We start from the raw sequence: 62,624 nt of genomic DNA on the forward strand, positions 1-62,624 counted from the left end.
TGGCTAGGGAAGGAAAGGAGAGTGAAAAAAAGACGTGGCGTTGTGGGTGTTTGGACCGCGTCCAGTTTGCTGACAAAGCACTTTCAACAGGTTGAAACATGTTTTTGCATTTGTAACAGCCTCAACCCTTCCCCTCCCTCGCCCTCTGCCTTTTGTCGCCCACCTCCAGCGCTCCTGCTGTTCATTCTCTCGATGTGCCTCATTTCCATTCCAGCAGGATTGATTTCACTGTGTTCAGGGTAGAAAAGCTTTGCCTTGGCATTTTCCCTGTAACTCTAATCTTATTACTTATATCATACAGACTCTTTTAGCAGTATTTGGGAAGATGGGCGGGGGAAAAAAGTAGAGCTGGAGAGAGACTTGTTAGTTTAGGGAAATATGACATATGAGAAAAAAATTACTATCACAGAGATTTAATGTGTCTCAGCATATAATGGCCTCATTTTTACAACAAAATCAAGTCACTCCAGTCGAATCTGAGACAGAAGCAAAGTTTTATGTGTGAACTTTGAAATCTGTGTTGTTCGCCAGAAACTATTTCAAACGTGCTTAACTTGGAGAGGACAGAGATATAGACTAAAAAAAGATTACGCTAATGCAGCCTATTAGCAACATTTTCCTATATTTATTCATCTTTGTTGAATTTCCAATTTTCCAAGGTTTCCAGGCAATCAGGCCCAAAAGTTGATGGAAACTGGTCTTCCAAAATAGAAAAAAAAAACATCCATTATATTTAGGTGCAGAGGAGAGCAATGTGTCCCGCACAGTGTCTGAAGTGCAAAGAAAAAATTCTTGGCAAAGTTTTGGTACTAGTCTGTGGACTAAACAGATGCTACAGAGAAAGGAATGATGGCATTTACGTTGCAGCCCTACACATTCACATCCATCTATCAGACGATGACTGCCGACAGGTTTCGAGACTGCTGACCGAATAAGATAACAGTTTCCACAGCTAGCTTCTCTCTTTTGTGCAATCAGGACTTAACTGAAAGTTGGCAATAGAGACAGTGAAGAGAAAAAGAAGATACATTCTGGGAGCTAATGTTAAAGTTTAAGGAGAGAGTGATCAGTAAGCCTGTCAACAACAGGCATCTTCGAGACATACTGTCAATGTAGCTTTTCACTGAGGTGTATTAGCTTATTGCTCTAACAATTCCCTCGCACACGAAATGACTAGACCGCTTGGTAAAAGTTTAAATGACTAAGATAAAAAGGAAATGTGGTGAGAGGTGTTATTCTTGCGTAATGTCAAACTGTGTGACTTGTCCAACTTCAGAACTATTACCAAAAACCCACTATTTTTAAAGATCAAAGCAACTCATGGTCCGCTCCATTTGATCTCAGAAGTAGGAAATGTACTTGGCGGTCTGATATGTAATCAGGAACGCCCCCTGAAGTCGAAATCCCGACTTGGAAACAGGAAGAACCTTCAGTAGCGCAAATTAAAATCCAACATGGCTGCTTCATGCATCAACAGGAACATTTAAGCTGTAACTATAGTCAGAGGCACTGCTTGTCAACAAGCAAGGCAGGCAACTGCTTGGGGCCCCCGGCCTGTAGGGGCCCCCCCAATGGTTGACAAACTTTAAACCACAGCATTGCCTCAAAATGTGCACATTTTGCAATGACAGTAGGAAACCCCCCTAATGGGGCCCCATCTTACAACACTTACTCTCAATGCCCTGCCAAGTATTGCATGGATTATTGCTGTAATAATAATGGACAACACTGGTTGGAGGGGCCCCCAATACATCTTTGCCTAGGGCCCCAGCAGACCCCAGAAGCGCCCCTGACTATAATAGAAACATAGTCCTCTTTTTGTGTAATTAAATCAATCACACCGATAGTATCGTACAAGCAACACACTAACTGTCACCTGGTGTGTTGTTATCATCTGGCATTAGCTAACAAAACAATGGTATTACTGGAGGAGTTCATGTTGCTTGTCCGACTTGTTGCCAACTAGCAACATGAACAAGGTTAGCTCAGGCGAGACTTCATTCCTAGCTTAGAGACCCAAGTTCCAAGGTAAATGGAAAGCACCGTTAAAGTCGCATTCCGGGATGCTATAATGGTCACCTACTTATTAGTAAGAAAAACAGTTTAAAATGACTTATGTGTATGATACATTTAAGGAATCAAACCCTTCATTTATTACAGAACTATAAATATGAACTGCAATTAAATCAAACTGTAAATGTTTTAAATCTTTTGTTTCTTCCAAATCTGCATGAATCAAATTACATTGACAAATTACTTACCAAGTTAGAACAATTCATGCTCACAGGAACGTTATTAAAGGCATTTAAGTCACTTTTTTTTCTCAGCTCCAGGCTTACCTCTAATAGTGAAGGTTGCTGTGTGAGATAACTCCATACTATACAGATCTTTCTGCTCTCTTCCACGCTGTTATTTCAAACGAAGAGGCTCTTCTCTCCCATTGATAACCATGCGGCGACGTCTGTACCTACACAGCCATAGGCCTGTTCCTGGCCTAGCATGAGGCCATCAACCTACTGCTGCATCGTGCAGAACTATCAACATGATCTTTGTTTTCCTATTGCCTTCATTTCCTTTACCTCCTTGCAGTGTTTACACTAGCTGTATGCATGGGGAAGACATGCAGGGAAGGTAAATTGTCGCTCAAATTGTCATTCAAGGACTGCAGCTTTCCCTGAATGGAGCAGACAGAACTCTATGGTTGTTTGCTATGATACTCATATCAGTCCCAGCCCTCCTCTTGAGACAGATCATCAGTAACATTTAGCATCAGGGTTCAGTGGAAAGCCTTTGATCATCCTGCCAGCTCTCCTCATTACAGAATGAGAGTGGACTAAAAGCACACGTCTTGGTTTGGCAAGGTCATTTCATCCAGCACTTCTAAGAAAGCTGCAATTGGAGTTTAATAGTGCTGTCCTCCAGTTTGAAGAGGAAGCTGTGTCGGATAGACACAAATATGCCAGAAAATACCATTTTCTAATGATTATCACGGTGGGTTTAAACAAAAAAGCTTCATTTGAACTTGTATACAAATGAAAATAAACACCGGAATCAGCAACGCAAAATTCCACTAATAATATAAAAACCGAAACGGGCTCGAAACAGTAATGTCCTCATATTCAACTTCCTCAGAAGGCTAAGGCTTTCAAATGTAATAATTCTTTTTTTATTTCTGAGGATGGGAAATGAATAAGCTCTGCTGCATTTCTCTGATTTAATTACCCTTTCAGAATATCTTACTATTTAACTTTACTAAGTCCACCTGAGTTCACAAAGTGCTTTGACAGACAGAGTTAATACTGGATACTCAGAAGGCAACAAAATGTTTCAGGAGAGAGACAATACAGAGAAACCAACAGGTCTTGCAAAGTATCAGTGGTGGAACTTATTGATGTCTTTTTTGTTGTTGTTGTACTTCATTGCAATTGTCCGTATCCAAACTGTTTAAACAAACATGGACGCAAAGTGGGTAACTTATTTTCCCTTACACTGTTTCTCTCGTGTAAATGGTTTTAAAAAGTGTTTGGTGATTATGCAAACTTATCACTGTTTTTTGTTGTCATTCATTTAAAAAAGTATACTTGACATGTTCCCACTCAGTAGACAGCACTGTTCACTCTCCCTAAGGTGCTTTACTAGAATTTCATTCATTGTTTTGTCAGAATTTTGAGATTGTAAGAGCCCCATCTTTAGCTTGCTGATGGATATTATCATTACACTCCCAGCAGTATTCCTTCTATTTATTCCAAAGAAGTATCTGCAACATTTAGTATGAGGGTTCTCGCCGGAGCGTTTGATCTGTCTGCCAACTTGCCGGGCACTTTGGATTCCCCTCGTCCCACCCTGCCCTGCAACAGCCCTGCATGCTCTCTGGTGTCCGGTAGCCAAGTCTGACTCAGAGATACTGGTGTAGTGTTACGCTACAGCTGTGGGGTATTGCCTCAGTTAGCACAAAATCATTTCGATGCCATTTAATGACCTCTCAACGTGAAAGAAACGTTAAGTAAACAAGGCATGACTATAGCTGTAGCAGTAAAAAAAAAAAAAAACCTCTTCAGCTTTAATCAAACTAAATTCGATGTTGTAAAGCCTGTCAGAGTTTGAAATGCCAACCTTTAATCATACTGACCCCTCCAGACAATGATGTCATTTATTCAGACACTGGAAAACAGTGCCAAGGATCATCCATCAAAGTTCTGTTCCAAATGATGACAATGACATCTGAGAGATGTTTGTGCTCTAAATGTTGACCTTAAGTGATCAAATCAGTCTTGAATACGGTCTCAAGATGTATGATCCCTGCTAGCTGCAGACCAGCAGTGTTTGAAATATTACCTTAAATAACTTCAATGAGCGATGGATGGACAAACTCAGACAAACAAGTCACGATCAATAGATCATATCATCAGAGAACAGAGATGAATCTGTCCCCACGGTGCAGAGGGACTTAGTGCAGTCCAGGTCAGACCAGGATTTGCTCTAAAGTCAAAGAGGATAATGTAAGTCCAAACAGACAAAACATTGCAAAAACAACAACAACAACAACAACAAAACTTTCCATGATGAAGTGATCAGCAGTGAGCATATTTAAGTGCATGTCTAAATAAAACTGTGAGGAATGGTTTTTCATTGTTGGCACTGTTTGCTTTCACACATGGTGTCACATGAGATTATTGATACTGCTCTCTTCTGTGTGCATGATAATCTACTACCAGCAGCCAATAAGAAATCCATAACTTTCATTTTCCATGCTTTTAATTTTGTGTGGTAAGGCTTGGCAGTAGCAGAGGTAACAAATTACAAGAATTTTCAGCATTTCTTGCCTTTTCATCTGTTACCTCAAAACTCAAATCAAACATATCCAGAAGTCATGATAAATGATATCTTCCAGACATGGACTCTTGGGAACTTTTCACCTCAGCGAGGTGTTTTAGGCCATTCTGCCTCTTTTTGACTTTTTACACTGTGACTCAAGAGAGCAGCTCAAAAAAAAACGTAGTGAAAGTAGTGCTGGAATACCAAGAAGGTTGGGACTGAGCAGTGTAAAAATCTCACCACATGCCACTCAAGCAGGCGAGTACAACAGCATACACAGTGAATGTAACCCATCCTCCAAATGACAATGTCAAATAACTCTAAAACCCAACTCTGTGTGTGTGTGTGTGTGTGTGTGTGTGTGTGTGTGTGTGTGTATACATGTAGTTGTCCAAAACATATACCATAGCATTAATCAGTGCTAATAGAAAGTCTTTAAAAGAGAACAAGCGTCAGCTCTGCCCTTTGACGGAGACGTTCCTAATTGACTGTAGTTGGGTTCCAGTCTGACCACCGCCACCCCTCATTTAACAGAAGAACAAACATGCCATCTCTGGCTTTAAAAGACAGCCCTGTGTGTAACCAAGCCTGCTGTGGTTGGAAGAGAAATTTCACAGCTTTAAAAACATCTTTGAAACAGGCAGGGTAGAGTTCTCTCCTACACCTCTCTACTTACCCCATCCTGTACTATTTAGGTTTTTCCATATACTGTTGTGTGCATGTGCAGCATTTGTGGGGTTCCATGTGTGCGGGGCTGTCCTGTCGCAATTCCAACAACCTTGGGGACGACCAACGTTGCCCGCGGCTGCAGCTGTGTGGCGATCCAGTTACCATCACATGGTGCCGCTTGGCCGCTGAAGAACTACCTCTGCAATATTAGAAACCAAAGCAGACCACAAGACTGCACTTTCTCTCACCTCTCTCTCTTTTATGCTAGATGTTTCTCCATCTACAGAACATCATCACATTGAATAGATGATTGAGGGATGATTGAACAGCTCACAACCTTCAAATCGAATGTAACCATAACATCACATCAAATTTGAAATGTAAAGAGGGAATCTTTTCATTCTTTCTGTTTGTTCTTTGCATTTTTAGAGAAATTTAGAGCTGAGCAACTTCTGACTTGGCAGTAGGATTAGAAAGAATCCTAGGGCATGCACTGCACATTCAGGGCAGATTGGCAAGATGTTACCACTTCAAAAAAAAAACTTTATATATTGTTCTGTAGCTTTAAATGTTTAGGTGAGATCATCAAATATAGTACAGAATTCGTTTGGACTGGCTGTAGAGGGAAGCTGGTCCTCAAAGTATCTTTAAATGTTTGGGCAATGCTTACATGACAAAACATGTAGTACTTGAAACCACATTTGGTGGATATTTAAATGTATAATGTCGAAGTCACCATGACAAATGTGGTGCCGTTTGGCATTTGTTGATGTAGCACCCTTTTCTTACTGTAAAGGAAGGACTGTGTTTGTGTGCATGTGTTTAGTCCGATGCATATTATTGAGATGTATTGATCCCATCAACCAGACTCCTGTTTAGGATCCCAAGGAGGTAAGGTTACAATTTAAGTCAACCAAATAAGAAATCCCCAAAAAGGCTTCAAGCCAACCTTGTACCACATCATGCCACATTACCCAGTCTGCAAAAGACAATATAAATAATAGGAAGACGTTAACACCATGACTTCATTTCACCATCCATACATCCTTGGGAAACATTATTTAGATTTTTTTTTCAAGGTTGGCACACATGACTATGCTTTAAGAAGTACTTCCAGGGTCCAAATAATCACCTATTATGGCTATTTGCTGCCAAGGGTCAAGCGCTCCTACTTTTAGCAATACAAGGAGCAAGCTCAACTAGCACATTCAAAATTAAACCATGTAATGAAAATCCAAGCATGAAAAGCCAAGCACGAAAAAGTTGCTGAACTTCTGGAGGCCAAGCCCTCAGCCTGTTTCCAAAGAGCTTGAAGCAATCGAGGGAGCTCAGCTATATGAGCCCATTCAGAACTACCCCTCACTCCAAACAGCCGTATCTGGAATTGGCTCTATCCTGCTTTCAATTACTTGTCATTACGAAAGGATATGTGCTTTTACAATGCTCTGACTATACAACCAGGGGAACAGAAATATTAGTTTGGTTTGAACAGTTTGAAATGGACATTGAACTGGCAGCACGAGTGCTTTTCTCAGGCATCTCTAACCTCTTGTACCATATCGTAACAAAAACCCTTGAAGTGCTTTTTTGTAGAATTTGTGTATGCTGGCCATTTGGAATATGATCCTGCCACCTTTTTGCATTTTGCGATCTGTCAAACCCTTTTGACTCTATTCGAAACTTGCCTCTCATTAAAATGCTTTCTCAATGCTTTTCTCCGTCTCATATCAGTGCCCATCCTTTCAATACTTTCTCTGTAAAGAGAGGCACTTTCATGGTGTGAATGCAAACAGAGCAGAGGGGTAGAGGGGAATGGCACAGTAATCTCTTTCATCAGATATGATTTCTTTAAAATATAAGTACATTGTAAGACGGGTTATAAATGTCAGCACTTGGAGACTCCTTGGAGACGTTAAAAAGCTTCTCGCTGTGATCAGCTCGACTCAGCTTTTGCATAACCTTTACAGCTTTGAATCACTGGCCTCAACGCTCTCACCTTTACGAGCTAAAACTTGCACATGCTGTGCAAGTTCAGGAACTTTATAGACCAAGGGTGGCAGCAATAACATTAGTGCAAAAACAACTCAGACTGCACTATTAAAGTAGTATTTACCCAGCTTGGGTTCAGGTTTTATTCTATAGAAAACTCTGCAAACCCCGAACTCAAACAATCCCCTCGACCACATTCGGACTCCAAGCAATCTGATCCCCCCTGATGTTATTCATGTCCCGATCTGCAGAACCCCCTCTATGCTAACATATTGACACCTTTTAAGAAGTGATTGATTATCTCTGAGGCCTACAAAGGAGAGGACAGCGGAGTTTAATGACACATAAAACCGTGTTTTGATGTCAGGTTCACAAACCTTTTCAGAATAACAGCTGGCACAAGCAAAGTGCTGGGAGGGAGAAGTGAGCGTTCAAGAAAAAGTGTGGGCAACTTGAGATGGCGTGATAGCAGGAACCCCATTGCTCGCTATTGCCCTTAAGTGTGATACAACCTGCCAAGATCAGCAACATGTTTTGGCGCATTTTACTTTCCCTTATAGTCGAGAGAGATCATACTCACAGACAAACCCCTCGAATCATTACGAGTGCCAAAAGTGGGAGATTAAAAACACAGAGGGGAGACAGGGATGACATATAATTTACTTTAATAGCCTATGCAATATAAATAGTGTCTGTAAAAAGACGTTATTATACATCTCAGGTTTCAGCGGATCACATGTTAAATCCATTTATGGGGAACAAAGTGTCTATTTTAGGTCGGTGTTTTGACTGGTGGTGGGATAAGAAGGGGGATGAGGCAAAAGGCTGTCACTGTGTCTGTCTGCCTCCTCAGCTCACTCCCTACTTATAAAGTGTTTCCTGTTTTGAAATGAAACACTTCCCTGAATTTAGTCGTGTGTCCTTCTTTTGACAGACGACCTTGACGGATCCTGATCCTGTCACTCCCTCTGAAACACATTTTCAGAGGGATCTATCTGAGGAAAAACATTTGGCGAGAACATTTTTTTTTACACTGGTACAACACTCCAGTCCCTTTGGCACATGCTCTCTTGAACATTTCAGGACAGCATGACCCTTACATTTTACAAATCTGTCCTTTCACACATGTCACTCAAAGCAGGATTTTTCCCCCCTGTTAGATGTGGGTAAAATGATGTAACAAAACAAACACAAGATGTTAACAGATGCAAATATGATGGACAAAGGAACACAATCCAACACTATAACACTGTTTGCCTTCATATCAATGCTATGTTTAATTCAATAGGTAGTATAAATAAAATAGTTCACAGAACATACTAGGGAGTAAGAGTCTTCTTACATGGACAAATCACCATGTCACAAATGACAGATAGTTGAAACCAAATCATTGTAATTTAGAAAAAAAAAAAACTGACACAAAGAAAAATAATTTAAAAAAGTGGCACATTTAAAATACCAGACGATATTGCATCCTGAGACCCCGGCCTCTCCCATGCAACAGTGTTAGTCTATAGGCTGTGAAATTCATGTGAGAATGAGCAACTCAGAAAGAATTAAGGGGTAGTCTGCCTGAAATTTTCAGGAGTGGCTATGCTAAAACTTCTGTAGTTTCACAAGTGTGAGAGCTTAATTGGAATTGCCAAATAATACTGTAATTTTGATGATTTATGTACAGCTCCTTGTTTCAGGTGACTAACCTTTTTAATTTACATGCTATTAAACCAGATGAATTCTTTACCAGGAGTTGGAGCTGAAGAAGTTTAAGAGGCATACAAAGCCATCGTACATATACTCAACAAAAATATAAACGCAACACTTTTGTTTTTGCTCCCATTTGTCATGAGATGGACTCAAAGATCTAAAATTCATTCCAGATACACAATATTACCATTTCTCTCAAACATTGTTCATAAATCTGTCTAAATGTGTGATAGTGAGCACTTTTGCTTTGCTGAGACAATCCATCCCACCTCACAGGTGTGCCACATCAAGATGCTCATCAGACACCATGATTAGTGCACAGGTGTACCTTATACTGCCCACAATAAAAGGCCACTCTGAAATGTGCAGTTTTGTCTCACAGCAAAATGCCACAGATGGCGCAAGCATTGAGGGAGCGTGCAATTGGCATGCTGACAGCAGGAATGTCAACCAGATCTGTTGCTCGGGCATTGAATGTTCATTTCTCCACCATAAGCCGTCTCCAAAGGCGTTTCAGAGAATATGGCAGTACATCCAACCGGCCTCACAACCGCAGACCACGTGTAACCACACCAGCCCAGGACCTCCACATCCAGCAGGTTCACCTCCAAGATCGTCTGAGACCAGCTACTCAGACAGCTGCTGAAACAATTGGTTTGCATAACCAAAGAATTTCTGCACAAACTGTCAGAAACCGTCTCAGGGAAGCTCAACTGCATGCTCGTCGTCCTCATCGGGGTCTTAACCTGACTCCAGATCGTCGCCGTAACAGACTTGAGTGGGCAAATGCTCACATTCGATGGCGTCTGGCACGTTGGAGAGGTGTTCTCTTCACGGATGAATCTCGGTTTACATTGTTCAGGGCAGATGGCAGACAGCGTGTGTGGCGTCGTGTGGGTGAGCGCTTTGCTGATGTCAATGTTGTGGATCGAGTGGCCCATGGTGGTGGTGGGGTTATGGTATGGGCAGGCATCTGTTATGGACGAAGAACACAGGTGCATTTTATTGATGGCATTTTGAATGCACAGAGATACCGTGATGAGATCCTGAGGCCCATTGTTGTGCCATACATCCATGAACATCACCTCATGTTTCAGCAAGATAATGCACGGCCCCATGTTGCAAGGATCTGTACACAATTCTTGGAAGCTGAAAATGTCCCAGTTCTTGCATGGCCAGCATACTCACCGGACATGTCACCCATTGAGCATGTTTGGGATGTGCTTGACCGGCGTATACGACAGCGCGTACCAGTTCCCACTAATATCCAGCAACTTCGCACAGCCATTGAAGAGGAGTGGACCAACATTCCACAGGCCACAATTGACAATCTGATAAACTCTATGCGAAGAAGATGTGTTGCACTGCATGAGGCAAATGGTGGTCACACCAGATACTGACTGGTTCTGAGTCCCCAGACCCTCAATAAAGCAAAAACTGCACATTTCAGGGTGGCCTTTTATTGTGGACAGTCTAAGGTACACCTATGCACTAATCATGGTGTCTGATGAGCATCTTGATGTGGCACACCTGTGAGGTGGGATGGATTGTCTCAGCAAAGCAAAAGTGCTCACTATCACACATTTAGACAGATTTATGAACAATGTTTGAGAGAAATGGTAATATTGTGTATCTGGAATGAATTTTAGATCTTTGAGTCCATCTCATGACAAATGGGAGCAAAAACAAAAGTGTTGCGTTTATATTTTTGTTGAGTGTATATAACATGGTGACTAGGCTGACACAGAAGCAAGGTGAGATTGTTCCATATACTCTTACCTGCATGACTGCACTCAACTACAGTCTAAGGCTATCCAATTTGAATGTCTCTGCGCTCCAGTACACTGCCCACTTCCAACGTGCTCTGTGCGATGAATCACAAGTCTAATTTAATGACGCTTCATGAACAGCTCTTCTAAATAGCGTTCAGATTTAGGAGAATCATGTTCAAAGAAGTAAACAGGTAGAGCTCTTGATGCGGAAAGCGATAAAGCACTCTCATAAATCTCAAATTCTCAAGTTGACGTTTAATTGAAATTGAAAGGTGGAGAAAGAATAGCATGTTCCACACTGCTAAACAAACCAAAAACGAAATAATTGCATAATACATCATTCATTTGTCTGTTACAGTTCATGTATGCAGTTTTGAACTTTTTTCATTTGTTAAGCTATATAACAGACTCCGGCTCTGCTTTGTTTTATATTCAATGAAGTGCCTGCTAGGTCATTTAGGTTGTCTGGTTTGTGTGGCCGTTGGCCCAAAAAAACCAACTGACAAACAGACAGGAATTAAATTAGCAGCTTGTTAAACAGATTTGATGTAAATGAGCTTTTAACTGTGTAACTAATTATAAATCTCTGCATTATGAATTTGCTTTTTCTAGACATTCAGAATCATATGTGATCTTATTTCTGTTCGAATGTCTGTGTTTTTTGGGACGCTTCAGTGACAACAAACTTGTGACAACAACAAAAAAAAAATCCATGATACTAAAACTATGTCGTTTTTGGGGTTTTTTAAAATATTATTTTAGGGGCTTTTGTGCCTTTTTTGGAGCGATAGGACAGTGAATAGAGTCCAAGTCTGAAAGAGAGAATGACATAAGGAAAAGGAGCCAGAGGTCATATTCTAACATGGGACGACTGCTTAGAGGCCTCAGAAAATACCGCTTCAGAGAAACAAGATTTTTTAAGGGTGGTAGAATTGGCAGAGAAGTATATGAGCATCAATTAAGGAGACATGTATTTCTAACACCACAGTTGGAGTGTGTGAGCATGTTTGAACCGAGCATAGATATGTGAGTGTGACTCTGCTCCCCTCTAAGACAATAATAGGAACATAGTTGCACAGAAATAGAAGCTCTTTTTAACCAGCCAGCTCCATGTCAATATTACTCTTTCCCCCCTCAATGATCACATACAAGTCTATGTCTTCATTTCCTTCTACACACACACACACACACATCTTTTTTCAAATTGCCTTTACGCTGAGGGGAGCAGACAACACACACACACACACACACACACACACACACACACACACACACACACACACACACACACCTGACTGCTACCTCCTCCAGCCACTCAGCACTCCTTCCACTGATAGATTTTTTCCCCAAAATATTTGCTCTGTAACACAAGCTAGTCTGTCTTGTGTTTTTACTTCAAACAAAGCTATTAATCACCTTAATCGCCCTCAATTAACCCCTTGCACCAGATGCTCGCTCCGCACGTCACACCGGTAACCACTCGCTCAGTCGCTCATGCAGTCACCTCTGCCAAACAGGTGATGAATAGCTACCACAAGGCAATCTCCGCTGCAGGCTAATTCACGTAATATCACAGCTTCAGATGACAAAACATTAGCTTGAGGGAAACGCTGGAAACAGCCACAGGGAGGCCAATGGAGATCAGTGAGAATACAAGCGCATAAGCATGTGCTGAATGTTGCACAAGACTAAAGCGTGTCTGCTCAAGAGGAATCCCTGAAGCAAGGAGACACAAACCCTCATGAGGGTGACAGTAAAAACCAAACATATCTATCTTTTAAAAATAACATTAAAATCCATGTAGTATAATTAAGGTTTGTAATTAAAGTCCCAGTTTGACTTTATAAAAAGTCTAAATAATCTTAATAATACGTCAGTCAGTTTGTTTCTTGAAGAAGCTCAGGCTAACCAGCTTTTATTTTGCAGACTAGCGATGCTACTAGTGGGGTCAGCTTTTATCCCTGCCGTGGCAATTGCTCATTGGGTTACTCACGCTCGGTCTGCTGCCAAATGTTTGATATCCAAGATGGAGGTATGTTCCTTTGAACACAGCTTGTGGCTCTCTTCCGTTATAGCTTTGCATGAGCTGGACCACAGCACATGATGCCAACAGTGCTTGTTGACAGCGAAGAGGACAAGTGGAGATTTAATCGGGCTCTCTTGTAGCACTCACAGGGTCGTATCTACATTGTACGGTGTTGTCTTTCTTTGTCAAACACGAAGGGGAATTAAAAACTGGGAGATGAGATGTCTGGCCTTATCGGGCTGCAGCAGTTATGGCTGCAGATTAAAATCAGCCAAGGACAAAGAGTGTTATAAATGGGCAGGAGAGAAGGTGACGAGAACTCAAATAGACAATTAGCTACAGCTTAAGAACATCAAATTGAAGAGAAAGGTATGATATTATACTGATCATTACATTAGCTTCTTTGAACCTCTTACCAAACACGTGACCTCTTTCACACATGCACTCCTGAAAATGTTTTTTTAAATGTCACGACGGGCTGCCCCTACAATTATCCTGATGTTCCTATTAACACTTGCACCTCACAGCGAGAAACTCTCACTGTCGGACATGATGGGGGGTGGATGGGGTCTCAGGAAGCTTGTGTGGCACTTTCCAAGTCTTTTTGCTCCACTATTAGAGAGACGACCGAGTCTTTGCCCAACCGATCAGCCAATCAGCCTCCCTGCATTGCACCTTGTAGATGAGACGGCCTAATTATCAGTCCTTGAAGTGACAATGTGTAAGCAACATCAGTGTCTACTGATGTAGGACAGACTGGTGTGTAATATTCATATTGAATGCTATCTGTGCTAATAAGAAACCAAGGAATTAGACTTGAATTAGATTCGCTTTAACCAATAATGCTTTTGCTTGTCCATACAATTGAAATTGACATATCTAAAGAGAAACTATGTAAATGTAAGCATAACATCAAATATCAGTCAGAAGTGTGTGCTTAAGAATTCTTGTAATAGGTGGGATCTGTCAAAAAAAAGAAAACTAGGGCTTTATTTTTCCAAGACTTACAAAAGTTCTACGAAAGTCATATGTTGTTTTAAGTGCCGTTCAGAGTCGAGTCAGTCTGCATCCAATTGAGACTGATGTAAATTTAAGATGGCCCAAATTGGCCTGAAATTGCAGCATGTGGTCACCACTATTTTCGAACAATCCATCAAACTGATGTGTTGGCCAGAAGAAAATAAAATCCACTGACGAAAAAGAAAAGCTTCAGTCATCGTAGATTAGTGGTGTATTCGTGGACAGTGGCTTCACTGTTTCAGGCAAAAAGAAAGAAACAAAAAAAGGCAGAAAGAGAGACAGAGAAACATCAGTGGAAGGATTTAGTCGCGTGTCTCTCCTCTACGTAAGCCGTTATTACAGCGGCGGAGTGAAGGCTCAGGGGCCCCATGATGATCATTTATCACTCATCATATGAGGAGGGAATGCCTTTCCATCCCTGTATGTGTTTCTCCTTCAAGTAGTTAAGTTTCAGAGTACTAAATCACAGCCCTATAGCAAGTGCTCGACACCTGAGCGGGAGCGAGTGGCGAACGAATGAACGGCGGGAATTAGGTTCGCCGTTAACTCACTGAGCCGAATCACTGATGGAAAAATGAGAAAACACAGCGGTGACGGTGCTGACAAATGGGGCTACTTTCCTCTCACAAAGTGAAAGAGTATTATAGTTTTTGGATGGATGGCCGACAAAAATAGGAGTGACATTAACAAGTCACGCTTAACTTTCAGAGGGCTCAAGCATGGGCATTGAGAGCAGCAATGTGGATGGAGATTGAAATAAAGTGCAGGTTACAAAAGACTTGTTGAGTGAATCTGAAAGCTATCGATCTACCTTTCTAGCAATTTTTCAGACATCACATTTTTCTCTTGACCAACAGGATGTGAGCAGGCTTTAACTGCCCGTCTGTTCAAGTAGACAACCTTCTTTTAATCTCTGCTGTGATCATATTCGTTTTCATTTTGAGATATTACATTTGTTACCAGTTTAACAGGCCAATATGATGAATTCAAATGAGCTTTTAAGCATCAGTCTCCCTCTTCAAAAAACCTGGTAGACTTTAAAGACTGACTAAAAATAGAGCAGGTATTATGTAAAACATGAATTAATCAATGCCTCTGCTTTACAGAGGTGTCAGAATCCATTAAAAGAAGTGTGTCTGTGTGTGTACAAAAAAAACACAAATGTGCGGCAAAGGAAGCGAAACAGGAGGCAGACTTGGCGTAGACAGACAGAAAGAGACGCTGCAGACAGACAGATAGAAATAATAGGAATGGAGACAGAGAGGCTGCAGATTGTCAGACTACGTGTCAGAGCAGACGCCTCCTTCTCCTCCTGCTCCAAACCCTGCCATCATCCCACGATCTGAGCATGACTCGCAAGATCTCAGACATGTCACTAAACGGTGCTTCATACTGCTTTTTGCATGAAGGTTGTAATCTGGAGGAATACAGTTTTGTAGTTTCTGTCAGCTTGAAACTGTTGCTAACAGAGGTCAGTGTGATAAAATGTGACCCTCTGACTAAATTGAAAACATCATACATATATGTGGATGGACTTTCAATATATATAAATGTGTTAAACATTAAGTAGTCATATTTAAGATGAAAGAAAGTTGATAACCTACCAACAAAGTAGACTTTAGACTTTTTATTTTATTGTCCCCGAGGGGAAATTCTTTTTCACAGGTGTACAGTTTTAAGGTTTTACAAACAAAAAAAACAATGCAAATATAATTGGCAGTGCAAACAGCCTGTAGATAAAACATGAATTGTGTTGCAAGATTGAGGTAGATATTTGTTTGTTGTACAGCTGATAGTAGTCCAAACCAATAGCCTGAGTTTGATTACTTCCTCTCCAAGCAAAAGTCAAAAGTGGGAGTGGTAAATGGACTTCAGCTTATATCATGTTTTTTCTAGTCTTCCGACCCTCAAAGCACTTTTACACTGCATGTCACACCTTCCCATTCACAGACTGATGGCAGAGGTCGCTCTGAGGGAGACCATCAGATGTAACTAATCCCATTTATACGCCGCCGAAGCAGAAGGAGCGATTCTGGGTGTCTTGCCCAAGGACACATGGGACATGTTGCTGCAGCAGCTGGGGATCGAAACCCTCGACCTTCCGGTAGATTGACTCTTCCACTGAGCCACAGCCGACCCTAAGTGGAAAAACCCGCATTTCATCTAGTGACCACTTCAGGCTGGCTGCTAAAGCCTCAGAAGTCACCTACCAGTTTTTACAGCAGACGTTAACAGGTGTACAGCCTGGTTCATAAAAATAATTTTGCTCTTTTTTTTAATTGGCACACACTGTATGGGATGCGTTTATGACTCATCCGGTTTGATTTCATGAATTGATTCAATGATTAAGTTGCCTGAAAGTTAGTTTGAGACAGCATCTCTAATGTGCCAATGGCCACCGATGGGCTTCAAAAGTTCTCTTCAGAAACTGACAGGTGATGTCACACAGACTATGTCCATGTTTATATACAATAGAGGAAAACCTGTAGTTTTTAAGAGTTCAATCATGTTTCCTTAAAAGCAGCTGGATGCATTTTGTCATCTTTATTTGTTTTATGCACCTTTTTAGACATTTTGAAGAGTCTACATTTGATTTATTTTTCAGGTAAATGTGTTATATCGTTTCAAAACCAGGGTGCAGACTTTATACTGTCGTTTTACATGTGTTGATGAATGTTGGGTTTTAGTCTTAAAAAGAAAGTTAAAGACTTTATTCCTCAGAAAATGTGCTAACATGATGTGACTTTATCACTTTGTTAAAGGGCAATGAGCAAATGTGTGCAATGTGTTTCTGGGAGACAGATTTCATACTGGTGCAAAGGAGTAAAAGAGACATACAAAAGATTAGATAATCTAAAATGTCAGCACAATGTAAGTCTCTCTGGTTCAAAGAAAACATGCTGTTTGTTGCTTGGTGCCTGTTTGTTTTGTTTACACGAAGCTGATATGATCCAGCCTCTGTGCTCCAATCTGTACTACATCTGTCTCCAGGCTTACACTTAAGATGGTGTAATGCTCAAAGTTGGCAAGGAAGACAAGATACAGATGAATAGCAGTAGCAAGAACCATGGAGTGCAGAATAAATGGTCAGTAGAAGACGTTGCGTTGTAACACTGAATGAGTCTTTGTTGTTTTCAGGGAGGGCATCAGTGCAGCGACGAGGGAGAGAGGCGATGTGTTTTTGACTTTAATGAGGAAAGACATTTGTCAGAGGGAGACGGCTGCAGCCACGAGCTGCTGCTCAGCGGTGATGCATGAATGTGAGTTTGTGTGTCGCCTGCTGCGTCATGCAAAGTTAATGTGCCACCAGCACACGATATTCAGAAACACTGAAAATTCATACACACGACTAACTCCAGAAACTTTTACAGAATGAAGGTGTTGTTGCACACACGTACACACAAACACGCACGCTGTGTATGTCCAGCTGTGTCAACAGGTGCACATTCATTTAGTCCTGCTAAAGTATCGTCCTGTGAGGCGGGGGGGCCGTTACACAGTCAATGTGTGTGCACTTGTTTGTGTGTTGATGTGTGTTTTGAGGGCGATGGGTATAATGATGGTAATTAATGATCCTGCTCCATTGGAAATGTGTCATGTTGTCTCCCCACCTACTGCCTTTTTGTCCAAATACAACCCATATTACTAATCACATAGTAGGCAAGCACACAGAGGAGAGAGCGAGAGAGAGTGAGTGTGTGTGTGTGTGTGTGTGTGTGTGTGTGTGTGTGTGTGTGTGTGAGAGTGATCAATATAGAGTGAAAATTAAATCCTGTCGATGGGTGTTAATGTTTGTCAAAAAGACTTTCTTGTCTTGAGTGTTATTTATATTTAAGTGATTCTTTTGTGAATTTCTGAGACATGACTCCTCCCAGTGTGTGTGAAGGTGTGTAATGGCATGTTTTACTCAGGTTGTGAGGACATACTGCATATTATTACAGTCATATTTTGTTACCTTTTCAAAATGCCAATTCCTGTAAGTCTTTTGATTTTGGAGGTATCTTACTCATCAGAACTTGTCATGATATTGAGTTTTATTGGAAGGAATTCATAATAAACATGCACAAATTACTTTTGTTTACTTCAGACTATGTTAAAAAGGCTGTAAAAATCAAGATGTGAAATATTCTGCATGGACCTTAAACTACCCCAAAATTTTCTTTATGATATTATGTAGTGGTTCATGAACTGAGAAAAATAATACTTGTAGTTCTGACCAAACCTGACAAAGAAGAGTGAACAACTAAGATTGTGCTTTGGCAATATTTACACATTCATGGAAATTAAGCTTATTGAATTAAATTACAAATTACTGTGATCTCGGTTTGTTTTTCTTCTTTTTGTTTATTCTGGCTTTTTTTTTGTTAGTGTGTGCAGGTGTTAATGTGTACGTCCCTCACACACGTGTACGTCCTTATTCAGTTTTTACAATTTAAATTTGTATTTTCCACACTTGAAATGTTTTTAGAAACTTCCAAAAAGTTCATGCTACTTTAGAAAGCCTCTATTAGAGCCAATGGATGTCAGACCTCCAGCATCTTTTATTCAATTATTCATTCACTTTTGCAAATATAAATAGACCTGCAGATACTGGTACTCTGCTAAATGAAATCCTATCGGAATGAGAGATGAATATACAGTACAGATGGCAAGAAATTAGACATGGTTTGATTTTCATATGAAAGTTAAAATTGAGCTTGTAAAGGTTTTTGTATAGCTGTAAAAAACTTACAGAAATCACTGTTAATCAGTGAAATGTCCTCTGCATGTCAGAAGATGACTGTGTTGTGTTTACATGCCCGTGTGTGTGTGTGTGTGTGTGTGTGTGTGTGTGTGAGTGAGAGAGAGAGAGAGAGAGAGAGAAACATCTGGGACTGAGCTCTCCACATCTGTCATTTTGGAAAGCGTCACAGCAGCTAGGAAGGAACAGATGATAATCCACGTGGGACAAATTAGGACACTGAAATGAAAAAAAAACTTCACAGGGAGCAGAGATAACCACAGCACTCCTGATGAAGCCAATTCTCCTGAAGTGAGCCAGTGAGCTGTGCTCTCAAATAGGTCTTCTGTTTCTAATTTGTGTTGCCTTGGAGGTCTTTGGGGGTTCAATACATTTACTTTGTTGATCCTCTGGGAAGAGTTTGGTCTGGACACATTACTGCTGCCTGAAATCAATGCAGTCACAGAAATAGTACAACACAATGTAAATAAGGCAGTGTTATACAATACACATCACCCGTGACATCAATTTTGAATTGCTGCTTTTGGCTTGTGGGGGTAAATTATTGCACGCTGATTTATGTTCACATGTGAGATTGCTTTTTTTCCGAGTTCAAGTTGTTCATTCCAGTGCAAACAGAGGTTTTATTTTCCTGTTTTGCTTGTGGTTAGAAGTGTGAAACTACATCGCAGGTTTTTATCGCACTATATATTTGAACCAATGAAAGTGTCTTGTTTGCTCTGACACACCAAAATGAACTCCTCTTGAAGCTGCTGTATTTGTGTATTTGTAGTCAAGGAGAGGAACCACGTTTTATTCATCTCAAGTGATTGTGACTTTGTGACTTTGGTTTTACAGCCACCCTGAATCAGGAGGTTATTTTCAATATGAATGCATGGATGTTTAAAAGCGTGTGGACCTTTTTGTAGTTGCAAAAGTTCTTATAGACTCAAGGGCTTGTATTCAACATCTCAGCAAGTCACAAACTCACACACACACACACACACACACACACACACACACACACACACACACACACACACACACACACACACACACACACACACACACACACACACACACACACACACACACACACACACACACACACACACACACACACACACACACACACAGATCCAAAAGGGAGTGTGTGTGTGATGAATGTGTTCTGCTCTCCAGAGATTCAGACAGATGTATTCTCTGAGGACCCAAACCCAGCAAGCTGTCCCAGAACTGGCTTCAAGCTGTTTCTCCGGAGATAAGAATTTAAATAAAATGTTTGAGTTAAAGAAAAAAAAAATAATAATAATTTGAAAAACTCACTTCAAAGCTCATCCAAGAGTCAAACTGTACTATCAAGTCTGAAAATCTGCTCAAACTATGAGCTAGTGGGTTCTGATTTTATGCCGTGCAGCTCCATGACAGTACCCACGTTTCAATAACAAACTGGAGAGATAAGGAGGGCTTTCAGAGAATGAGAGTTTCAAAGAGGGTGTTGGTGTCAGCATCTGTTTTATGGGTCAAATGATGTAAAAAATGCTAATTTAATTTCCTTGAACTGAATCAGAAAATAAATGAAATGCATTTGATTCTAAAGATAGATACATGTGCAGCCCACGTGGAAAGAATGTACCTGGATTCATTTTCAGGAGCCGTAGAACAGGAGCCTTTGATGCACATTGGCTTCTGCTTATAAACCTGGAGAGATGAATCAGCTCAGTGCAATGCCTTCAGCATGTATTCCTTGATATCAGCTGCACAGCACTCTCTGCTTTAGAATATATTACTGATTTGGTTTGCTGAACATATTTTGGAGGATGCATCAATGGCTGCTCAGATAACATTCTGAGAAGTGTGGGATTATAACTTAATAAATCAATGCGTCAACATGGACTTCAGTATCCTGGTTTTATTTGTGCACATATCCCAATTGAAGAGTTTTGGAAAAACACGACTTTGCAACCTGGAGAAAGTTAACTAGATACTGACGGTGGTGATTCTAGAGTCTGTTGGAGCCCTAGGCATAAATCAATTGGGGGGCCCTCCAACCAGGCGGGGTGCCGACCCTTATCCCTCTTCCTTTATTTTGGATGTTTTTTTCTCTCCTGTAGATGGATAATTCCTTTCATTGTTTTCTTTGCCGTCTTTCATTGAGAAACGTTGTATTTTCACAGCAATAATGTATGCAACGCTCCTTAGGGAGGTTTCCCACTGTCGTTGAAAAACTTGCACACTTTGGGTCAGCCACTCCTTTGGATTAAGTTTGGTCCCCTTTTGATCTGAGGCCCCAAGCAGTGCCTCTGGACAGTGCGGCATGAATACTCATAACCCCGGTTACTGACAGCCAAGTATCAGCACAATAAACATGGCAGCGACTTTCAATTCATTCTTTAAATATTCAGCGATCTCCTTTCTCCTGACTATATTTTCTCAGTTCTAAAATTAGCTGCTTCATTTGTTAACATATCTTATCACTTGACATACTGGACATATGGCGTTGTTCCAGATTTTTTTCACCAGCATGCTGTGAAATGACAGTGATGGGTAAGATTTTGCACTTTTTCTTTTAAATTTACAACCTGAAACTCAGCAGCAAATCCGTTACATTGTATAAGGGGTATGACAGAAGAATTAAAAATTAACTTGTTCTTCACTCATATAACCATGACCATCAAATATGTCTATCTCCAATATGGCCTTCAGAGCATTGATTCGTCACCTGAATGACCTGTATTGTACCCGAGAGCTGTATCATAAAACACCAAATAGAAGCTCTTTATCTCTGGTCTATACTGTGTTGGTGGCAAAAGACACATGCTCTGGCAAACAAGGCCTCCCGTGCTACGTGTGTATTTGTGTGTGATGTGGAGGCGGTTGGTGTCGGTTGTAACCAGATCCTGGTGTTTGGCAGGTGAGGAGTGACAGACAGCAGAATAAACTGTCAGGACTTTCCTCTGACCAGTGATCCCAAAAAAGAAATGACAGAGGATGGAAAGAGACAGGAATATGTGTGAGCTACTGTCCGATTGCAATTGCACGCTTATTTCACTTTAAATGTTTAATATGATATGATAAAATATAATTAATTTTGTTAATTTGTTTTCGAGAAAATACCAGTACTAATTTCAAGAGAAACATTGACTCCCATTTTAACCACATGTTTCTGATACACTGTAATCCTGACATCTTAGGATGCTTTCCCCATGATTAACTTACATCGAGGCCTCTACCTTCAAAATGCAGGGAAAAAAAGTTTTAGGTGTGATGACCCCCCTAAACCACCAGGGGCAGCAAAGACTTTATCACATACATTTTCAATGGCCTTGTTGTCTTTACTTTCTAAATGTTCAGCAAATAAAAAGCTGACAGTAACACAAAAATGGTATTGGTGTGTTAGGATAGGTTTTAAATTAAATCTGTTTATAAAGTCTAAAAATATGACTTTGATGTTACTTTTATTATTATAACCACAGATTAAATCAGTTCATGGCTCAGTGATTAAATCACATGGGGGGGGGGGGGGGGGGGGGGGTTTCTGGCTGTCACGCATGGAGAGCATGCAAGTTTTTCCTCGCCTTCTCCATTCAGGGAGGAAGCTAACATGGAACTGAATGTTTTCAAGTCTGATATCATAAAAAACTCGTTAAAGTATCAGCTTCCCTCCTGACTCATCGTCTTTATAGCCTCGTTTCCACCAAGCTGTCCGGTTTGGTTCAGTCCAAAAAAACCCTGAACTTTCTTGCATTTTCACAGCCAGCCGTAAAGTTTTAAAGCGGAGTGGAGCTAGCCGTGTCAGCTATGTTATAGTGTGACACCAAATGTGGCCAGCTATTATTAAAGTTAAACATTCAAAAAGAACCGGGAAAAAGTAAACAAGGGACCGTTTTAGGGTCATATCAGTCCAGTACGGATCCCTTATTTTAGTACCATTCGCCAATAAACGGGTACCAAACTAGCCAACAAAGTGCAGAGCCGCAGACTATAGGTGCAGAAGGCTTGTCTCCACATTTAGATGCAAAACAAGAGCAAACTGCAAAGAGCAGGACAACTTTTTGGGTGTGTTTGTGTCTGAATATCATTAGCACTACATGCTTTGTGAATAAGACCTCGAGAAGGAGCGGATAGCAGGAGAGTGCGCTGCACAACTTTTGGAGCCAATAGTGGCTGCAGTGCATTCTTAATGAATCAGGCCCTGAGATGGTTGCATTTTTGACCTCAGGGTTGAAAAAGTTGTCTGGTTGCATTCAGTTTCGTGAATTATTGGACACTTAAATTGCCCAACATTTCAGAACTTAAGACTCTTAATCCGTCCCTTGCTTCAAGCTAAACTTTTATCTTCTCTTAGTTTCTCATGTATCTAGACAAGTGCACATAGGAAACTAATACATCACTGGCAGAACATGGCATTTGGGAACAAATATAATCAGCTAAAGATGAAGCTCATTAGCAGACGTAATGTGGTGGAATGAAGCCTTCTGCACACAAACTGCCAACCCTGCTCTGAAGCTCAATGCACACAAACCACTCTGCCAGCTCTTTATTTTCTGACACATTACTGTGTGAGGGACGTACACCTGCACACACACACACACACACACACACACACACACACACACACACACACACACACACACACACACACACACACACACACACACACACACACACACACACACACACACACACACACACACACACACACACACACACACACACACACACACATTTTAACAGGAGAGCTGTAAAAGGATGGACTGTCGAGACACTGCCAGGTGAAAAGTGTGATGATGGGTTATTGGCAGCAGCTGCTGGCTGACAACCAGCACTCCATGTAAAGCCATGTAAGCCCTCCAGGTGTGTGTATATACTAAGAGTGTCTGTGTACGTGTGTAGCTATATATTCTGCGTTTTCTCCGAATAGGAAAGTGCCAGTCAGCAGTTCAGCAGCCGTGGGAGAGCACAGGGGAGCGCTTAACCAACAGAATGGCCCTCCACCTCTCCTTTCACTTCACAAGCATTAACACAGACACACAAACAGTCTCCACGCACGCAACGCAACACAACTGCACAGAAAATGTCAGCAAAGCTATCTTTCTCTCACAGTTTGTGTTGAAGGAGTGGGGATCTGGATGTGGATGAGACGGTTTGAACTCTCTTTGCAGTTGTTGCCAGCTCTTTTTGAAAGCCAGGAGTCGTGCAGAAAGGGCCTCTGCATCAATGTGAAAGGGCGTGTGAAGGCGATAGAAGTAGAGAAAACATGAACCCACATGTTGAGCTGAAGACTAGCAGGGATCTCGATCAATCGATCTAAAAAAGTCTAGTGGCTTTGAGAGGCAAAAGTAAAACAAGACTTAAGGAAACTAAAAAGTGTAGACAAAACAACAACTTAATACATAGTGTATTAGAGATATTTTTTTCCCCTGGTCAATCAAGTTTCAGTTCCTTTGTATTGGACACGTAAAAAAAAAAACCTCTTCTGGTAGCAGCACAAGTTTGAACTCTTTAATCCAACTCCAGCATCTCCTGGCCAGTGCGGAGTAACTGGGGCATATTTCACCAGTATTGATCTAGCATTACCCTCACAATATAGAAGTACTTGACAAATCTGTCCATTAAAGCATTCTTCTTTCTTGTTCTGACAGCTGAAAAGCAATTGGATTCTTCTCTTATATTGTCCCCAGTTTCTCTATGATTGACAATCTCGATTTCGAACGCGCAGCTCCAGCACTGACCTGCATTGTGAAGGCCTCCAAACGCTGCGCTTTTAATGAGCTGTCTGTCTGAGAGTCCGTTTGGATTTAATAAGCTCATTAATCTCTATCTGCTCTCCTCCAGACACGGCCAAATCAAAAAGCGAATGATGTTCCCATCTTTCACCTTACAGCGAGACACTCGGATTGATAAATAGTCTAAGTGAAGTCCAGAGAACAAACTGTTTACTTCTCTTTTCCCCGACTCTCATTCAGCCTTGAGCTTTCCAGGTTCAAATGAATTTGGGACAGGTGATGTCTGAATGGTGGAATATGGAAGACATGAAAGCATTTGAGGGTGATGCTGGGAGATGAAGAGAAGTGGAAAATGAGAGGACTTACATCAGACTCTGGGCTGGCTTTCCTCACTGATGTAATGGCTTAAAGTGGAGATGATGACACCAAACTTTAATGTCTTTCATTGGAGGACTGATGGGCCGTCGTCTTGGTGAGCAGCAACTGTCATTTAAGCATCTCATTGGAAGCCATAACATGTCTCCTCTCCTGACGTTTCCTGTTATACAAGAGATACACCAGTGAGGCAAATGTGTGAAAATATTTCAATATTGATTTCACATGTACAGCATTCAAAACTCTCTGTCTGTATTTCTCTGTTGATCTCTGTATAGGCTTTCCACAAAAAAACTACTGTGTGCAAGTAAAAAAGTGTTTATTCCCTGTGAGCCACGCCAAATAACATCCATGAAAAAGCCTTGAGGTTAAAGTTGTTTTTTGTTGTTTTTTTGGATTTAGTGATAAGAGACATCACAAGGTAGCTAACAGGACAACTTTACCACTATTTAAGAGTTAAATTTGAATGCTGAGCTGCGTTTTAAACAGCTGGGAAGGAAAAGGCTGAAAATCAAGACAGTCGAGCCACATAGCAAAAGCTTTGCACTTGAGAAAGTCAGGCTGGGTTAAATGTGTGTTAAGCTTAAACACAAATATTGTATTGTGTCAAGTCTGTGCTGGTCTCTTACAAACAGTGAACGACAGCAGCAACCTGACCCCTCTTTTGTCGCTTGGGGTAAAGTGGTAGCTGTTGACAGATTTGACATTTAGTTGGACTGTCAACAAGAGAAAGAGGGAGAAGGCTCGAGCAACGTTACTCCTGACTTCTCAAGCTGCAGAAAACAGCCCGTTTGTTGTGCAGTTGTGTTTTTTATGATTGGACAAACCTAACACTGTCGCCACGCAACACTATTTTCTTTCTGTAGATGAAGAATCTTAATAACTTGTAACTTGTGAATATCTAGCTTTTAAATTGTAGAACGTGTCATTGGGAACTTGTGTTTCATATTCTATGCAGGATAATGTTTTATAAACTCTCGTACGAGTCACTAAGTGTTGTTGCAAAAAGACGAAAGAAACCTGATCTTTGATGTGACCTTTCACACTCGGTTTTATCTGTGCTGATTCACACTCAGTGTTGGCCAACTACACCTTGAACCTTAAAGCCCCTGTCAGGTTATATACGGCCCGTCTTAGGTTTCCTAATTGATGTCTTGAGTTATTAATCATCCCTGCATGTCATGGTGGGTTCCAAGTCTTTCACTATCAGTCAGAATTAAGAGTGAGAGTGGACCTCTTCACTTTCAGCGTCTCAACTCACTGCGAGATAAAAAATCTCAGATCCCCAAACAGACTCCACAAATAGGTTTGTTTTCTGATTGATGACAACAGATATTCATGTGGTTGTGATATAATGGATATGAACATATCAAAAGGATCGATGGTAAGACAATATAGTGTTGGATACCACAGCGACACTATCGTTTGTGTGTCTTGTTCAGCTGTCTTGAGCTCCTTTCACTCGAGGGGAATGAATGACTGTCAGGCCGTGACAAAGCCAGATCCTTTTCCCAAACAAAGTGGCCACTTTGGCCTGGAATTTGACATGAGTGATAACCCAAACGCTCTCTCCCAACAACCTTTCTATTCATGTGATCCCAGCCATGGACACTTGGGTTTGTGCTATTAGCCTCACAGCTACAGAGGGTTAATGATGCAAACAAGCGAGGCAGTAAATATCGAGAGGTGCTCTGCTGATCTGGGGTTGAGAGGTGGCCAGTTTTAGAAAACCTTTAAGGCCCTGTGTCCACCTAGCATTTTCTCCGGACAGAAAAGCGCTGCTCAGGAGTGTTTGCATTAAGCGTTTGTTCGCTGAGAAGAAAAGCGCCGCACGTCAATCCTGTCTCTATGACAACAGAGACGGCATGGTTCACATTTGAGATCATTTTCATCCCAGCAGACTCGGAGCAAAGAGGACGTGAGCACAAGACCCGATCCTCAGGTTGCTAAAATACGGGGAATGTCACATCAAAAGGGCGCCAGTGGGGTCAACAGTGCCTTTCTGAAAAGTTTGGAGAACGCTCTCTACCCATTAAAAAAACAACTGAAAAAAGACGCTTGGAGCTGAGAAAAAAAAATGATAGGTGAACACGGGGCCTGATATTTTAACAATTCTAATCCAGAGGATGATTTTTGTCAAGTTGTTTTATTCTTGTTTGCTAAATTCAAAACACTTTCAGGACAACATTTTAAAGCGTGAATAAACCCTAAAGATTGATTCTGGAATATTGAGAAACCGTTGATCCGTCAGCACAGGCAGCAGTGCTGAGGAAGCAGAATCTGACAGCAAATACTAGCGTCTTAAAACCAGGTCTAAAACCAACCAAAAAGATTTGACGAGAACTTTCCCCTCACTGACTGTTGAATATTTTGTACTTAGAGAGTTCACGCTTTCCTCATGATCTCTTTGTACTTAGAAAAGTAAAAGAATGAAGAATTATTTTCAGCCTATTTACAGGGTTGGTCCAAAATTTGACAACACTTTGAGGTCCATTGTTGGGGATTTTACTGCCAACTCTCAGGCCTCGCCAGCAGTTTATTATAGCTATGAAGAGAGACTTTATCCTGGTTGTATTCTTCCTTTTCACTGGCAATATTCTCTATTGACTTTGGCTGTTTCTTGGCACTAATGCATAATCTTTGACTATGGGAAGACACTCAATAATTCAGTTGCATTAGTGAAAATGTTTTCGAAGCAGAAGCGTCCGGCCAGAGATTCACGGCTTATTTAACTTTTACGGCGATGTTAAGTGATGTTTTCTAAATTATTGTGCCACAAGATGTTTGGAAAAGAGGAGACGAGGGCTGACATTTAAGTCTTAATGGAATCTATTATGTTATGTTCACAAAGCAATAGCAATAAGCTCATTAAAACATATTGGAAACAATTAAAAGAAAAGCATTGCTTCGAGTTGCGATGAGACTTTATTGAGTTGTCAGACCGCAGGGCAGCACAGACAACCAATAAAGTAATCAAAGCCTTCGCATTGTTTTCCACACTGAAAGCAAAATTCCACTTCAGATACAAATTAATCTGAATAACAATATCCCCAAACAAATGAAAAAGTTGGATATGTTTGAAAATTCTCACAGAGTAATGATGACATGAAACTGGAGTGCCAGAAATAAAAAATAAGGTCACTTGACAACAATCAAATGGGAAAATAAATCAAAAAAGAGTTGTTGCAGCAAAGCAGGTTATCAAACAAGCAGCGGGATGGTAGCAACAGGTAGCAGGGAAAAAAGGGATGAGTGATTACAGGTAAGAGAAAAACAGCTGCAGGTATTTGCACTGCTGCAGCTGCTGTTTGATTTATGACTAACTATAGAGAAACTAAAAGACAGAGCTGAGGTGGTTCACTGTCAGTGAACTGTATGCATCACCTTTTGTTTTTCTAAAGTCTACAGCGACTCTAATGGAGCACCTTTTACAGTATCTAAAGGTTTACTTGTGAGTCACAATCCTGTTTATTGTTTCTTACTTTTTCCAAAGTGTTATATCTATAACTCGGCATTTTAGCCTGTGTGCAACATTTAGAGATTTTCAATTGTATAAATGTAATAAAATGTTACTAAATAAATCCTGTGTTTTCATGACAGCTTTTCACATATTCACTGTGTGTCCTAGTCCATGGAGCCTGCTATGTTCCTCCAGTCACCACCGTATTTCTCCTCCTAAGTAAGGGAGGAGAGGATCTGCAACCTCGATGCTTCATGCCACTGAATCCAACACAGAAGGCCTCTAATACTTGATGCATGACTGAAAGTATTCAACTTAAATGTGGGTAACACAAAGAGAGTGTTTAACAGCACGCTTAATGATTTCCTAGAAAAACTCTACGGGACACCTTAAAATACAAAATTTAACACGTCAACAACTTAATATTTAATTGTGTTCATTTGCCTCTGTCTTTGCAGCTTTACATAAATTATTAAACACAAGTCAATATTTAATTTGGTTTATGTTGAGGAAGCAGCAGTTGTTTTTCTTGAAAAGTAACTAAAGAGATATTGTCAAAAAAAAAGATCCCCAAAAATTATTAGGAAATTACAAGGACAGAAATAAAATATATGGTGGCCCTGAAGGTCAACTGTATAAATATTTCACCTGCTGCAAATATATTTCACAAACCGGTTGGGTATGCCCAAACTGCTTGGTTGTGACTGGTCTGTATAAACATGTTCTGCTGCTCTGTCTCCGATGTGTCGTCTCCAGTAATAGTAGTGCAGCAAATCTGATTATATATAACACATATTTCACAGTATGGACCTCGTGTGGTACGTTTGGGATTCCTTTGTTAACATTAGATTCTGATCCTGTCAGTATACAGTCACTCTGGAGATTTCACTTGTTAATGAAGATGCAGCGCTGCCGCACTGCTGACATGAGCACTGCGTCTACCTTTATGTGGAGACGTACTGATCTGATCAGCTGAGACCGCTGCCACATCTGGAGCTCTATATTACAACAAACAGAGGGCTTATGAGTTTGCTAATGCATGATTGTACTCTGTTTGTGTTTGTATGTGCAACCCCTTCATATGCTCTGAACTCTGGATTGGATTGTGTTGTCTATATTGACCAGAAAGTCAAATACGCACATTACAGAGGGGGGTTGATAAGCGAGGCACTGGGGCAGGGAATGAAAACACAATTTCTTCAGTTAAACGAGGGGGTGTGAATCAGGCCTGGCAAACAATTTCTCCCATTCAAAAAACGTTTCATGTTTCATCTTCTACCTTCATATTGGCAAACACTCCAGCTCTTATAGCCAGAAAAAGACAAACCCAGAGGTGTCCTGTCTTGTCACCACTTACCCAGCTAACAATGAGCAACTCACATGCTCTTGCTAGCAGGCAAGGCAGAAAAAAAACCCATCAACCTGACACGCTCACCCCAGGCCATCGCTGCTAATAAAGACAAGCCAATGCAGTCAGGAGGCAAATATGTGGAAAAATTAGATTAAGAGTCCCTTCATCGCAGCACAAGACGAGTGTTGTTGAACACACCTGAGTTTACGCGTCAATACTCCCTGGATAAAGTGTTGGATTATGCCTCAGTCCTGGGGGTTGAGGCAGGAGTGAATAATGTACTGTGACATTGAGATTTTCTGTTCAGTTTATCATCATTACACTTAACAGGTGACCTACTGGTTGCCTACTGCTGTTTTTTGTTCAGCTTCATAACCGACCAACATTCAGAAACACCTGAACAAACTCTTAAAATCAGCGTCTCTTTTCAGTGCCAGGACACTGCATGGTCAAACAGCTTTAAATTCTCCCTGGTCAAACCACATTGCTACAAACAGGGGTAAGGTGAAATAGACAACGAATGCTATGCCAATATTTGTAACACCAATCTTATTTTATAAGAATCACAAATTACATTCACTCTAAAATATAGTCAGAAAGTTAGAGTTCAATGCAATACAGCTAATTTGAAACGGCCTAGAAATAGAAACTGTATCGTCCTTTCCCATCCAACTTGTCACAGTCCACGCTTTTGTAACCTGGTGGAGCATGTGGCATTCAGGTGTGCTTGTTCATGAGAAAACCCAACCTCAACCAGGAAGACACAGAGCAGAGATGTTGAGAGAATGAGTGTCACGGTCGAGGGAGGAAAAACAGGGAGGAGGACCCATGTGCAGAATAACAAAATTTATTAACAAAAGATAAAACAAAAACTTACGAGTTGAAAACTAAATCCAAAAACGAAGAACAGAGAACATCCAAATCCAAATTTCAGGGCACATGCACGAGAGACAAACGACAGCAACCAAAGACAATGAACCGACAAGAGGGTAAGAACACACAGAGACTATATAGACAGGGTAATCAGACACAGGTGAGACTAATCAGACAGGTGAGGACAATCAGGATAATCAAGACAGGAGGGAAACACAGAGAGGCAGGAGACCAGACAAGAACACTAGAAGACAAGTACAAAGTAAAAATCAACACTGACACCACCAAAACCAGAAATACAAAAATAAAACAGGAAACACCAAAGACTAGACTTAAAACATAACAGGAAATAAACTTACAGGCAACAGGGAAACACTAAAGACCAAAGCAACCACACCAGAAATCACATACAAGTAACACAGGAAACACTGAAGACTAGACTACAACTTTAAACTCTGGAAACACTAAAGACTGAAACTAAGAAATATAAGGAACTCAAAACTCTGAAATATAACAAATATAACAAACCCAAACCATGACAATGAGGAAACACTGTGAGCTAAGTCTGACAGAGAGCAAAAAGAGAACAAACCACGTGACAGACAGTTTCTTCTGTGCTTAATTACACATTGTGTCACAACACATTTTAGTTTGATTCTGTTTAAGTAATATTTCGGTCACAGTTTCTCTGCACAATGAAATTTATATGCAAGCTAATAATCTTAGTTTTTGGAAAATGTTCTGTAAAATGTCTAGGATTAGAGCAGAAATACATACACACATGAAGGCCCTCAAAGATTAAAAAATTGACAATTATATCAACTTTTACTGACTTAACCTCATTTTACTTACATCTTACTAGCTTAATAGATCTGCCATTTACACTGAGAATTGCAATGCCATCTGTTGTAATGTGAAAGTCATATTTACATTTTTAAGATGCAGATTTATGCTTTGTACAAGAAACCTTTTAACTATATCTCCAACTTTAGCACAGGTATACGCCGTATAAACAGCTTCAAACTCCATGTTTCCCCCGATCATTTCTTTTACATATATAGTCTCTGGTCCATTCTATTCTTAGGTGTGCTGCATGTGTCCAACCTGAGAAAGTCTCCCTCAGTGAGACAAAACAGGAGATTACAGACAAGAGCAGTGGTGACACAGAGCTTCCATCTGATGGTGAGACGGCTTTCCCACGGCCGACATGTCTCCAGCCAGGCCCAGACACCTCCAACACTATCAAAACAAGCCAGAGAGTGTCTGTGTGTTCGTACATGTGCATGTGCATGTGGTCTGCTATCACCTGATGTTTCTACTGCAAGGTGAATAGATAGAACACACACATCAGGCATTTGTGTTTGTTTGTGTGTGTGTGTGTGTGTGTGTGTGTGTGTGTGTGTGTGTGTGTGTGTGTGTGTCTGCCTAAAGGTGCCCAGCCTCCACAAACAGGATTGTTTAAAAAAGAGAAGAGACAAAAAAAATCCATAATCAGATAAGTAAACACCCACAGTCCCTGCTGGGGTTAAAAAAAAATTGGATAGAAAAAGGAGATAAATTATTATCTGAGTGCGTGAGGAGACAACGGGCTGCGATGGGAGGGATTGTATCTGCTGTTAGATTAGCGTTCTGGTTGACTGGCAGCCACAGACACAGCAGACACGGGGGTCCACAGCCAAACCACAAAACCACTTTCTCACGGTCTTCCCTGGAGATCACAGTACAGCTACGTGTGCTGCTAAACAAATTCTTCACAACTTCACTGCCTGCTAAGAAATGTTTAGCTTTGATACTCAGTTTTTATTAGTGTCGGGATATTATTTGCGCGGTATATTTTTTATATGCTTTGGTTTTGATATTTTAGGGAGACGGTCTGGTATGGCACTTTGACACCGGAAACTGTGGTGTGTATTTCCAACCAGAGATCAAGGTTTGTATTAATAATCATGTCCTTAATCTTACTTTGATCTCAACCAAACATATTAACCCCCTTTCACATAAAGCAGGAAACTGTAGCACTACCTGGATTATGTTCAAAGACACCATGCACAAGTTGTAGGGAGATAGTAGGTAAGAATATTTCTGCAGCGTAACACCTGTTGTTTAGGTTATAAAAAAAGGATTGTGTAAACATACTACATTAGAATATAAGTTTTAATTATCATTTGGAAATTCTTATCTCATTTTCCACTTGTCTAAATGTCAGCTTAAAATATGACGATTCAAGTATTCAAGTTTTCTCAAATATTGACGGCCTATTGTTGACTGTAGTTAACGTGGCCACGCCACTGGAGTGGTGGCCAGGGGTGGCATAGAAATCTGATCCTTGAAATCTGATTGGCTACGCCAGGTGCCAACCCAAAATCTAAATCTATGATTATTTGCCCAACCAGAGGTGGTGCAAATCAACTATTCTGGCTGTTTTCAAATGGCTTTTAGCATTTAATTAATAAATAATGTGTGTGTGTATAACACGTTCACCTGTTTTCCAAGAGCAACCGCCACACTTTACGACATTTTCTCTTCTACTTTGACCACATTGAGAAACAGGTCATTCTCCCTTTTTTTTTTGACTTGTTTTTTTTTGGTTCAAATCATTGCTGTCTGTTTCTCTTTTTAGTTTACTGCAATTTACACTTTGTTGCAAGTTGGTTTTCAGAGACTGTAGTCGACGAAGGATCACATTGTGATAGAATTTGGATTCACTGTGCAGCCCTACAGTTCATAAACAAAATGTTTTTACTTTTAATATTGCTTGTTTTGGAAGGCAATGAAAAAACAATCCAGCATGAAACTATGAATATTGTCCTTTTGGAGGCATGTCATGTCGACAGTGCACAGTATGGGCTGTAGTGATAGGAAAGACACAAAAGAAAGGGCTCCAGCTGGATTTGAACCCAGTTCTTTGAGGTTAATGGCGGTGCTCGCCCCTGTCACATAGTTTATTACTTCATTTACTATAATAATATGTCCCAGACAAGTCCTGGGAAATGTGCTTCTGCTTGGATGTTATCATTGTATTTCTGAGAAGAACAGCAGAAGAAGTTACGCTGACCCTGTGATGTTTTTTTTTTTTCAATACTAAGAATAAACTTCGGCTTTCTAAAGAACGTGACTTACTGAAGCTGCATTAGCTCACCTCGAAATATACATTATAGTCTCCCATCATTTTCTTATCACTGGTTAAACTGGTGACATTTTCAATATAAGCGGTTGTTTAAAATTCAATCCCAGGGTGCATTTGTGCAACAGAAAATCAATTTACATTTTTATTAAGTGGTGCTTGATTGAAAATGCTACAGCTGCCTTTGAAACTCAGTCACAGACACTCAAAGCAAAGGTCAGCCGCTAGCAGCATGAAAAAAAGAAATACAGAGGAATTTCATGTGGGTTAAAAAGCTCGGCAAACATTTCCTCCTCTTAGAAAAATATCAGCTGCTTTCATTAGCTATCAAACACATGTTAGAGTGGATTTAACGGAGTGTGAAGGCACAGAGCGTGCACCTCTCTGTTCAAGCAAATGTAGGAGGAAATGGCTGAATAATACATGACATCGTGTTTAATGAGCAAGGCGACAGAGGGCAATTAAAACAGCGTCATGTTGGGAAAGGTCAGAGGCTGGTGGATGGAGCCGGAGCGAGCTTAGAGGACAGCGAGTGATCTGTGAGGAGAGACATGATTCTAAGGAAAGAGACTCCGGCTCCTCCATGACTCACAGTCTGTGTCTAAGGAGATAATGCTGCTCTTTTTGGAATGTAAATGTGAGATAGTGCAAGTGGATGATTTGTTCAATCAAATTAGTTGTGTTTTAATTGTTGTTTTTTTAGCATGATGGTACACCTGATAGCCTGGAGATAATATCCGGCGCTCCATGTGCAGAGGCAACATTTCTCATCACAGCAGCCGTGGGTGTGAATCCGCTCTTTGCTGCATGTCATCCCCTACTCTCCCCTCCCAACATTTCCTCTCTCTCTTTTGCGGTCCAATCCAATAAAGGCAAAAATGGCTCAAATAATATAACTTAAAAAAAAGTTTAAAAAAAAAACGTATGTTAATAGTTTCATTTAACATGTGATGGGCAACAACATCCGGCAAAGGGACTGTTGATGAATGACGATAATTTATCTGTCTGAATGTTGTTTCATGTAAACTGTCACTCTTCAAAGAAAAAAAAATACAATCTTATAGAACTCCTTTTTACATCCTAGTAAATGTTTGATCATAAAAAGCCTTGTTAGAGCCTGAAATATAGCAACTACCCGAAATGTAGCAACGACACAAAGTAGTATCTTAAAAAAACTGGTCAAAATGCTGAGCCCAAAACTTTATAACTTTTTGCCCAAAATCTTGTAACATCTTGTTACATTTATGTTTTGGTCTCAGCATTTTGTTACATCATCAACTAGTTATTACATTTTGGGTTTTGTTACATTTTTTTGATAACATTTCAGGTCATTGTTAAAGTTTGGTAATTGTTACATTTCGGGCTCTAACATGATAACGTGAGCTAAAACTCACAGAATAGGTCTAAAACTGTTCTTCATATTGTTATAAAATATACCAGAACATATCCCTCCTGAATCCAAAACAAATCCAAATTCCCAAATGTTCCCTTTTTTACTAATATACGGCACCAATTCATCTGCTGGTAGCAGATAGCTTCCTTAAACTGGAGCATGATACTGTGGCCACCACCCAGTGGATGAAATAAGAAAGCATAGCCAGTTTAAATAAAAATACATCTTCTTCATAGCAATTAATTCTTTTGATGTTTTTTTGTAAAGGTCCATATTTCAATGACAAATATAAAATTGCAATTCATTGTGCAGCCCTAATACATTTATACTTTTATTACAAAGAGAAATGGAAATGGAAAATTACCTAACCATAGAAATAATCTAATGTTTCCTACAAAAATGTAAAATAGAAAAGAGCATGGTGTAAACTAAAACATTTGATGTTTGACACAGCTGCCTCTCATAAAAAGTTCTTCAAATATCAACCTGTGACACCCTGTGCATGTGTTGGACACTGGAGTTGCACAGACTCACAAACTGGCCTTTTACTACGGCAAGCCCCAGGAGCTCAAAAAGCTGCCTTGATGATAACTCGCTGCGACGCTGTGACAGGAGCCAGGGAACAAAGCTTGACACCACAAGCCCTCCCGTCCTCCCGTATACATATTGCTCACTCTCCCTCACGCACACACACACACGCAGTACCCTCCATCCATCCACACACACACAGACACACACCCATACACACACTGAAAACACTGAAATCTCCCCCCTGCAGCCCCTCGAGTGTCTGAGTTATTACCTGTTTCTGTTATACTGTATCTCTCACGCAGGGCCAATAAAGCCTGAATCAGGTTATGAGACAGGAGGAGAGAGCTGAACACATCAGCCTTTATTAAGCTGTCTGTTACTGTGAGAGGAAGCACGCACGCTCAGACACACAGAGTTCGCACAACAAACAAAGGGAGCATAAAAATAGGATGATTACTTATGATGGGGGGGTGCAGATTGGACAGTGAGAGAGGGAAGAAAGGCTGCAGGAAGAGACGGAGGAGAAAACAAATGAAAGGGAAATGAAATGAGAGTAGACAAGTGTTGAGCAGGATGGTCAGTCACTGCAGCACACACACAACAACCATCCAACCATAAGCACTATTTACCAAACGTGAATGTGCTGTTACTAACGTGTGATTCGTGACACCACAGAGTGGAGGAAGTCAAGTGTGCTCCCGGACAATGTGAAGAAACGCCACTTAGATTTGTATCTGTCCACACTGCACTGTCACAAGGTCACTGGCCATCTGAGCAGTTCTTGTTATACTTTCTTCCAAAGTTTCTTTTTTTCCAAGAGGAAAATTCTCACGGCTAATTAACCCAGAAAAACACTTGTTCTGACTAGTGTGCACACACTCAGCTTTTGTGTCTCTATATATTGAGGAGAGAACATGTGTGTGTTAAACATACCTGGCCAATAAAGCTGATTCTGATTCTGAGAAAAAAAAACCCCTCAGCCTTCAAAAGTCAACACAATGCAGACGAAAAAATGCATGTAAAAAAACTACTTTAAAAAAATCACACACTTGCACTTTGACTGGATATCCTAACAATCTGATTAAGCCATTTATTCAGTGCCCTCCCACTGTATTTCATAGGTCTGTTAGCTGCAGGAAAACATTTACAACAGGCGACAAAGCAGCACTGGTATGAAGACAACAGAGTTAGTGGAATTAACAATTGGCTCCTGAGAGATGACAGACTTCAGTCACATAATTCCTACGTCAGAGAATATTGGGGGGAAATATTGCCAAATGTCTTAATCAGACACATTGTTATTGAAAAAAATAAAAAGTATTAATTTGCTAACTGAAACTGAAATACAAATAAAGCTTGAGCTGAAATAATAATCCTGAAACTACATGTGTTGTGTGTTTACTAAAATAGTGTAAGAAAGATAATGTCCTCAGTTTTCATCAGACAGAAGCACATGAGGAACAAAGCCTTGTTACCTCGGTATTCATTTTGGATCAGCTTGCTAATAACAGAAAATTAAACTTTTTTTACATTATTTATCCTATAACATACTTCTAAAATATGCACTCTTATAACTTATTTTAACACAACAAGTTATTGGTTTTGGTCATCTGCAGTCCAACCTGTAGATTATCTACAGCCACTGCCAAAATACATCATTATTGTGTTGTTTTGGTTTTTCATTTTGTGGGATAAAAACATCATAAAGCATATTTAAAAATTATGATAAATCATACCTCATAAAAACGACAAAAACAATATTTTGTGGATCAATGAGAGAGAGAGAGAGAGAGAGAGAGAGAGAGAGAGAGAGAGAGAGAGAGAGAGAGAGAGAAATAATTTCCTTTATTTTAACTGTGATGTTCAAACGGGCCTCATAAGTAGCCATATGACTCTTTGGTCTGCAGTGGCCTAAATACACAACAGTCAGAAGATAAACTTGAGTCACAGTCATGACCGTGCAGTGGAGCTCGTTTTCTCTGCTAATAAAACTATCGTGAGCGCGCAGCGCCATCGTGCGGTCAGAAGACGCTACTGCACCCATAGACATAATATACTACACCGGTGTTTACTGTTGCCAGGTAACGCACTTGCTCGGAAGTTCTTCATTTAGCCAGCTCCTGACTTCAGAACTGTTTTTTTTTTTTTTTTTTTTTATTGGCGTGGTTTGTTTGTCTTTGTGTGATGGCAGAAAAGGAGAAAGAGAAGCCTAATGTGGTCCATCAAGACGCCATCCGTGTCGAGACGATCAAGAAGGAGCAGAGATGTCAGAAACTGACCACGGAGTTTAACTTCAATCCGTACAGGAAAAGTAAGGCAGCCCTGTTCCCTCCTCAAGCTTTGAACTTTAAAGACAGTAACGACTACAGGTAGAGACAACTTACAATAACAAAAGATATTACTCAGTTACACTGGATAATTTAATGATACAATTATTTCCAGCGAAGGATTCTGATTGGACAAGAGGCCTTCACGTTACGGTGCTTTTAACCCATCACTGGGCCGCTAACTGTTATGTATTACTCCGCCCCAGCCATGTGTTATGAAACATTAGACTAATAATAAACACAGCAGATAGTGTTTGTCCTCATGTCTCATTTCACTGGTTGTGACGTCAGATTTGACGGGGTGCTAAAGTCCTCGCTCATAAAACATGCTTTGCCTTAAATTTTCAAAATGTAACTCTGGGCTCAGTATGCCACTATTAAATGTCCCATGTTTCTGTATGATTGATTCATTCAACTGTGGAGATGTTTTAATAGTTTTTTTTTTCTCCTCATAACGTGTGATTTTACTCTCCTCTTAGTCCACGTGCTGCCAGACAAACCTTTGGCTAGAAAACCAGCAGAAGTCGTCGTAGACACCAGTGAGTCTACATTATGATGGATCTATAGAGCAAATCGTTATATTACAGTTAAATTAAGATAAAAAACACTTTTACATCACTTTGACACCTGATTCCCAATGAGACATGAGGTTAAGAATGTGTTCTTAATTTTGCACCAACATCTTTTTTACAGCTGAATACATTGATGCCATCCACAGAGCCAACATGGAACCTACCAAGAAGTACCTGATGCCACAGACTGAGAGTCAGGAGATAGGATGGAGGACAGCTCCACTGGTGAGGGAAACATTAGCTGTAATGTTAAAAATCAAACAACACTTCATGACTACACTGGGCAAAGAGCCTGCACTTTGACTATGGGACTGTAACCGACTCCTTAAAACCAAACTTATCTCCAGATCTAAATACTCTGTTTTTTTTAGATCCCATCACACTGGGCCGACAGGAGATTAGATTTCAGACGAGTCAGCACAGATGTCACCAGAGACAATGTATCTGCCCTTCTGCTTTCTAAAAGATAAAAATGTTGCCTGAAAACTAACGTCTTTTTCAGATTTTTATTTCTCAAACACACACGTCATCAGCACAAGCTGCCCTTTAGCAGTTCCATCGCATCAAACAAAGACTTGCAGGGCAAACATTTGCACAGGTCTATACAAAGCAGACTTGCCCATCACATTCTAATCATATTAATGAACGGGGGAAAGGGCAGAAGTAGCAGCTGCTCAATATTATAAAATGTCATGTCGCACGGGGTGAATCGATGAGTCGAGGAGCTGTGTTGGGGGAAAGTAAAACAGAAAAAAAGAATCTGAAGGGCACACAGTTCGGACAAGACAGCAAAGATGTCCACATAATACAGATAAAAAAAAAGAGAAAAGGATGTTTGTGGATACGTCTTAATGTTGAAATCCTCTCCTCAATGTTTGGGTGCTTCTGTGTCGTCCGCTTCTGGAGCTGCCTTTCTGCCAACAGAGCGGTTCTTCACCAGGCTCGGTCCCTCAGAGAGCCGGCGGGGCATTTCTCTCGTTATCTCTCTCTGTGGCTTATAAGGTCCTCCAAGATATTCACGGCATATTTTTATAAAAGGCATAAAAAGTGTAGAAAGTAAAGATCTGCCTTCTCTTAAATGTGTCCTGATGTAAATCCTGCATGAAAGCTCAGCAGTCCAGTCCAGCCTTCGCCCAGCGTTTAGGAGCGAGACTTCATTTTCCTGCGCACAGTCTTGCCCGGGCGTTTCTGAGAAAAAAATAAAATGGAAAGAAAATAAGTTTCTCCACAGAAATAGCTTAAAGATTTCCACGAAGTTTGTCGGGGTGAAAAACGCTGCCACGGAATTAAAGCGCTGCACGTTGGCGTCGTCTCTATGACAACAGTCACAGTCTGTAAAAACATCCACTGAATGACCGGTACTGCACAGATCAATAGTTAAAATATGTTTTATATCTGAGCTAGTTTCCCCCCCCCCCACTTCATGATAAGCATGAGACGGAGGGTGTGCCCCTCGCTCCATGTGACTACAGTGCTCATTTGAAGAAGCACCGGTGACATCAGCTGTGTATTTATGAAAAGCAACTAGGATTGGTTAAAGAGCTCAGGAAAAAGATTCTGGATGCAGCCATTTCTCCGCGTAGCCGCCTGCTAATGCAAACAGCGGAGGTGGACACAAGGCCTTTTATTAAAACAGATGTTTTTGTGTGTGGGACTCACGTTTTGTTTTCCTCCTTTGCCTTTATTCCCTCCCTTGCCGCCCTTCGCGTGAGCCACTTTGGCACGGAAGCCGGACACATCGTTGAAGCTCTCCTTGGTGTTCCACTTCTTTCCGCTCTTCTTCCCTCCAAAGCCAAACTTTTGGTCCTTGTATTTCCTCTTGGCGTTGGGGCTGTCCAGGGCAGAGTCCACAGTTTAGTTTTCTGTGATCATCACTTCTGACACACACAGCGAGGCTGTAATCACTTACCCCTTCTTGTTGGCCACCTTCTTGGGTCCCTGTGCCGAGTCCTTACCCGGCTTCTGGTCCCCTTCTAAGAAATCCAGCTTGTCCGTCATACCTGAGAGTGTGGACGATCACAAATCTTAAATCTCAAACACAAAATATATAATCACACATAAATATAAAAGGAAATACGTGGCAAACAAAAAGTACATCTGCAATAAAGATCAACATTTAACATGTGCAGCAAACGAACAGGGAGTAAGAAGCTACCTTTCTGGTATTTCTTCACGGCAGACATCATCGCTTTCTTCTCTTTCTGCCTCTTCTGGATCACTTCTATTTGGACCTGGAACACATTTTAAATGAATCATCAGTCACTCAGTGCAGCAACAATGAATACTTGGTCTCCACGAGCCTCTTTAGAAGGATAAAGTCAAAGTTCTGAATTTACTAAGACGCTGGTCTGACATCTGTTTTTGAGTATTTTTCAACAATGTAACAGCAATGATCAGGAGTGTAAAGTCAGACATCTGAGGCACAGAAATAAAAAACACTGTTTACACTCCACTTTTTTTCTCAGTGAAAAAAAAACAAAAAAACAAACACCAACCTTTTTGCCAAACTTCCTTTGCTCCCGCAGCTTTTTGGCCTTCTCTGACTTCTCCATTATCATCTGCTTGGAGATCAGCTTTTTCCTGATCTGCACAGAAAACAAGAGACGGATGAAAGTTTAATGGAAAGAAAAAGTAACTGTGCTGAGTGTCAGCGTATGTAATGGACTATCAACTAGTAACCCAGATTAGACATCATTGAAGCCTTATAATATTTGAATAATCAGCTGGATGAGTTCAAGTACATGTCAAACATTGAATCATCTCCTCAGAAAAAAAGAAATACAGAACAAGTTTTGTCATAACTAAGAAAACCTATATAATGTATGATCAGTTTGGTTGAAATAATGTCAATTCTAGGAGTCTTATCCTACGAGTGTTATGCACACTGTTCGTAGAGCGCTCACCTTCTGCATGTGTTGGTCTGACTTGGCCATCTCTGCAAAGTAATCCTCCGGCCTCTTGGTGGAAATGCCGTGCTTGTTTAAGAGGGGCAGCGCGTCCAGGACTGTCGCCTGAGCCTGACGGTAGCTAGGAGTTCAAAAGAAGAGAAAGAGTTAAGACTGAGCAAAGACAGTAAGTCACAGTATGACCACGAAGAAGAGGATGCAGAGCCCACAAGGGTGTCGTGTGTGGAATTAACACATGTTTGCTGGAAGACAGCACGGCAAATTAAACATCTGAACAGGCGGAGTCATTTAAAATGTGTTTTCCATGAAAACTCCACCTACGGAGATAGATTGAATTATCCAATCAACATCTCCAGAACAGCTGCTCATAAACCTGTTTGATGTGGGGCCACACATCGAATCACTCACAAGAACATCTCCCTTTGGAAATCATCTTCCGCGTTGACGTCTCCTTTTGTTGGATTTGGAGCTTTCCCTTCGGCTTTGGACAGAACGTCTTCAGCGGGCAAGTTCGTCAGATCCAATCTCTCCACCCAGGGAAGGTCTTTACGGAGTTCAGCAAGACACTGCTTCAAGCCCTCCTGCATTACAGCAAACACACACACACACACACACACACACAATGGCATCTCATTAAAATGTCCTAACGTGTGTTATACACACTGACACAGTCATGCCTGTAATATATATGACTGCCCAGAGTGAATCCACTTCTCATAGGTATACATGGAAGATTAAATGACTTTGGACCATTTTAGGCCTGATGAAGTATTCACTCACCACGTTGTTGACTAACTTTCTGGGTTCATCCACCAGAACATTCATCCCTGGTTTCAACAAGCCCTTTGCAAAAGCCTCTTGAAGCTGCAGCACATAACGTCGAGGGTAATGATGTTTAGTTTACAGTGATACGAAACAAAAACACAACATGCTTATTTCACAGTCATTTTAGCAATTATATATACGTTTATTGTATAATTATGTATTTTCGTTTTAGCTTTGCTGTTAGCTGTTAGCCGCTGTTAGGTCCCTCACCTCACTGTCAGATAATTCACTGTACTCCTCCTCGGACTCTCCGAGCAGAGACTCCTCCTCGGCCGACTCCATCCTCCTGATGTCGAGGAGCAGAAATAAAACACGAAGAACTTAGCTAAAAAGGTCTGTGGACTCAGAGAAAAACCCCGCTCACATGGACCCAGCGTTTCACGTGGGGAGGAAATGACGTCGAAGAGCGCGTCATTCTGTAGCGCTGACCAAAACATTCCGCTGTGGAAAAGACTCGTTCGATGAAAGGTTCCTACTTGTATTATAAATCACACACAAACAATGTTGGATTAATTATTACCGCCTAACGCCGAAAACTTTTTTTAAGGAATTTTTTAGGAACAATTTTAGGAACTTTCACTGTTTTTGGACTTTATTTAAAAAATAAAAATAAAAAACTCACTCCTCGTTGTGAATATGAAAAACATTTTTAGGCTGATTATTAAGGGGAGGGGTGGGGGACAAACTTAACACGTTTGACTTTCAGATTTAATCAAATATAAAGTAGTAAAAAAATAACTATAGGCTTCATTGATTATTTAATGCCAAGGGACTCCTCCTGGAGGTGCTGTTGTGTTTCTACGCAGAGATATACTGAGAGAGAAATATTTAAACATCTACTGAAACCACTGAAATGCCAGATTGTACAGCCAGGAAAAGTGTTCTCTTAAATCATTGCGTCTTATTTGCAATTACACTATCTAAAATGTTGACAAAATGCACCAAAAAGACTGCAGATCAAAGTCAGTCAAGAAAAGTACTTTGAAAAGTGTTTGAGTCCGTGTGTAAAAAAAAAAAAAAGCCTCTTGAGCCACCTCATCAAGAAGACACTATCGACTTCCTTCTATCCAAAGCTCTCTACCGGAGTCGATTTGTGTCACTCTGACACAGCATGGATTGAGAGAAATGTCTGCAGCCTGAGCTCGGTGTCACTGAGGATTTGGCCTCTGGAAGAGATCCAAAAAGAGAGGCTACTCTGAACCACAGGTCTTTGTGTCTTTTTGCTGTCCTCTGCCTCGGCACATTTGACAACAGATTATGAGAGTATATTACCTCTGACATGCAGACTGCTCCATCCCTCTGTCAATACATCTTTCTTTTGTTCTTTCTCATCTTTTGAATGTCACTGATCACTGACCAAACAGATGATAGATAGATAGATAGATAGATAGATAGATAGATAGATAGATAGATAGATAGATAGATAGATAGATAGATAGATAGATAGATAGATAGATAGATAGGAACCTCAGAAACAAAGTGCTGACCTTCTAGAAGTATGTGTTGATTGTTTATGTACAGTGGAGGTAGTGCCAATGGTATATATATATGTGTGTGTGTGTGTATATATATATATATATATATATATATATATATATATATATATATATATATATATATATATATATATATATATAGTTAAGGTTTAATTTCAATGTTATACTACTTCACACTGTAATGCCAGACAAAGAGAGTTTGTATTCAGTTCTTATGGTCACATAGCAGAGTGGATGGCCTGCAGTTAGAGCTAACATGGGCTCACATGCTGAATGCTAATGGTGTACTTGGGTCAGTGATCAGGAAAGTCACCTGTTCTTATTCAAAATGTCGCTCTGTAAGGGAATCACCTCTTGGGGTGGACCTGTGGTCTTCACCATTAAGATGTCCATCCACTGAACACACAGACAACATTATAATGCTAACGATTGTGTGGGATAACCACTAAAAGGCTACACAATGACATCCAGTAAAACAGCACAAAAATTCCTGAATTCAAGATATTCTTCTCAACTGTGCTGTAACGTTCTTGCATTTGAAAAACTCAACTCATTGCTGTTTATACATTCTTATTGTCATCACTGTGGTTTCTTTTATTCAGAAGTGTTCAGCTTCTGAATAAAAGCTTTTTTTTAAAAGGTGATTATGCTATTTAACACTTCATACTTGTTATATTATCTGTTTCCTTCCCTTCACCTCTGATTCTTAATCTGTGTTTTCTGTATTTCAGCAATCTTTTCTTAGACATTGATTTGGAGCGGCAGTAATTCAGTCTGTAGGGACTTGGCCTGGGAATGTGAGGGTCACCAGTCCAAGTCCCGGTCAGCCAAAAGCATGGAATTTGGTTTGGTTGCTTGAGAGGTGCCAGCTCACTTGAGCTCAGTATCTTTCTCAAGAGCAGCTCTTCTGCACCCAAAACTGCTCAGGTGCTCTTTTGTGTGCAGCCCCTTACTCAGACGTCTCTCCATTAGTGCATGCTAGCTTTCTGTCTGTGCATGTGTGTGTAATCTTGTGTGTGTGACGCATGTCCAAAAAAAGGAAAGTAAAAACAGATTTTCCCCACCAGAGATGAATAAAGGATGTCATCTTCAGGATAGGTAAATCAACCGCAGGTCACACTTATCTATTCACATCACATTCACACACTGATGGCAGAGGCTGCTATGTAATCCTTTCATACACATTCACACGCCGCCACTGATGCAGCAGAAGGCGCAATTTGGGGTTCAGTGTCTTGCCCAAGGGCACTTTGACATGTAACTGCAGGAGCTGAGAACGTGGTTAACAGGCAACAGATTCTACCACTGAGCCACAGCAGACCGTTTGATCAGGAACACCTCGTCCAGAAAGAGAGGCAGGGTGACAGCTTCAATTTATGCTTGACAGAGATCTAAATGTATGTTTTACAGTAAATATTTTCAGTAAACTGTAAAGTTGCTTATTTTGGTTTCAGAGACATTTGATAGGCCACATGGGCATTAATAGATTGGACTTGACATTCAAGTTTGCAGCTTTAATAATCCACTAAACCCATTCAAATTTCCACATAGAAAACTATCTTTTTATCTTACTTTAACATATTGTGAGCAGCATTTAGCAACATGTTAACGTCATGTATTTCAGAACTCAGTGGGCTGGAGGAGTCACTGTAAAACCAAACAAACATACATGACAGTAAGAAGTCTGTGGACGTCAGTGGTGAGCATCACAGTTCATTTGACATGTCATCGGTCTTTTTCAGTAGCTTATCCTCCAAGTCCTTAAAGCAGAAAGGGATTGATCCCCTGAGTGCAACTTTCTCTCTATTCTGATGGAAATCAATAGATACGATTTGTACTTCACCACCCTTAATTCCCCCATTCTCTGCATGGTCAGATCCCCACTCTGAGACGCCTTTAAAAGGGGAAGAAATGCTGTAATTTCCATTTCTGTCACTATAATCTCTGGAGCCAGACAGTAAAGCAGTCCATTGACTTCACATCTCGCTGTCACTCTTCATCTCAGAGCGACAGGCGACCTCATGACAGCAGATTGAGACTAAGTTGGATTCATGCTGTCAAACTCTTCTCCCAGAGTTATTCCTGGCTGCTGGAGCTCAGGACAAAAAGAAGAACACAGTTGTGAACGTCTGAGCTCATGCTGGATGATTGGTTGAGCTCCTATGTTCTCCTCAATCAAGGTGAGGGGATTTGGGGGATGTGAGGGTAAACAATAGCCTGGATAAATGAATGGGAATACTATTTTAGGTCATTTTGTCTCGATCCATCTCAATCTGTCTGGAGTAGGCGTTTATCCCCTCTCACTTCATCAAAGTTCACGCTGACATGGCTGCTGAAGACTTGGCTGCACTCGTGCATCATTGTCCCCTCACTGGTCATTATGCTGCTGACTTAAACCGTCAACAAACAGTGCTATCAAACAGCCTATGTCCTTATTTAAGAGTATCATTCATTTAGATACCCACAGAAGTTCTGTCAACAGTTCTCTTGTGTGAATTGAATATTATTATTATTTTTTTTTCATTAACACTAAAGGCCATCTAAAACCAGAAAAGGCAAAATATGGGACCTTTGAAAATGCACAACAGAATCACATTCATCATATTTATCGTTCCTTCCCGCATCCCCATGAAATCCATGGAATGTAACACGTTAATTAAAAAAAGTCCAAATTCTATTTAGGGATTCCAGTGGCTTTCAAGGGAAGCCTGTACTGGAACTTTAACAGCATTAAAAATGCACAGTACAGAAATGTAGGGCTGGTGAAACCTACTTTGGCTCTCAAGGAGGAGCTTATATGCATCTTTCCAATGCAGTAAGCAGTTAAAAGAAGGTAAATTATGTCAAATCATCAATCACAAATATGGTCAGTGGTCTTTTCTGGGGGCGTCTATCAAAAGCACAATGGCCCTTGATGGTAAATAAACAATGATGAAGATAAGCAGAAGAGGCAAGCGGACAAAGAAAGCTAATGTCCATGTCATTGTGTCCTGCTTTCCTCCTCAGGTTACAGCTATCAGAGCTCCATCACAAAACGCTCCTTGAGTTCTGCTCAAGACCGAAACTAATTTGTGAATGGAAGCGACGAATAACATCATGAATGTGATGCTGCTGATGCAGTTTTCTTTGATTAGTGTGCATTATATTTGCGTTCTTTTCAGCAGCCCCAAAGACAGTTTTTGCAAGCAGTCCCTGAATAGAAATGTAGCGAGCGAAGTCCTTGAAAGAAAATTGCAGCAACAACAAAGTTTTCAAAAATTCTGAACACGTCTTCATCTGCGATGCCGAGCTTTCTCTAAAATGCTGTTATGACAATTCCCCAACCTCCCATCAAGCTGGAAGATAAGTGCGTTATGGACTGTGAGGACATGACAAGTACACCTCAGTGCAAAGATACTAACTCATGCGCCAAAACCCATTGCTAAAAAGTTGGCATAAAATACCCAGACCAGGTGTCAAAGTACTTAATAACTATAGACCACCAGGTGCAGGATTGCCCAATCATTAAGTGCTTTGTAGAAACCTTGTCCACAGAGCCTCCGCGTGCCAGAGTGAAAGCTAGTGGTCCCTGTGTGGCATTCAGCCCAGTGATCAGCCCACACACACATTTTAATGTCTCTACTTAGTCTCTGGCCGAGCCACAGCCTGTTGCAGAAAGAAGCTGTGCAGACAAGAGGCCAAATGACCACAAGTGATCAGGATGTGAAAGAGACAAGAAGGTTAGCCAAATACTGTATAATACCAATCTGCAAGGACAGCCTTGCACAGGTGATCTAAAATACAACAACATGAAACTGGCACTCAGCCCTATAGTCTTTGTGGAGCCAGATCAAGATGAACACACACAAGTTAATAAAAAAAAGGTTTACTTTGTTGCAGGTACTATAGACAGATGAAAGGACCCAAGAATGCAGGCTCACAAAAACCCAGATAATCAAAAAAAACACAGACGCAAATAAACCAAAAGGGGCAGGCAAAAGGTAGAGTACAGAACTCATTTGTTTGAAAATATGCAGCACAACTGTAAGAGTGAAATCTAAATGACTAACAATTAGGCAGATGTAGTTTGGGGCATGCCAGAGGTCCCTTTGAGACCTCTCATTATGTGCACACGGTGTAGAACCTGAGATCTATAAATCAATTATGGAGATGTAACAGAAAGAAGATAGTGGTGCAAGCTGATAACTGCTGGTGAGTTACAAACAACATGACCATCGAAAAGGATCCACTTCTCCTTGATTAGAAAACCAATCGAGTCTGTTTAATCCAGATAAAATGCCTATGGACCCTTAGCAGCTCCTACAGGATGAAATGTGTATTACACTAGAACGTAATCTGTAAATCATGGCCCGGTTGTTGAAAAATTTCATCTGAATCAGAATGATCCGGATTTGGACATTCCCATGTATCGTATCCCTTTTAATGTTGTATCTGTTTAAAAAAATATTTGGGTTAGTTAAACTATCTAATAAAGGCAACAAACAGCCAAAAATGTAATTTAAAAAAATCAAGGCATTTATTTGATTTTGTCTTGTTTTTTACATTGTAAAAGTATGTATTTCATACTTTGAAATGAGGGGATGTTTTCCATTTCTTTCTATTCACCCATGGATGGAGCTAATGGATGTAGAAGAAAGGGTTTATGTAAAAAAAAGGGAAAAAAAGTATAAAACACGTTTGCCTCTGAGTGACTGTGCCATCTTGTAAGTATGATCGCAGAACTAATAACAAACCCAGGGGGAGTTTGACTTCACTCTTTTTAGAAAAGTGATTACTCAATGATAAATTAAGTTGGGATATATTTGGTATCTGCTAAATAAATGTTTAAAATGATATACTATTCATTTAAAGAGATTGGACCTGTAACTATGACTGATGCTAAAATGTTAGCTTGAAGCGTTTTACTTGAGATAAAGGGATGAATAGACCTATGTGTCTGCTTAGCTTCAAACTGGAGGTCATCCCAATTTGAATTCTTTGCATGAGCAGCTTTAGGGGTTTCTTTTTAAAGAGGTCTCCTGATGGACTCTAATGACGTTTCACAGCACCCTCCTTCCTTCCTTTTCCTTCCCTTACTTTCCTCTCTCCTGGCTTTCTCTTCCTCTCCCTCGTTCCTCCCTTTCTGCGTCCTTCCTCCATCCTGACACTGATTAGAAGCGAAAAGACAAATTAATCGGGGGAGCGCCAGGTTGCCAGCTTTCTCTGACGAAGGACATCCACAGAATGTTTAAGGGAAATGCAACGTCAACTCCCATCAACGCTAAGGGGGCAGTGTGAATGTGTGTGCGTGTATGCCGGGCCCATGCATAATCACCTTATCATATCCCTGTGAATGGAATAGTGAATTGATCTGATTAGCGGCTGGACAAGAGGAGAGGTCTGCATTTAGAGCAGCAGGAAGAGGAAAGGGTAGCAGGAGGAGGATGAAGAGGAGGGGGGGTAAAGGTAAAGGAAGGAAAGGAGGATAAGCAGATGGGAGGCTAGAAAAGGGATGAGAATAACAAAAAGATGTTTGGTGAAAAAGAATTTGAGGAAAGAGGAAAAGAAGGACCGAGGACATTTTATTTTTTTGCGGCATCTAATGTTCTGTTACGCAACTCTACCCATTGATCAGTGTCACCAGTCTTCTTCTTTGAAGCTTTTTTTAATCTAGCTGTTAAACCCAAACAGCAAGCACAACATAATCTTACCTCAGGATCTATAACAGAAGTTGTTGATGAGTTTTTAAATTTAATTACACATTTTTTATGAGCAGATGGAGCCTGCCTGGATATAATAGAGTTGCAGATGTTTCAGTTTGTGTTTTTTCGAAGTACTCAACTGGGCCGAATTTCTTTTGCATAGTGATTTCTAAATTCCAAACGTTTACTGCCTGCCACACTGCCCTGGTTCCACTCCAGTAACGAGCTTCAAAGCTGGTTTGCATTTGCATTAAAAATAATTAACTGACATTAATGTGTGAACCAAGAGAACAATCAGACAAACACAGAGAGGCAAAAACTGTAGTTCATCAAGCATCCCCTCATTTCTATGTATGAAACACATACAATACAAAGTATAAGACAAAATCAATTAATCAAATAAATGCCTTGAAAATGTGACTCAGAAAGGTGAGTCAATCTGAATGAAAATGCCCGACACAAATAGAAATCCTTATTACCATGTACTTTAAACTTAGAGGTCATTTTGAGTGACAGGTGCTGTTTGTGCCTACTGTGCATTATTTACGGTAAACAGCCAATCACTGGCAAGAGGAAAACTTATTTGACAAAAAACTCAAATTCAGTCACCTTGTGTAATGTTCATGTTGATTGTTGACACACAGAATGACCTTTGAATCTCCTGTGATCAAATATTTCTCCATTCATGAGTAGATTAAATCCCATGAACACTGTAAGACAGGGACAACACAAATATTAACTCATTCTGTCTCCATTTGTGTCTCTGGAATTGTTTACCTCCAGACAATTGAGCGCCTGGAAGACTTGTAACTTGTTGTTTACAAGGAGCATCTACCCCTGAGGATAACAAAATATGGTACCATGCAAAGAGGCGATATTTATTGTTACAAAATTACACGTAGATGAAGGGTTTCATTTTGATAAATCTCATTAAAAACAGGATTGGAAATGGAAAATTCTGAAATGTAATAACAAACCAAGATCATTATCAGATCAAAATCAATTCATCAAGTGGGATTGAATACAGCACAGCCTTTTTTTCACATACAAAGTGGCTCTTTGAGGTGCAGCTGTGACCTCCTTTGGCTGGAGATTTAAAGGTTTACTGCAATTGGAGTAACATCATTTGGAAAATATAATGCTTCCATAAAATATATATATATATTTTTTTTTTATATATTTGTTTTGGGGATTTGTCATTCCTTTAATTTTATTAGAAGAGTTGGAAAATGGGAAGAGAGAGTGGCTGGCAGTTTCCACAGGATCCATGTGTGCAGGGGGGAGAACACTAGTCATACTTAATTACCAAAGGCCCAAAATGCATTGCAGCTCTCAAACTAACCAATGGCAGAGCTCGCCAACCAGCCAATGAGCTGCATACTTTTGAAAGTATCTGTTCTGTAATGCATTCTTTTTGTTGTTAATAATACAAAACAAAAAAAGTTTTTGTATCAGCAATGCACTTTAGTATATTGTTGATGGATCCTATCTACAGATCAACAGTCCTACTAGTCTGATGCTAGCTGATCCAACGTAGCTTGGAATGCAAGTATGTCACATGGCCTGTAATTTATTATGTTTTACTGATGGTTGGGTTAATTGGCAGTATGCGGTAACTGTTCGAGTATGCAGTAGGCCGTACGTTAGTTGGAGGTTTCAGAGATAGCGAGCGCCTCTCTTAAGTGTCAAGGCAGTTGATCTGTGTCGGCAGCATCATCTCCTGAACGCCTACATTCTACATGCGGGGACACAGACTGCACGCACAACTGTCAGCTCTGTGTCCTCCTCAGGTGATTTAAGACAAACTTTATAATTAATAAGTCAACAAATTCATGGAGAACAAGAACATTGGCAGTTTTAGTTTGCATCACACGACAGAAAAGGGGCAGCATCAAGTGCCTCAGGTCACATGATTGGCATTGCATGTCCTGCAATATGACTATTGCACGGGTAAAATGACATATCGCTCAGCACTGCTACTGCTTCTTCAGTATTACAGATGAAAATGTATTACATAATCAAATAATCTTTGTTTCTCCTACTTTATGCTGCAGCCTAAAATTCAGCTTAGGTCCATCAATCCATGACCAAACCCCATACTCAGCTGAAGTCATTTCTATATTTTGCTCTTCTGTAAATGAGAATTTTGCATCTAATGGATTTGCTACAGAAATCGTATGTAGAGAATGTCCTTGTAAGCTTCTTAGGTGAATCAGATTTGCTTTATCCTCTCCAAAAACATCTGAACTTTTGAACCTTTAAATCTTTCTGGACACAGGTCCTGTTCAAGTTCAAACTTTTCAAAGACACTTCAGATAGTTGTGTCACCATATGGCCACTCTCTACGTCAACACATTCTTTTATTTACCTGTTCAACAACTTCAACTGTCCTATTTTCTCCCTGAAAACTCTGGATTCACCACAAACGAGAGTGTACGCATGCACACAGGCGTACGACACACATCGAGCAGTCAGCAGTTCTCGGCGAGGCACGGCAGTAGATCATAATTAGAGCCAATCAAAAAGAAGCGCACAGCCTGTTACTTCCTGCCAGCCAGCCAGCGAGCCGGTCCATCTGGCAAATACTTCAGCCTTCTGTGCCCGGCTAACTCTCCCACAACAGCTAATAGATCGCTTTCATTCATGCTGAATAACTGGATTGCATCTTCTGGCTGCAAATTTAATACACACGGGGACTTGACGCCACACTTGAATGATTGTCCCTCAGTGTGTGTTTAAGTTTCTTTCTTTGTGTCACTTTGCTTTGGCAATTTACCATCTGCAAGTGAATAAAAATATCTGATTGTGCATCTGGACTGCTAACTGACAGATGATGTTTTCCTCACAGGACTAAAACCTCTTTACTCTTGTCTCTCATTTCTTTCTCTGCATCTGCCCCTCCATTTTTTCCTGTTCCTCTACTTTCCCTTCTTCGCTTCGGTCTCTGTCTCTCCTCTTCTCCTTTCCCCCTCTCCTCCCTTTAGTGTGTCCCTCCCTCCAAATAATTGCCTTCCTCACTGAGTCATCGTCCGCTCATTTATCTCCTGTCTCCCTGTGTTTCTGATTACCGCTCTGCAAATCAGGTTTTCCGCAAATCTTCATGCCTCCCTGCAACTTCATGCCTCATTTTGGCCTGCAGAGATTTTTCCCAGGTACGTAGGAAGTCTTGGGTGAATGTTTTCTACCCTCTTGTATAAATGAAATGGCTGGTGAGCTCCGCCATTGGTCAGTTTATTTGATATTTTGTATTACTACGTGATGTGTGTGTTTTCTGAACTTATTGTTTATAAACTGCTTTGCTGCCCTCTTGGCCAGGTCAACCCTGTGAAAGAGATCTTGATCTCAGTGGGTTAATTACCTGGTTAAATAGAAATAAAAAAAGATGCTTTAATTGTGACAGAGAGACTGCAGATGTAAACTAGCTCTGAGCTAACTCTGTTGCAATACATCAAATAGCAACATTTATGTTCAACATTGTACATGGTCCCTTTACAAATAAAGTTAAAGTTAACATATACATAAATGTGTTTTTATATATGCCATTGTACAGTTAACTCTCTGACAGAATCATTGTAAAACATTAGTCAGGCCACTAAGAGACCTTTTCACTAAAATTGACACATTAACTGTGTAAATTGTATCATAAAGCAGTACACGTACATGTTCATGAGAAATGTATTAAATCCTTATTTTGATAAAAATCCACATATAGACAGCTGATACCTCGCTCTCCTTTCAGATTATCTTTTTCCCCCAGGTCTGTATTTTAATACATTTTCTCGCAGAGTGAATTTAAGTGTTTTATCAAAAAATGAGAAATGGCTCGTCGTTATCTATCCTCAATCTTTGCCATAAACTAGAAGACTTGTTAAAGGAGTTTTATCAGAGACCATTTTACATCTTAAGACACTTTGCTCACAAATGATGGGACTTTGTAAAGACTGATGTCTCATGCAGGGTCACTATTTGGAAGACCACAACTCTTGTGGAGATTATTCCTCATCACAATCCTGAGGAAATGAGCAAGAAAAACAAGCAATGGATCAGATAGATAATGTGTCCAAAGTCACGAGCTGCATCCTTTGAAGCGAGCATTTCAATAACAATTCTTCGGTTCTTTGCATGACAAATTTGCATTCAAATGAGATGGTGGACTCTCAAGCTGCTGAGTGTTACGTTCCCTAAAATGGATAGGGGTTGAGGGGACTAACAATAGACTAAAACCCAGAGAAACAAGTAGGAACTACTGTAAAAATCAGCAAAGTCTAAATGGATTTATCTGTGGGTTGTAAAAAATTGTTATAACATCGCTGCGGCAATCAGTCAGTAACTTCTACCCAGTTTGAAAGAGTCATTGTTCAAAACTAGAACATTTCAATACTAATAAACACGTTAATAAATAAACAATAAAGACTGATTTCAGACTATTGAAAGCTGAGCTCAAGTCAACATGACACCAAATGATCAAACTGAAGGTTGCAGGCTACAACTCAAGGCAAAACTGTTTATTGTGGTGGAAATCAGAAGAAAAAAAAAAGCGTCTGCATATGGGATCTGAAAAAACATCTCTCAGTTTCCACCTGAGCAGAAGTTTCTTCAGGCAAGATAACTGAAAACACCTGTGTGGGTGTGCAGGATCTTCAAGAGGACACGGTTCTCTCACTCCCCTTATATACAAGTAGCTTATAATTATTTCACTTGAAGCCACTTTTACAAGTCTTTAGGCAATTATCACAATGCTGTTATGATTAAACTCATCTGAATTTAGTTCTGCCTGCTGCTCTACTCACAAACTGGCACAGTTTAAACTGGGAATGAGCTCTCTGGTGACCCATTGCTGCAGTACCATATGAAGAATGGGGAGCTTTTTCTCTTTCGCTTTCTGTTGACAGATGCACACAGTTATGTGAGTCCCTTTGGAAGTTATCCATTCTTTGCAGTAACAACGCAAAGTTACACCCAAGTTTCACTGAAAATCAGTGAAGAAAACCTGAGAACGAGTTTAGTCTGCGTCATATAAAAAAAACTGCCCAATTATGTTTGCTATGTTGCTGAAAAATTATAAAGTGTGTGTACATTTAATTTGCATTACATGCAAAGAAAACATTTGCATGGAATAAACGCAGAATAAAGTAAACAAAGAATGTTTGCTTATATTGTATTTGATGTATTTTTTGGGCAGACTACCAGGTTGGAAACAGCAGCAGCTGCCATAAATGTTTGCAACCTAAGCGCGAGGCCATTCAATCAATGAATCTTTATTTGTATAGCAACTCACAAGTAATACTTTCTGAGATGCTTTACAAAAAGCAGGTAAAGGTCTCAGCAAGGCCGTCCAACAATGATCCTGAGGATCCTTGGGTTCATTGGTTATTAACTGAAATTTACAGATTTCTGACTTTTAGTAATACGATGTGAATGCACAGAGAGCTCAAACCTGCACCGACAATTGTAAATGAAAATTAATCCACTTATTATACATTCCATAGCAGTAATTATTGGTTCCCTGCAAATGCCAGACAGGAGTGCCAGCTGCGGTGCTAATGAAGATCTCTTACCATGGACATTGTGAGGGCTGCACACATCATTGCACTCCAAACACTTGAAATAGCGGCGTTTTAGACCAACTGCCTCAAGTTTGAAATAATGGGAGAGGAAAAGTTCTGAATCGCTGAAACGTCTCGAGCTGATTATCTTTCTCCATATCAGCAGCATTAAGGAGGACACAAGGAGATGACTTATAGCATGCGGGGAAAATGAGCAATACTGTATCAGTTTGTTCCTGGAAAGATCATCTCTGAGACGGATGAGTTCTGTTTTAACACTGTGGAGATTTCTGTCATGGACGCCTGCAGATATCGCTCCTTACAGTTGAACCCTGGGCATAAACAGGAGGGGCGATGAAAGAAAGATAAATAAAATACAATTCTCTTAGTGAAATTAAAATTAAGTGACTGTGTAAAAATACTTGAAATGTAAGTGTACACTGGACAACAATAATGTAGTGTGCTGCACGTTACACATAACGATTAACACACCTGTCTGTGTCTGTTACATTTTGTCTATTCATGGAAGTTATTGTTTGTTGTTGTTTCTTTTTTTCGGCTGTTGTATTCTTTTGTGTTTTTACAAATAAACTTGCATCACTAAACCAGGGTTTGGATTGGCTCAATAACGCGTGCGTGGTTGTGCACTTTGACCGAACCTCCTCTTGTGAGAGTGGAGGTCAATCTCTGGCAGCCAAAGTTTGGGGGTTGCAATGTTGAAACATTTTTAAACCCTGGTTCTTGATGACTCCGATGCCTTGAGACTCTTCGTTCGACAAGGACAAGGCACTAGCAAACCTTTAATAATGGTACTGAAAAGTCACATTGACTTTGACCCATGACCACCAAAATATAATCCGTTCATCCTCAAGGCAAAGTGGACTTGGACTTCAATTATGAAGATATTTCCTGAATACATAAGGTCTCAGGCCATGGCTGTCACCAACAGAGACATTTAAAGTTGACTAAAAGAACCCAACTCCTTTCATGTCTTTTCAACCGACAATCTTATCAATCACATTTGCACAAGCCTTTCTGAATTCTCCATGAAGTCTTTTCTCGCTTTATGCTCAATGAGCCACAGTGTCATGCATCACAGCTGGCAAGGTGACTGAGCTGAAGTCTGGCTTCTGAATGGGTGCACTGAATCAGCACACAAACACAAAGAAACACACAATGTTGAAAGCAATTCATGCAAATCATGGCCTTTTATGTGCACATATATTTATTTTGCAATTATTGGAAACTGATTTGTATTTCTAATGTGTCCTTTAATGTATTTGTTCAGCCAAAAGTTTAAAAGTTAAGTGTGAATACCTTAATCCTGGTGGCCAAATGTATTCTAAAACGTTATCTTAGTATCTGACCTGAGGGGAAAAATGAGAACGAGAGAAAGTGGGGAAAAAGGTTCAAATTGATTCTGGCGTCAAGAGGTCCATTTAATCAAGGTCTTTAAGCACCAGTGTTGTGCAGACTTGTTCGATACAGCTCATTAATATTGTCCCAAAACTTTCCCCATTCATCACAAGCTTTGCCCAAGTCAGATCCTCTACAAGCTCACTGTTGTCTGTCTCAGTGGTGTGTATGTAACCGTCTGGCTTTTGCCCTCCTCCAAGAGACCAAGTCCATATTTCATCCCCATCGTCGTCCTACTGTCCAGAAATTTGCATCCCATCTGCGCCTTGTGAGTCTCTGTGGCTTCCTTTGTGAGCCGAAAAAGGGAGGGCCATTGATTAGTTGATGTTTTTTTGTTGTTGTTTTTTTGTATGTGTTAAAGACAAAATGAATAAAACAAAAATGAGCACATGAGGAAGTTTAAAAGTAACTGATGAAAAAAAATCATGCTTTTAAACATGAAAATGAATCATGAAGCGTTTGTGTCTGTGTGAGTGTTTTTGTGTGTCAGAGAGGGAGAGTTTGTACATTGGCCGCCCATTCATGAATAAAGATTTGCTCCGAGTGCACCAGCTGCTGTTCCCATGCTCTGTTGTCAGATTGGTTTGTGGCTCTCTCTAATTATAATCCATCTGAACACCACTGCCTACATTTCAATTGGGTTTCATCTGATCATATCACCGGGTTTGGACTTTCACAGAGGGGTGTTTGAAAAATTTAAGTGGATTTCCATATGTTTTGTGACACATCAAAGCTGTCTATGTGAGATAAAGACACTAAAAACAATATATGGTGTGGCAGTTTGAAAGAATATCAACTATGGATGTATGTTCAGCAAATGTTGTGTTGGCACGCTGCTAACTTGTCGCATGCCTTCTCATCTTCTCCTGAGATGTGACAGGATTGATTCCTGCTTACTGTCGGCATGTGATTATTCACGATACAAGAAAAGGATGCTGCTTAGTTTCAAGGCTGATCAGGAGAACAAAAAGAAGATGAAAAAGAGAACACAAAGAAGAATAAAAAAAACAAACATGCTAAGCCTTAAGAGAATTACATCAAAGATACAACACACACAAACAAACAAGAGATCAGGTGCATTAATTACAGAAACCTCAAGTCATTTTTTTTGTTCACGACAAGAAACAAGTCCAAGCGGAGCTCGACTGTTTTGTTAAACAGCCTTCTGACTTTTTGAAGTGCCCAAATCTTAATTATAATAACTGCGCTGATGTGGTGAAGAGAGCTGGGTCTGATGTCAAAGCTTTGAATTTATTGGTGAGCCCGTGTCGACTTAATGATTTTAAGTTGAGAATTCAAGCAGTCAAATGTATTTGCATTGTCGGGAAGCTGGGATCACATGAAGGCCCAGCTTGGTCTCATCAAATGGTGTATGACTAACCTGCCTCTTCACTCATTTTGTGTGCAGTTGCAAATATTGTTTGGCCTTTTCTGTGTCTTTTCACACCATTACATCAACCCAGATACTGTGTAGAGATGGCAGTAAAGTATTTACAATGCATAGTCTCTGTATCCAAAACATCTGGATAGAGTGTGTGCTTCCTTAAAGGCTGCTCAATAAGCAAAAAAAACAAACAAACAAAAAAAACAGACTGCACTTATGATGGTTATTTTTTCTTATTTGGAAATAAGCTGCGTCTGTGTTCTCCAGAAGGTTGACTCTTGCTTGCTTGTCTGCACTATCACCAGCAGCAGGGATGTCATGGGCATCAAGGATTAGAAAAGGGATGTCACCATCTTACAGAGGTAGATCTTAAAAGGTAGGTCTTAAAAAAACTGTCTGTCTGTGTGTCGGCTGGCGTCTTCTGCTCATCCATAGGAGTTAGACTTTGGACTGTGACAGGATCACCTGCTGTGCTTATTTTGACTGTACTGCGCTACTTCAATAAAAAACAGCTAACCTACTGAAAAGCTTTTCATAGTGCTAACACAAAGCCACTGAAACATGCAGTTAAACGTACAAACATCGCTATTGGTAGTACCGATAACACTGCATCTGTTAGTTCATCCCATGTGCTTAGTGTAATCCAGCAATCATACCTAACTTTACTACTTACAACTAAAATATCATACCAAACCTATGAAGGGTGCTAAAAAAAACAAAAAAAAAAACATTTTTTGTCCCCAGGGGGCAATTTTAAAGAAGAAGGGTGCGAGATATAAGCACATCACACAGACACATTAAATAAGACATTTGTCAGCACAACGCATCCAAAACAACATGTTGATCCTTCTTGAGTCTTATCCAAAGAACAAAGAAGGATCCAAACAGTTTGGTTGTTCAGTGTTTTTTTGTAGCATTGAAGCTTTTTCTTAAGCGTACAGGGTGGTGCAGAATCCGAGCTGAAATCTGAAATCTGTCCAAATTACAGCGTTAACTGTGGATTTGTTATTATCGGAGAATGGTGTCAATACACCATCTATGGACACTTTGCAACTAACTCAAGGCCTGTCTTCATTCTTTTGAATATCTTAACATGAAGTATGAAAAACCTCTGCATGTGTTTGTTTCTGATGAAATGAAAGAGGGACTGATGTGCTGCTTCCCTTCTGAACTGGAGCATCAATGAATACCTCGTCTGCTTTGATTATTATGTTTCCATACATCCATCCATTATCTATACTGTGTTTCCTCTTAGGTCACCGATTTTTATAAATATGTATCGCTTATTTCCAGATTTCCATTAAGGAGCACATTTTCATCATCGAAAAGTATTATTCAGTTAAATGAAAAAAAAAAAAAAAAAGTAAATTGATGTCAGAAAGTGTAATACAACCCGAATCACTTTGTGATAATAAAAAACTATTTTTGTTCCATTATCCAATTTTCATCATCAAAGCCTGCACTTCTATGAGCGTTCTCAAAACTGAAAAAGGTCATCTTATATTCATGGAAAACCTCTAATTGGACTGAACAAAAACTAACTATTATTGACCAAAAGAGCTCTGTTATTTGATTCCCTTCATCATCATCAGTTTGTATCATCCTGCCAACTTTGGGTATCTCTAATTTAAATGGAAATGAGATACGAGTCTGTATAGATCGAGGATCAGGTGCCTGATCAGTGCTTGATCAGCCTCTTCACTCACTTTCTCTCTGTGTGTGTGTGTGTGTGTGTGTGTGTGTGTGAGAGAGAGAGAGAGAGAGAGAGAGAGAGAGCTTTTAACTTTGTGACATTCTTGGAGGACGATTGGACTACGTTTTGGGGGTTTTGTCATATACATACAGAAATGAAGATGTAATTATTCAAATAACTACTGAGCGACCAATACAGAGATCAATAGGCTGCAATGATAAAATGATTACCTTTAATCAAGGCAATATATTTCACTGACACACATGTGATACCAAGTGCTTGATTCATTTACACATGAGGGCGAGAGGTAGAGAGAGTTTCAGGAAGGGATTTAAATCTTTGAAGTTTTGTTGGTCTACTTTAAATGCAATGTGGGGTCTTTATGTTTTCAGCAACAAACGAGGGACTTACTGGACTTGGAGTGAAAAAAACTCTTTAAAATGTGAAACAAGGCTTGATGGTTAAGGATAGAATATCTTTTACAGCAGGATTATGGTTTGGGTCGGGTATAGGGTTTTCTTTAGCAGATGCTCTGTGTTCTCGCAGTCACATGATGGTTCATGAAATGCAGAATAAGAAAGCTTTAGAAAGGGATGAGGCATTTAGTGGTCATGATTAGGGTTACATTAAGCCACTTGGCAACGAATATAAGGCGATCTCCTCTAAACTCGTGTGTGTGTGTGTGTGTGTGTGTGTGTCAGAACTGTCCATGTAGCACACTCTTTCTCCTGCCAAAAAAACTGCAGTGTGTGCAGGTGTGTGGGTGTGAATGTGTGTGTGTGTGTGCATTCATGTGTTTGAATGAAGACTTATTGAAGTGACTGTATTTATTCCTGGGTGCATCGGTTATCGCTTCCATTTATGAGGCCACGTCCGAGGTCATCTCCAATTTTCTCCTCCTCTCTCTCCCATCTTTTCACATAAATAAAGTTAAGATAAACCAAATCACCCTGAAGCCAGGACACTCCTGCAGCTGTGCTGAATTTTAAGATTGCCATCTATCTTTACTTTCTGACTGTTGTCAGGGATGAGGGGAAATTTCCCGTTGCATTTCAGGCAGCAAACCGATGTTTTCTTTTAGCAATGTCAACACTATTAACAGACTGTAGTACATCTGTTCACGAGAACACTCCCCTTTTCTCCCAGGTAGAGGTATAATAAACACAGATGGAGCTTTCTGCCACAGGGAGCACCTGGAGAGAAACACGGCGACTCTGAAGAGGAACACGAGGAAAAACAAGTTCACAGACTGCCAAACTCTCGGCATAGTGAAACGATCTTTGTGATATTCATGTTAATCTGTTTAACTGATTTACAAGCCAACTTTACGAACATCTCATATGTACCTCTAAGAGCTGGAATCATTCAGCGTCTACTCTGAAAATAATCGAACTTGAGTGAAGTTCTTTGATGATTGACTCAGGTTTTGTGTAGGTTAACCAACAAGAAAAAGGCAGCATCTCAATTCAGTCATTAAAGTGTATTATTATCTTTTAAAACGTGTTTCAATATTTGAACTGGAGTAGAGTGGAGACACAAAGACAAATTCTCTGTGTTTTCTGTATGAAGTAAAGTGCTTTACACGAGATGGTGCTGAATTTTTGTCTGGTCAGATCAACGGACGTCGCGGTCAGAAAGAGTCGCAGGAAGAAGGTCAAAACAACATAACTGTAATTTAATCTTAAAGATCCTGTATCTAAAATTTCGATTGAATTAAATCACAAGATGACCGTCATCAGACTTAAGGGACACATGCGATGTTGAAGAGGTGGCTTTACTGACTTTGCAATGCAGCATCCAGTGTGTCCTCCTCCTCAGTTTTGTTTTTGTTTTGACCAGAGAAGAAAGGCTGTTTTAAGGCGCTCTCACACAACCGTTGGTGCCCGTTGGTTTGCCAGACAAACGGCAAACCAACGGGTGTTGCAGCGATTAAAGCAAGAGAGCAAACTGGATCAGACGTAACTGATTCTACCTGACCTGAAAACCCTCAGCATTTTTCAAATAAACTCAACGACCTACAAACATGGTGAAACTAGGATAAAGATTGGGGGTGCTTTTGAAAAATAGCGTGATTCAGAGCTGGTTAAACACTAAAAACTCACATTTTGCAACCTGCATTGCAACCTGCGTGGACATAGACTCTTGGTGGGAGGGGGGCGGGGAGAGACAGCTGTCTTCAGTCTTTTGATATTGGACTGCAGTACTCATGTGAAACACTAGGTGTCAGATTTACATATTGCTCCTTTAACGAGGGATTTTGTTTTTTTAAATCTACTGTTTTGATCAGTTTACCTGTAGATGGCCTGTAGTTGCCCATGTTTGTTAATGTTTGCATTACATTAACATAGATGGGTAGTGATAGTGATGATTGATCTCCCTTTATGTCTCAAGAAACATTACCAAGATGATCAGAATGAAAACTGTGTTTGGTGGGATACAATAGTTAGTGACAAAAACTACTAATAATAAAACTTATAATATTGTACCATGACTACAGTATTGTAATGTGATCCTCCACATGTTTTTGTCTGTATTCCTTCACACAGCCGTGAGTGAGTTCAGAATGAAAATAAGTTACCAAAGGCTAAAAGCTTTGCAGTAACATTCAATAATCAATATTTTGTGCCAAACTGATGATGAGGGTCTCTGTAGCCCAAACACAGATTAGTTTCTGTGTGAGAAAAACAAACCATGACCTTTGTAGCAATTAAATTTTGACTTTGAATGAAAAATATAACTGCTGTGAAAATACATCAGCATGCTGCGTCCATTTGATGGCAGCCACTTTAAATGCATCCTTTGTTGTTGTATTTGGTTTAGTTCAGTGGGAGGGCACATCATGCAACTGGAAAGAAAATGACTGTTTTTTTTTTATATCCTGAAAATAAACAAAATTATTCAGCTGTTAATGTAACCAAATGATACACCAGTCACCCCCACCACCCCGGGCCCTTTACACCTCCCTGAGTGAGTTTGCTGCATAGATCGACAGAATCACTGCTCTGTGCCTAAACAAGGCTGAAAGGGATGAGTGCTGGATCCAGCAGAAGCAGCAGCTCGAGATACAGAACATCAGATTTTTTTCTTCTTCTGAACAACACATTCAAAAGTAGTTCAGGAGTCCTCAGCATGCCTGCCACCCCACAGGCCTTACAACTGATAAGCATACCCAAAGTTAGCGTTAGCTTGCTGAGGTGCTTGCTCACGACAAGAAGCTGCTCTATTTT

General features: G+C 40.3%; 2 protein-coding genes across 2 annotated transcripts; one reads left to right on the top strand and one right to left on the bottom strand.

Annotated features, from left to right (window-relative positions):
• The first annotated feature begins 37,616 nt into the window (after positions 1-37,616).
• cfap144 (cilia and flagella associated protein 144) lies at positions 37,617-38,940 on the top strand. The gene is made up of 4 exons (XM_079349879.1): positions 37,617-37,862; positions 38,358-38,417; positions 38,572-38,675; positions 38,822-38,940. Exons 1-4 carry the CDS (start codon positions 37,736-37,738, stop codon positions 38,918-38,920), a joined length of 390 nt encoding a protein of 129 aa, XP_079206005.1. The 5' UTR covers positions 37,617-37,735; the 3' UTR covers positions 38,921-38,940.
• Positions 38,941-38,942: 2 nt separating this feature from the next.
• ebna1bp2 (EBNA1 binding protein 2) lies at positions 38,943-42,559 on the bottom strand. The gene is made up of 9 exons (XM_079349878.1): positions 42,392-42,559; positions 42,137-42,220; positions 41,765-41,937; positions 41,354-41,477; positions 40,946-41,035; positions 40,606-40,681; positions 40,360-40,450; positions 40,110-40,281; positions 38,943-39,638 (listed from the first exon to the last, which is right to left on the bottom strand). Exons 1-9 carry the CDS (start codon positions 42,461-42,463, stop codon positions 39,591-39,593), a joined length of 930 nt encoding a protein of 309 aa, XP_079206004.1. The 5' UTR covers positions 42,464-42,559; the 3' UTR covers positions 38,943-39,590.
• Between the last annotated feature and the right edge of the window lie 20,065 nt (positions 42,560-62,624).

The sequence above is a fragment of the Symphodus melops genome (assembly GCF_947650265.1).
Source record: "Symphodus melops genome assembly, chromosome: 8".
Lineage (NCBI taxonomy): Eukaryota > Metazoa > Chordata > Actinopteri > Labriformes > Labridae > Symphodus > Symphodus melops.

Coding starts and splice junctions, on each gene's coding strand:
- cfap144 (XM_079349879.1), top strand. CDS start 37,736: ATGGCAGAAAAGGAGAAAGAGAAGCCTAATGTGGTCCATCAAGACGCC. Junction 38,418..38,571: donor AGAAGTCGTCGTAGACACCA/GTGAGTCTACAT, acceptor TCTTTTTTACAG/CTGAATACATTGATGCCATC. Junction 38,676..38,821: donor GATGGAGGACAGCTCCACTG/GTGAGGGAAACA, acceptor TGTTTTTTTTAG/ATCCCATCACACTGGGCCGA.
- ebna1bp2 (XM_079349878.1), bottom strand. CDS start 42,463: ATGGAGTCGGCCGAGGAGGAGTCTCTGCTCGGAGAGTCCGAGGAGGAG. Junction 41,478..41,764: donor TTCCAAAGGGAGATGTTCTT/GTGAGTGATTCG, acceptor TTGAACTCCTAG/CTACCGTCAGGCTCAGGCGA. Junction 41,036..41,353: donor CAGACCAACACATGCAGAAG/GTGAGCGCTCTA, acceptor TTTTCTGTGCAG/ATCAGGAAAAAGCTGATCTC.